Consider the following 72,089-nt stretch of genomic DNA (forward strand, 5'->3'; position numbering starts at 1 on the left):
TGGATTATGTGGAATCAAACCCATATATAGTGGAATGACAAGCATCTTCTTTTTTTTTTTCTTTTTTCTTTTAATTTTAAAGGAATGGAATGACAAGCATCTAACTCAAAAGTTTGAAAAGTAATGAACTGTCCAATTTACATCGATTTTTGCTCAACCTTTTATGTACTTATATATTTATATATTTTTTAAAAAGGTAAATGTTAATAGAAGGGGTATTTCAGCTGTTAGTCCCAGCAGAAAAAATCCTCCCTGGAAATTCTTATTTATAGACTGGAATGGAGAAGGTGTCCAGCCGTCAAAGGTAAGTAGCCTTTTATTGTTTCAGGGTGTGCCGATTTATTTAAGATGGTTGATTTGAGGACAGTGCACGTAATCTGTCAGTCGGGAGATGGGGGAGGACACGGACCCTGGCCATATTTCCAGTCAGCCAGATGGAAAAATTGTGAGGGCGTCCTCCAAACTGTTAGGATAACTTCACTATTATTTATGGACAAAGGGGGATGTGCCAGACAGTCCATGCAATAACTTCCTACTTGGGAAATAGTGCCAAGTGCATGCCCTAATGAGTCAACTCAAAATCCACATTCATCCACTCTGACGCTATGGATTTCTCAAAGTTAAATAGTATTCGTGCTGAAGTGACACAATCCAGGATGCAGTGGAAATGAGTGAATGGAAATTTCAGTTCACCTCAAATAATAAAATCATGCATCTGTTGCCAGGATTTTACAGAAGCTACAGTGCTGATCTTGGGCCACTTTCACGTTGCCTGGGCCAAAAAAGGACCCCATTACATCTGGGAGATTACAAAAGAAGTGTGCCAGAGCACAACTGAAAATCATTCCTCCAGTAGTTACTTCTATTCTTATTGACATACACAGTATTTATTTTGATTTTATCATCATGACACATATCTATGTGTCATGCTTTTATTGGCACTATAGATTGTTGCCCAACCGTGGCGCAATGGGCCCCAGCCACCGTTAATGTCGACTGCTACAACCATTTTGACAGTTTTAACGCATCACTCGTGTCACTATTTAATGTCTACTCTCTACTACATCGTCCTTTTGACAGCACTGCTAGCACAACCGGCGAGAGAGGCCGGCAAATGTCAGTTGCACACAATCTGTCTGTGGCATGAAAAGCAACACAGTTTCTTGTTCTCGTTTGCTGTTCTCCACTCGAATGGAGCGGCTCCTCATTTTACTCAAAGTTTTTATTGTTGTTGTCTTGCTAACCTCTTCCTGAATAAAGTCTGCTCGTGTAAAGTAAGAATGGAATAGTCCATTGCATGAAAAGGGACGGGGCAACACTTGAAATTGTCACACTGTAATAGCGTATTGCATTCACTTGGAGGGGGTGGGGGTGTGTGGGTGGAACAACTCCTCCTGTTATTTGTGATTAATTTTTTGGGGGACCTTTGTTTTTTGTCTTTTTTTTTTCCTGTTTTACAGAATATTTTTTCCAAAAAAATATAATCCAAGAAACAGGGGTAAAAAAAGTACGTAACTTAAAAAAAAACGGGGGGGGGGGGGGGGGGGGGGATTGGGGGGTGATTCCAAAAAACAGAGCATCAACTTCAGTTTTTCAGAGTGCTTTTTTTGGACCTCTGAACTCCAAATGAGTTGTTTCATACCACTGACCTGTATATATGACTGGATAGCCGATAGCCCATACACGCCAATGCAAGCCGTTGAAGTCACAGGGCAGCCATCTTGTTACTCCCACCTCACGAGCAGACTGTGTAAACTATATGGTATATGTACAGATGAGACAGCTCGTAGGCAGTTAGTATAAGGCGGGGGTGGGGGGGTTTGGGGTTGTGCCAGGGTGGTCAAGTGGTCAAGGGTGGGTTTTTAACAAGGGGGAAAAAAAAAACGGAACCAAACACACACCCCGCCTCCGGCCTTACATATGTCTCATTTGTACGTATACCCAGTAGTCTGCTTGCGAGGTGGGAGTAACAAGATGGCCGCCCAGAGGTGCAAAAAAATATATAATACTCCGAAAAACAGAAGTCGGTGCTCTTGTTTTTTTTTTTGTTTTTGTTTTTTTTTGGTTTTGTTTTTTTATGTTTTCCCCCCAGTTTTTTGGAGTAATTGTTTTGCTGTGTGTGGGAAAAAAAACTCAAAAAACAAAGCTCACAAAAAAATTGTCAGAAAAACAGATTTTTATTTATTTATTTTTTTCCCAAGTGAATGCAATACACTTCCTTAGGCTTCCCGATGTGTTTTCAGAAGAGGAATTTAACTAAACCTAAATGAAGAAAACTTTTATTAATTACTTCTGATGTGTTTGGCGGCCCCTGGAACTCTTTGGGCTCTAGAATTGCCTAATGGTAAGACTTTAAATGAAAGGTGTGGCTATACAAACATTCATTTTCAGCACAGTTATTTGATTTCTAGGTAGCTGAATTGAGTGTGCATGGACAGCAGATTCCAAACTGAAGTACCAAATTTACAACATGTCTGTAAAATTTAGTAAGTCCCTAAAGTGCATCGCCAGAATGTAACTTCTTCACTGCCAATGGACCTGCAGACTGAGAGCTTGCAAAGGCCCTTTAATAAGGCAGATTAAGCGAGATGGTCCGCCCTATCTCCCTTGTGAAACACGATCTATTTTGTAACCTTTAGCTTTAATCTGCAAGAAAAACATGAAACCAAACACACCACACACTGTCCCTCTGGGATCAAACACAACTGAAATAGCGGATCCTCTTTGTTAGACTGATTACTGCCGCTTCTCCTCTCCGGAGACCCTCACACAGTCCCACTCAACATTTTCTTGACAGGAGCGATTCCGCAGATATTTTTTAACGACTATGTCTGAAGCGTTTTGATTGAAAAGCAGGAAGGAAATGACATTATTGTCAGTCATGCGTCTGGTACACAAGCACAGCTCAAACTGTTGTCTGCAGCACATGGAAAAAATCAGGCTTGCTAGCTAGCTCCTGGAATTCCAGTTATCTCAGTGAAGAGAGATTGAAGAGGCACTGGAGGCAACATAAATGAGGTGACGTTTGATTTCTGCTCATGCAGTCAATCATATTTTATCATGAGATTGTCACCTTTAGTGGGGCCCTGGACACCGTGCAGGCATTTCTGTGTGTTTTTGATCAAATATGACATGCAGTAAGTCGACATTATTCTCTTTGGATCAACAACAGATCGAGTAACATTTAGATTTGGCTTACTACTGCTGAGCAATATTCGCACAATAAAACAAGGAGCTCCTTTGCCATACTCGATGGAGGAAATGACGGTGTTTGTTGCGGTTGGTGTGGTAAGAAAATCCTAAATATTATGTAAATCAATTATGCTTTCAATTACCTCAGGAAGATATAGCCTATTTAAAAAAAATAAAAAATAGAAAGTGAAATTGTGTATTTTCTAAGGTGCAAAATAACTTCTTTTTTTTCTTTTTTTCATATAATTGAAAGTAAGAGTGGCTTTTTTTTTTTTAATAAATCAACATTGGAAAAGCTAAAAAAACAAAAAATCTACACACTGTTGTTCATGTATAAGTATAAAAGTAAATGTTTCAAAACTAAAGTATAAATGGAAAACTAATGCAAGGGGAATAAAATGTATTCAAGTGGAATCAAGTCAAAAATGTTCTTTTCAATACATTCAAGAGTAGGGAGGTAACAAATGTCACAACACAATAATTGTCAAAATATAAACCTCACGCATGATAGAATAATTATCACGATATTGTGGCAGGTTGCTGGGAAAAAACAAAAAAAACACGATACTTTACAAGAACTCACAACATTGTTGAAAAAAAAATCATATTGACATATATAAACAACCTACAATCACTAATAACACTTAACATTAAGGCCCTAACTTGCTTGTTTTTATTGTTTGCAGCAGGATTAGGGCCTACATTTACAAAGAAGTCATTAAACTAATTTGCTATTCCAGTTTTATTAAAAAAAAAAAAAAGTCTTAATAAAAAGAGTTGATTTTATTTTAGCATTTTTATTATGCTATTCATGATTCTATTTTTATTTAGTAAGTTGCCATAGTAATCTTTTTTTTTCTTATCTTCTTAATGTCTTATTATCCATACTAATTTATTTTTAATGTACTCTTCAGTCTAATGCAATTTAATTTGTGCAACAAAATAAAATCCATTTTCAAAATAGTATCGTAGCGACGAAGTAGTATACTATGTAGTAGCTATAGTATTATGTAATGAACAAAATATCCTTTACCTCATTGAACATCTCAAACTGACAGTGTATACTCAATGTATAGACTTTATAGCGTGTGTATGAGCAAGAGAGAGAGAGAAATGAGTAATTCCTTAAATAATAATATATAGTGTATACTCTACACCAGGGGTGTCAAACATACGGCCCGCGGGCCGGATCAGGCCCGCAAAAGGGGTTTATCTGGCCCGCGAGACGATTTTGGAAAGTAAAAAATACATTTGTAATGTCGGACCAATTAATCAGCCAGCCACAATCAAAACATATAAATTTGTAATTTCACAAGCAGTCCTCAGATGAGCAAAGCAACGTCCTGGAATCGCCCTGGATGTCATTATTTTACACACATATAAAAGTTACGGTTTGTTTAATTGTTATTATTTTTATTATTATTTTAAATCATAGACTGACATAAATGTGTTAAATCTGACCCAAATTCAATTACTGGTAACACAAATGGATATGACAAGGATTAACATACTTATGTCATTAACTCATTTGCTCCCCAAAACGTCTATTTTAAATATTAACAGTGTCCCAAAGACGTATTTATATGTTCTTTTTTGTTTTGTTTTTTTATGATAGAGCATACAGAAAGAAGGCTTTGATGCAGTCTCTGACTTGAAGAGAATCGTTGAAGCAATGGTAGCTATTACAAAAATGGCCAGATGGTGGCAGCAGAGTATAAGAGATCAACCAGGGCCATGTTGCAACAAGCTCTTTTTGCCAGCGTTTTCACCAGGAGTGTAAATAATGATGAAACTTGGCTATATTCTAATGCCTAATTGCTGCAAAACGGAAACAGATAGAAACGTACTTTTTTTTTTATCCTGATGAAAGAAGAGACTCTAATCTTTCTTTTCTGTGGGCCTTGCAAAAATCAGTCAAACTCCAGTAAAGGGGATTGCTTCAGTGAAAATGGCGACAAGTGAATGAGTTAACTGCGCCACACAATGCATTCTGGGAACAATATATATGCAGAACAGGTAGATTTAACATGTCCATAACACATACAGGCAAAGTCTTCCATTTGCATTCAAGTTTTTTTTTCTTTTATTACAGTTGAGCTCCGTAATTTGGCCCACAAATAGCGAAAATCTGCGTAGAATTTGACGGCAATTGTTTTTAAGTTATACTGAATACCATTATTTTACCAATGCGGCCCACTTGGTAATATATTTTCCTCCATGTGGCCGCTGAGCTAAGCTGAGTTTGACACCCCTGCTCGACACCATTCCCACTGTGTCGTGTTCAGCTGTTACTCGTTCTGTTGCTAGTCTGTGTGTATTTAGCTTCCGCTGTCTTTATATTTGTCAAATCCTTGTTGTGGTCGTTGTTGTTTTTATCACATTATACTTTTCTGATTTGGATTTGCACTTTCAGGGTTTTGTTTTGTTTTTAGGACTCCAGCAAATTTGATTTGCGTGGTAATAAAAAACATTTGTTTTGTCCTGCCTACATTGACAGCTTCTCCTGCCTGCAATTGGGCCCACTTGTTTTTGCTACTGTGTTCCACAAGATATTGGTTGGTAGTAGGCAGTGATATTGTACTGCACTGCGTCATATATAAATGATTAAAATAATTTCAAATGTTTATAGGTGCATAGTTTGGTCAACTTAATGTTATTTGAGAGGGGTTACGTTGGAAACTGTCAGTGTCACCCAACTATAACCACAATGGTGGGGTACACCCTGGACTGGTCACCAGTCTGAACCAATTTCAAGCATAATATTGTTAAATTACTGAATGTGTCATCAGAGGCCGTTGTTATGCGTCCCAACGCGTGTGCGTGACAATTCACTGGCATACAATTGAAGGCCAATATTGAATAATCTGCAGTATTGGCCACAATTCACCCATGACAGGGAAAGACATTAACATATTCCAGTGGGGAACGTTGTACATCCTTTTCATACTTCCTACCATTTCCTTGAGTGACATAATTCCATTCAAATTTTTCATTGGGCTGAGCCTCCAACATAGGATGTTCATCAAAATGTGTTTTATGTGTATATGACATATGATGTCCCTGTTTTTGATGACTTCCATTTTACCGTTCAGTGGCCTACTGCTTTATGAAATCAAGGGAACAAATCCAATTCATAGCAAGCATTTGTCCACACATGTGAAAGACATTGACTAAGTTGCTCAACTGTCCATTGTGGCTGATTAATAGTTCCATGTACGTTTCCAGGTGGGGAATGCAATTTCAAAATTGTGTGACTTCTATCTGATGCATGTGGTGAAAGAAAGCAAAGAAAAGTAAAATGGGTAATTTGAAAAAGAACCGGGGTGGAGGAATCATCGAAATTGACTGTTTCATAATGTTTGGAAACAATATAGGGACCAGCATATACTTCTGTGTGGCAGAAAAGTGACCACTGCAGACCTTAATTGACCACTGGTTGCGGTTCCATCATTATATTGTTAAGGTTCCGGTGCGACCGGAGAGTGGATCCCAGAATCACAGAACACAGAGGAGTAAGCGAGAGGTTTTATTCACCAAAACACGTGAATATGAACATAAAGCGCTGGACACAGCCAGGAAAAAGGTTAACAAAAGGTGCTTGCAAATTGCAAGGAAGGAAATTAACACAACACAAAAAGACCCGAAAGCTACAAACCGCAAACACAAGAAAGCAACAACTTACTATAGCTATGAAACACGGCACATAAAAGTGGGAACAAAAAGAGACGTAGCAAAACTTACGTAGATGAAAATCGAGAATCTTGGACTATAATAATTAGCGAAGGCAAAAAACAGTAGAAACACTAGCCGATGGCTGTGAGCAGACGGCGCAACGACCCGACAGTGGCTGCAAGGAGTCCCAGTCCTTATGAAGGCCTAATAGGTGATGCACTGCAGGTGTGGTGCAGGGGACACGCCCCTCTCATTAATCAGGCACTGTGAGACAAGGAAAACACACTGAGAGCCCAGCAACATGACATATATAGCCTATCTGCCACAAAAAAAGTTGATTTGTTTTTCATTTCCTGAGCAATGATGAATATAACACTGTCTGAAATTACATGTTTTTTTTTGTTTGTTTGTTTTTTGTTCCTTTTTATTTGTTTTTTAAATCAACTTAAACTCATCCAGTTGAAATGTAAGTTGCAGTTGTTGTGGGTTCAGTCTTCTTTGAAGCAATTTATCTCACATAACCTCTTCCTCTCTTTTCTCAATCACTATGCCTAGTTCAAATGACATACAACAGTTTGTTTGCACAGAAGTACATGACACCATAGTAAATGTCCAAATACCAATGCTAATACGAGGTATTAGCATTGCTGTGAGTCATGATGGGCCTGAGGTACAGAGACAACCATTCAATTTAGAGCAGTGTTTCGTAACTTATTTGCCCCCCAAAAACATAAATACGTTATATTTTATATGTATTAAGTGCCCCAAAGACGTATTTATATGTTTGTTTGTTTGTTTGTTTTGTTTTAAATGCTAGAGCAAACAGAAGGCTTTGATGCAGCCTTTCAACTGGTTAGAATGGGTGAAAAAAAATGTAATTACAAAAACGACCAGCAGATGGCAGCAGCATATACAACAAACACGTTGTTTCCCCACAATTCTAAGCAGATTTGTGAATAATGAAACTTAGCTATATTCTAATGCTAATTGCTGCAAAACGGAAACAGATAGAAATATTTTTTTTTTCCTGATGAAAGAAAAGACATTATTCTTTCTTTTGATAGGTTCCATGTCTTTATCGCAATAGAACACAATAGTCTGTGGGCCTTGCAACATCAGTCAAAATCCAGTAAAACAGCCAGGAGCGAAGGGGGGGTTGCTTCAGTGAAAATTAATGGGAGTGAATGAGTTAACCTGGGTTCAATCAAACCCAAGGTTTGGTGAGTCAATCTCAGGGGTTCGGCGGTCAAAAATCATCATTTGACCTATCAGTGCTAACCTTGCTACCTACAGTATTTATTGAATTTGAAGGGGGGTGGGGGGACTTTTTTTTTTTTTTTTTTCTGTTAAGCAGGCTTCGGAGAATGCGCGTAGGAAACTGGTGGGGTTCAGTACCTCCAACAACAAGGTGGAGAACCACTGACTACACACAGAAAGGTTCAGCCAGGCCTAGGATTGAACCTGATACCTTGTCCCCACCCCGCCCATACTAACAAAGAATATAGCAGGATGATGTGACTGTCGTCCTAGCTTGGGAGAGTAACAGCAGCCTCTGTATGGCACCAAAGTTAAGTAAATGGGATAATCAGGCTTTTAGAGATCTGAGTGGCTGTTAGTGACGCAGAGCTTTATGCGGCCATATATAGCTGCCCAGCCCTGACAGAGCTGGTTCACGACCCTAAAACGGACATTGTCTGTCTGTCTGCCTCTCTGTCTATCAAATACCTGTACATTTTTATGTTAAGACACAGCACTGCCTATAGGAGGCGATATGGCAACATTTGTGGGTTCAATGTTTAGTTTAACCCCGCTGTGATGTGCATGTGCAGCTCCTATATTTTATATTCACCCCACCCTCCAATTCCTCTGCCCACATTTTGGTTGAAGGAATTGCAATTCCGGGAACACCTAAAGTGATCTCAGGGGAGGAAGTGATAATTTTGAGCAAAATTCGGTGCCTTTAAAATTAAAGGCATATATTGTTAGAGCTGATTATGATTTTTAATTAGGCAACAGTTTACTAATGTGTGTCAATATGATGTGCTGCAGATCGATTTGCTGTGGTGGGTGGGGCACCCTGGCTCTTCCAGCCTGTGAAGTGGGCAGGTAACAGCTAACTTCCCCACCAGTGGAATAATATATGGCATTAAATAGACTTGAGGAAGGCAAGTTGGACCTCGTACGCGCACGTGTTGGAAGTGGGGGAAGAAATTAAAAACGCGTAAAGACGCCCAAAAGCTTCTTGCGCGGGGTTGATTGTCAGAGGGAGGACTGTGCCAAACTGTGAATCGAGGAGCCGCTTCTTCATGCAAATTCATCAAATCATAGGCGTGCCTTGAGCGATGGAGCCGGAAAAGCAACCACCTCCTGGATCATGCAGCACCTTCAAAGACTGTGGTGTGCGCGTCTCGGACGCATTCGCAGCAGCGCTGGAGTGAGCGTTTGTGAAGCGCAAAGTTTCCATGCGTTTGTCTTCTTGACTGGCTGCTGCACTTCCTCAGAGCAACCGTCAAGTCTGCAGCTGTTCCTCTGGGATTTCGAAACTCACTTGTTGCGTAATTCTATACTATTTTTGTTTTTTTCCTCCTCACATCAAGTTAATTTTATTTATTTTTTGACATGCTGAGGTTCGATTTACATGACGTTGAAGTTCCCCCACGAAACAGAATCCGTGCGTAAATACGCATTTGCTCCCACCTTGGCACTTGTTTTTAAATTAAAGAACTCGGGACTTTTCCTGCATCAACATGTCAGAGAGCGACAGCAGCACTACCCACGGCCGCCTTTGTGAAACGGAAGGCGGCAGCGTCAGTGTGCTGAGCTGGGAGCATGTGCAGCGTCTGGACGCCATCCTGACGGAGACCATCCCGATCCACGGACGGGGCAACTTCCCCACGCTGGAGATGCAGCCCCGACACATCGTCAAAGTGGTGCGCAGCAGGATGGAGGAGAACCAAATCCACGTCCGGGACGTTCGATTAAACGGCTCTGCAGCCAGCCACATACTGCACGAAGACAGCGGACTGGGTTTCAAGGACCTCGATCTCATATTTTGCGCAGATATGAAAGGAGAAAGGGACTTCCAGATAGTGAAGGACATTGTTCTGGACTGTCTCCTGGACTTTTTACCCGACTGTGTGAATAAAGAGAGGATTACCCATTTAACGTTAAAGGTAACAATCCCTTTGGAATTACTGTACGTTTCCTTTAGATGTGGCGACATTTAATTGCATTTGTGTCATTTTGAGTTAACGGTCATTGTGCTCACACTTAATGTGCAATTAGATTAGTTTGGTGATAGTAAAGGATGCCTAAGAGGATTGAGTTAAACCAATTTGGAAGGTAACCTGAGCTCAGTCAGCTACAGATCTCATATCCCAGCACAGTCTTTGCTTGTAATTATCAGGTTCAGAATAGGAACTTTAATGTCAACATTTCTGTAGAGCCAAAACTTAACTTTGAAACAGCATCCTTATATTTGAATACTCCTTATTACAATATTTCAAGCATCGTTCGCTATCATATGTTTGTCATGTTTGGCCTCTCGCAGGAAGCGTACGTTCAGAAGATGGTGAAGGTGTGTAACGACTCGGACCGCTGGAGTCTCATCTCCCTCTCCAACAATCGAGGCAAGAATGTGGAGCTGAAGTTCGTGGACTCTCTTCGGCGGCAGTTCGAGTTCAGCGTGGACTCTTTCCAAATCAAGCTGGACTCCCTGCTGCTCTTCTATGAGTGCTCCGAGAACGCCATGACCGCAACTTTCCACCCTACCATTATGGGCGAGAGCGTGTACGGCGACTTCGGCGAGGCCCTGGATCACCTACGTCACAAGATCATCTGCACCCGCAACCCGGAGGAGATCCGGGGTGGCGGCCTGCTGAAGTACTGTCACCTGCTGGTGAGGGGCTTCCAGGCCGCGTCGGAGTCGGAGATGAAGTCGCTGCAGCGTTACATGTGCTCCCGCTTCTTCATCGACTTCCCTGACATCGGCGAGCAGCGGCGCAAGCTGGAGTCCTACCTTCAAAACCACTTTGTGGGCCTGGAGGACCGCAAGTACGACTACCTGATGACGCTTCACGGGGTGGTGAACGAGAGCACGGTGTGCCTCATGGGACACGAGCGGCGACAGACCTTAGGGCTGATAGCCATGCTGGCGGTGCGCGTTCTGGCCGAGCAGAACGTCATCCCCAACGTGGCCAACGTCACCTGTTACTACCAACCTGCTCCTTACGTGGCAGACGGTAACTTCAGTAACTACTACATAGCGCAGGTACAGCCGGTGTTTGCCTGCCAGCAGCCTGCCTACTCCACCTGGCTGCCCTGTAACTGAGCCAACCCAGAGTAGAGAAGAAGAAGAAGAAGAAGAAGAAGAAGAAGAAGAAGAAGGAAAAGGAGGAGGTTGACTTGTTTGAACAGGAGCGCAGTTGCCACCACAAACTGACAGCAAAGGGAGTCTTTTTTTTTTTTTTTTTTGTAATGTTTTGCATCAAAGCTTGTATTTTTGTTCATACATTGAGTATGAATGATGAGTAAAATAACAAAACAGTTGACTTTCAGTTAATGTGAATATCTCCCGTTTCTTGAAATGCCAACTTTGTCTTTATAAAATATTAAAAGTGTATTAAAAATAAAATCACCAATAGAGCACAATAAAGCTCTATGTCAGCTGTAGTGAGGAAGCTGCTATTTGAATCACTTTTGGTATTCAACCAGCATCTCTTTTGCATTTTAATGTAAATAAGGTTGTTACAGACCAAAGATTCCATTAAACAATAAAGTATTTTCTGCAGCCCCGCAAGTCCAAACACGGTATTCTGATTAATCTTGCATTCGTAGATTATGAATGAAGCAGCAAAATCCACCTGTTTTTATTTCTCTCAGGGGGCGGGCATTTTGAAATTTCCTGCCACCTGAAAATGACATCACAGTTGCTCAGGTTGGGCAATCATGGCTCAGCTTGCGAATAGAAAACAGGTGAGCTGTGATTGGTCGTTAGCTGAGCCCTGAGCAGCTGTGATGTCATTTTCCAGTCACCAGCAAGTGACATGTTTTGTTAAGAACATTTTTGTGCTGATTTCCCTTTAAAATCCTGTTTTTTTTAATGGGGGGGATTAAGTATAATCTCTGTCTAATTGTATATGTGAACATGTGTGTTTTAAGTGCCTATCGCCTTTCAACGGGCATAAAAAAAGAAAGAGCGGACCGTTTATTGTGTGAATTGACATTTTTAGTGCAGCACACAAGACAACAGTAGCAGGAAGGCTTGCGAACGTGTGAGACAGATTGTGAGCATTGCTGGTGTTTTTGCATGAAAGTAGCAGCAAAATGTGCACAGATTCTATTTACAGTATTACAATTAAGTGTACTTTTCAATGGTCATTTATCATGCATCCCACTTGAATGCTGATTTGACACAAACGAGAGTACTTGAAAAGAGTCGTATTATCAGAAAACCTCAACTAAAGATTATCTGTATGTTTTTTTTTAAGGAAAAGGATGATCTTTTGTCGGTAAGAGTTCACGCAGGTCAGAGGTCAATAGCCACTTTGATAGCATACGCTAATATGCACATAAAGCCATCCTAGATGTTCAGGATGTGCAATAATTCCATTCCTATTTGACGTTATCTTTATAATCAATAGATAGTGGACAAGCGTTTTGTCTGTTCAACAAAAATGACGTACTGTCGGTAGCGTTTTCTGTAGTGCTTACCTAAAACAAACCGACAGCAATGACAACCTACTCCTTGGCGGTGCTACAAAGCGACGGAAAGAGAGCAAAGGCTGTGTCGGGAGGGAGTCAGACGGAGCTGCTGCTTGAAGAATATTTGCCGTGACACCTCAGATGATGAGACACTATTTGCTGTAGCACCCTGACAGGGAATTCCTCAGCTGCTGCTCAAGCGCTCCAGCTAGCTCTGCCTCTGCAGACGCTCTCTTGAAGAAAAAAAAAACAAAAAACGTGCTGCCAAATACATTGGTGAGCCACTGTTGTAGCATGTACATTGATAAAAGCCATTGGTTTGGGTATAGAAAATGGATGTGTAGCATTGTAGGTTGTTTGTTGTTTTCAATGGCAGCAAAAGAACGGGAGACAGAAAAAACCTGAGGGAGAAGGAAATGTAGCAGGAGGGAATCAATCTGGAGAGATGGGTGCAGCTGGTGATGGGGTTTATCTCTAGGGCTACCATGCGTCACTGTGCAAACTGCATCACAATTTAATGACAGTGCTTCTTCTTTTCTTTTTTATTCGGGAGACCAAAACCATTGTGCCACTTTTACCTTCAGATTTATTTTTTTTTAAAGGGGGAAAATAAAACATTAAAAGGGAAGATTACGACAGATGTTTAAGTTGAAAGATGTTCCAATTGTAGTGTCGCTGGCTGCTTATTTAATGTCGTGAATGTTTCACATTATAAAACAGCGTTGTACATATATGAATACATGCTCCAGCTTTGCAAGTTCACTTATGCTGCAGATTTTTCTGCTGTGATGTATAAAAAGTGAATCGTCAATCTTTTGAAGAGCAGAGTCAAGCCAAACTGCCATAAGTCAAAGTATTTGTCATCTTGTCAAATGCAATTTTGCATTTCTTTCTTCTTGCCAGAGATTGTCTTTGATGGTTAAACTTTGGATTGTGCAGGCATTGTATTGCTTTTTTTTTTCTTTTTTTTTTACTCAGTGATGTGTTGCCAACAGACGAGCTTGCTAGCTCCAGTCTGCCTGTCGCGTTAGTGATTGTGCCTTTCAATTAGAGATTGTGGGTTGCGGCATTGTCCTGTATAGCTCAAACATGTTCATCATGACGCAGTCTTTTACACAACACACATTGAAAATGAAGATAAAGATCCTTGTCTTATATGTGCATTTTTTATGAGTGTTTTTTTTTTTAATGTGTATATATACATGTATCAGAGACTGCGTATGTTGCAGCGCTTTAATATCTGTGATTGGACTTATATGGATGTATGTTCTCAATAGCTTTTTGCTATGTTATGTTGTGTGTCCAATGAGTCCAAATTTAACGGTTTTCATCAATAAAATATATGAAAATCAGACTGATGTCTCATGTCCGGACTTTGACTCTTTCAACTCATTAACTGAAATCATGTCATATTCACCGAATTAAAAAATAAATAAATAAAAAAAGTTAGCCTCAATTCCCATAATATCATATAGATGATGAGACAATGATCCGAGACAGAATCCGAGTTTGAAAACTGCAATTGCAATGAGCTACTGGTGAGATGATTTTATTTTTTCCCCCAAGTGTCTCAAAAGGATCCTTGTAGCAGCCACCACTGACAATCCATCTGCTACTGCACTCACTGGCTGACCCTATTGCAGAGATGTGGAATTTCTTTAGGAATTCACCAAACAAATCTATGGGATATCGTACCATCAGTCTTAAAGTCTGGACAGGCCTGTACAATAGAGGCACTATTCTGTTGCATCTCCAGCGGGGTCCCATGAATGTCATCTGACAATTATTTGAATTGTTAGATAAATCTATTCCCGTCATTATACGTTGAATTGATGTGTTTGGTGTTGTCCACTGTCAGGTTATCCATTTTTTAAACTGTCACAATACTCAACAAATTGAACAAATGGCTTTATTACGTTTAAACAGATTTCCATTTGCATTCATTTGCAGATTGTAACATGATTACCGGAAGTTGAAGATTAAGTTAGAGAATAGACAGAAGAAACAAAAAAAATTAAAACATAGTAAAAAGCCCATATTTTAAGTTAAAGTGGATTTACATTATGTTCTGCTAGTCAGTGTTCTATCAAAAGTGTCTGATAAGATCGTGACTATAGATCCATTTTAAGTTGTAAAGGGGAAAATAAATCACATTTTATTTTCTCTGACACAAGTTCTCAGTCTTTTAGCTCTTAGGAAGAATTTATGTCAGTGTTTCTGTCAGGGTTTGCTCTGACGGTGATTCCAAAAGCAAGGAAGCAGGAGGTGACCCAGGAACGTGCTTAAAAGAAAGAAAAAAAAAGAAAAAAAAAAGTTTAATTACAAAAAATAAAAAGTCAAACAGTTATTTTGCTGTATACAAAAACCCAAAAGTCCAAAACAAGCCAAAAAGGAACCCACAATGAACAGGATGCAGCAAGAACGTGACATGGACAAGGTACCTTTTAAATTGTAAATATAGTTCAACGTTGTTGTAAACATTATTATATTTATTGTATCTAATGTTTTTTTCACGACCGGCTCGCGAAACTATTTCTGAATGGAGAGCTCTGCTGCTGGAGCTCTCATTCAAGTGAATGGGAACACACGACCAGTCGTCGTTGTGCACTCGAGATTTTTTTTTAAAACCACAAACATTACAAATCCATCCACATTTACCTTTTAAATTGTAAATATAGTTCAACATTGTTGTAAAACATTATTATATTTATTGTATATACTGTATTTTTATGACTTTGACGAAGACCGGCGGGCGCCTCTTCCTCTTCTCGCTTAAAACAAGGAAATGGGCGTGTGCCACGGCGTTGTTTGCGGCATTGCTGTTGGCCAATCAGACGACAGATAGTCACTAGTCCCCGTACGCCCAGCGCAGCAGAACCACTGCCGAAAGGGTTATAAACAGCGGTTACAACGGAACGGCTCGGACCCGAAAGAAGTCCCGTGGAGACACTAACATCCGGTCACAAAAATTGCCGTTTCGATGTGGAACCGGTACGGTTGAAAAGCGCCATTACTTACTTAATGCTGCAGATGTATGAGTTTTGCCCCCACAAAGGTACAAATACAAATACTCAAAGTCGTCACTCAAAGCGATACTGAGTATTGGCCCAGAACTGACACCTTGTATCGGTACTTGCCCATCTTTATGTAACCCGTAGGCAGTATTATGACCCGTTTTGGGCTTTTTGATGGTTCTGACCAAGTAATTTCAAAATAAAATACTGTCTACGGGCACTATTATATTACCTATTGCTCAATATCCCATCCCAACTTGCTGGTGTAAGGAAAGGAATCATCATTACTAAAGTTGAAAGAAGATTTTTTTTTTTTTTTAAGCATTTTTCTCTGTGCTTGAGTGAGGTCTCTAGGTATACAGCGACTTCCTTCCACTCTCCCTAAATCATGTACAGTATATAAGGTTGATTGAATGACACATTTAAATTTCCCGATGATGTGAGTGAATTGTGAGTGATAGTCTATTTGTCAGCCCCGCATCTGACGGATGATTAATCCATGAAATCACCCTTAGTCACAGAGCAAACAATTTTTTACCTTTTCATATCTTTGTAAACGGGTATTTTATGGAAGCGCAAGTCAAAATACAATTCAAGCAAAACTCAAGGTATGACGCATATGTCCTTAATTAACATGTGCATAAATAAAACACACATTTCCATTCAAAATGATCCGACTCATTCTCGATTCACTTTCTTATTTGGAAAGTTGAGTTGAGACTTATTAAAACTAAAATATTGTAATAAGGCAATAACAATGTATTTCTTTCTTTCACTGTTCATTCGTTCACTGCATGATCAATCCTTTAGGGTTTGAGGTCACATGTGAGGGGAGAGATAGGCCGCTTGCCAGTGGAGCCAAGCATATATTTATGTTTTTATGAGGCTGAAAGATAGCTGTGGTGTGCATGGAATTCAGGAAGAAACCAACCCTAAATGCATCCAAACTTTGTTCACCAAAAACAAGAAGTGTCTCTGTCAAGAGTGTCTCTTTTCACTGACTCTGCCATTCAGCAGCTTTTTTTTTTCTTTCTTTTTTTTCCGATGGGTTCCCTGCTGCGAGGGCCTGTTGGGCCCAGCAGGCCCAACCAAAAACTCATCCAGCAGTAGCCGGCAACTGCCAGACAAATCTGAAGCTGAATGCGAGGGGATTTGCATCCACAGAAAAAAAAGAAAAGAAAAAAAAGACTTTTATGCTCTTTAACAATAACTATCTCTGCCTGCTGATCAAGTTCTCCATTTTAATAGTGTCATAGACTAACAGCAGTGCATTGACAATCAGGTCAGGCCCGTATGGACCAACTGGCTGATGGTTGGCTGGCAGATTGAAATAAACTCTTTATATTACAGCTGACATATCACATGACAATTTGTCCTAGATTAAGTTTAAAAAAAAAGTTCAGTATGCGCAAGAGATTCAACATATGACACAGTGCTATAAATAGTCGAAATGATAAGGTCATTATCATTGCCACTTAAGCGCATTAGTTATTTCCCTGAGCCGTAACACTCGTAGCAGACGGGCTTAGGTTGACCAGTCATTTTCAAACAGAAACCAATCGTACATGGCTTGGAGCAAATTTTCCCAGTCCCCGCACCTGTTACATTACTTTATGGCATTCTTAATAGTCCAGTTTATGTGCTATAAAGCATTCAGCGCTGTCTTTTTATATAGCATCCTGATATACTGTATTTCATCCATAAATACTGAATATGAATCAACCTCTCTCTAGATCCCCTGGCCTGGGCTCATCTACAAAATTACCAACATCAAGTCTAACCCACCTCTGCCCAGGTTGTGTCATCGGCGGTGCAGAATTTATGCCACTCACGAAAACGGAGCCCTTAGTGTTATAAAATCATGAGTATGGAATGTGAAGGTGATTTGCATTTACTAACTTTGAATATTCTTCTAACTTGAAATATTCGTACAACTTGAAAAGAGGCACTGTAAATTTAAACTTAACTTAAAAACTACAGCTTAACCAGTGCCAGTGGTTTGTTCCAGGTGTTAATGATGAGTCTGTGCTTGTCATTTAGTGTTGCAAAAAGCAACAAAAGTCCAAAGAAAATAAAAAATACTACACATGCCAGAAGTTTATCTTTCCTGAGGTCTTGCAAGGTCACAGGACTTTTAAGGCCGCACCGTATTGGCTCAAATACAGCATTATAATAGTTTTCCAGTATAGGAAAAATGCAACTTTCAAATGGCAAAGAAAAGGCCACATTGTCTCCCATCACTTATTATGGTTTTGCTTTATAAAGGCTTGGCTTCTCTAACAACTTTCAAATGCATGCGATTATGTTATGTCCTAGATTTTATAATTCTCTGAAAAAGAAAAGCTTCCTTGCGCTCACATTTCTGTGCTGGCTGACAGGTGTGAAAGCCATAATGGGGATTTCCCTTAAAATCTTAAGTGGGACGAGTAACACTTTCACTAGACAAGAAAAGAAAGAGGACTTTTTATTTGTCCCTACAATTTTTGTCTGCAACTTGCAAGCACAACCTTCCTTACTCATTCCTACATTAGCACTTCTCATTTGTGGTAAATTCCAAAGTCGGCCTTACTGTATGTAGAAAAAAGCAGCACCAGAGGGCCTGAATCCAAACTCCTTAATTTGAGATGGAGCATCAAACAATAAAAGCCTAATTTGAGGGAGCAGTGATTTTAACTTTCCAGTTGTCTGAGTTGTGAAAGACCACACTGACGTGCATCTAAGAACTGGCAGGAGGAGTGTGAGAGCTGAAACAGACCACAGAGTGAATCCCTGTATAATTATCTCTTTTACCTTTGAGTAAACAACATTGCTGCATAGCTTAGATACTTTTCATTTATCCTCCAGTTTGTCCTTCCTGATTGTCTGGGCTATTCTCTGATGTCTTTTCCACTGCATGGGGTTGGAGAGTGACCTTCTTCTTGGGATTTCTCATCCTTTTTCCTCCCAGCTGGAGTGAAAAATATTTTCCAGATGAAAGTTTTTATGGAGACGCCGGAGTTTGGAGGGTGGCTTTACCATACCGACGGCTGGGTTTGGACCGGCAAAGTTCCGCTCGGGATTTTTAAATGTGCTGTCTAGTCTCAGTAATTAGGATTTCGATACTTACATAATTTTTGTTTCGCGTTGAGGGAGAGTCTTAAGAAAACGCAGACAGGATGAAGCCAAGTGTAAATAAAATCCAGTTGGATGATATTTTCAATCTATTAACATTTAAGGGATAATCCTTAGATGCATAAATAGGGTCAATGATGACCCTGGGGCTTTTTTATTTTTTATTTTTTTGCAGTATGTTTGTCATTTGTATTTGTTATCATTTAATCTTCTATGTATTTCCCAAATAGGTTGTCTTTAATATTGACACCTTCTTAAAATAAATAAATCATTTTTTCAGATTTTTTCAGGAAACACAACATAATTGAACCATTTTCATTATGAGGAGATGATTTAGGCGAATAATAATAATTTTTGCAAAAAATAACTTGTTATATTATAAAATAACAATTATTTTAAGATGGTGGTGATATGATGCCATTTGGGTTTATTTCTAATTGTTATTATTTTTTTTAAAGGGGAAGTCTACCCCCAATTTTTTTTTTTTTTTTTTTACAATATGTTCTATGCAGCCCTACTCGTCTAAAAACTGTACTGTATTCTGATTAATATTGCATTTGTAGAATATGAATAAATCAGCAAAATCAACTCGTTTTTATCAATCTTATGGGGCGGCCATTTTGCCACTTACTGTTGACTGAAAACAACACCACAGTTTCACCCAGAAGACTTCTTCTGTTCCTTTTTAGTCATTGCTGCTTTTGTGGTGTAGAAGAAGACAAATCATCAGTCGAAGAATGTCTTCCTGTCAAGGTAGCATAATTTCGAGGGAAACAACTTAGAGTCGCATTTTGCTTCCTGACTTGTGTTAAATAAACATATATTGGAAGGTCAGATAAAGGCTTGTTTTGTTTTTCAATTTCAATTTGTAAATGATAAACGGGACACTCTTGGAGACAGTAACACTGCCTCCCTGTGGACGGAGGAGGAATATGCCTGTAAAAGTGAATATCTGAGGACCTGTGTGTGTGAATAGCTAAAAGTAGAGTGAGGCTTGTCTCAAAAATAAATACACATGACCACCGATCCACAAACGCACATTCGACAACTCACAAGCAAAACTGAAGGCATGATAAATGTATACACATGAAAATCCTGGATATATTTGTTGATCTCAAAAACACGTGAAAATAACATATTTATGAAATGTATTTGTGAATATTTTTAGTGCAATCTCTCCCATTTAAGCAACCATATTCACAACAAACAGAATTAGATTGCGCTATAAAAGGTTTATCAAATCCTTAAATGGCAACACCATGGCAGAAAACATCTAATTAAAGGCTTGATTCACTAGCTTGTGCAGGTGTACACAATACTGGTCCTGTTTCAGTATGAAATCCACTTCACATTGCTTCACTTGTGAACATCATCCTACAGTTTTGGGAAATGACAACATGATTCTATTCTGGTAAAGCTAATATTGAACCATGTGTGCAGTGTGAAATATGTGCTGTGAAGCCCTTCATTCAACGACCGTCAACTCTTGAGTTTGAAATAAAGTTTCTGTTTTGGCTCTCTGCTCACCACCACCAGGCACCAAATTGCAAGCAGATGCCAAAAAGACAGCTGATATCAAAACCAAGTTTGAGTTCATCTGGTCTTGAATTTAGTGGGTGAATTTGTAATAACTACTATAATCCTCACGCTACCAAAATATTGAAATACTTCAGTCCTTTGAATAAGCCAAGTAATGCCAATCTTCCAATTGTTGTGGAAATAGACTTAGACTTGACTTTATTCATCCCTTTGGGATATCTTGTGTCTGTTAGTCTGAGATGAACTAAAGTTGAACCTGTACATCAACACAAAAGATGACACAGAAACAAAGAGGCTGAAAGCAGGTGTCAATGTGGCAAGAGAGAACAAGGATGAGGTCAACTCTTTCCTGCTCTTGTCTCATGATTTATGGAGTCCTCCCTGATCGTATCAATTGTGATAAAACCATTTGAGGGAGCATGATGAGGTGAAAGGTGAAACTAGAAGACGAATACGCACTTTGAGGTGGGAGTGTGGAGAAGGCGTGGGGAGGGCGAGGCTGGGAGGTGATCTGGTCTCAGAGATTAGTGTCAATGAGGTTACAGGCTTTATCTTATGTAAGTCGTACAACTTGTACTACTATGCAAGTAGGGCATTGGGGAACTACTCTAACAGATCACATTGTCAAGTATTTTAATACAAAAAGCACAAGAATCACTTAAGAATGACGTGGAAATTCACTTGTGAAGTTGTCATTTTTTCATATGGCGTAAATGTTGAATTATGGAAATAACTATTATGATGGTGTCAAATGTTAAGATTGTAACTTATTGTTTTTCAGTAACTTCTCTGTTTTCTGTCTGTAAACTTCGTCAGTGCCCTGTTGCTTTACACCATAAAGGATTATGGGTAACATCCTTTCGTAAAGTTGGTCAGGAGCAGTGTTGCCAGGTTTGAACAGTAATTTGATCCTATGTACGATGTACGATCAATAATCCTAAAAATGGCAAATGTACGATAATTTGACCATTTCGTATTATTGCTGGCAAAACTGAAATGGCCAGAGTTTTTTTGCGAACCCTGAAGGCATCTGTTCTCATGTGACATAATACCAGCCAATTGCGCTTTGCTGAGCATGAGAAATGAGTGACGTCTATGCATTGATTGGCTGAATGGTAAGTGCCCGCCCCCAGGAGATGCTCCCAAACAGGAAATCGCGCAAGACTCAAACCACCTATCCAGTAATATATGCAGATTAGTGACGTTAACCCGCAATGAAGCCCTGAGGGCCTGTGAGCGGTGAGCACTTTTAAACACAAGAACGACTATATTTGACTGTCGCAAATCAGTGTATTTTGGTTATTTGGTGTACGATAATTTCCATCAAAATTAGATAATTCTGAGTCTATGGTACAATAATCCTATATTTCCCACCTGGCAACGCTGGTCAGGAGTAACTATGCTAAAGGTGGGTTAAAGGTTGCATTGAGACATCTTTCCTTGACATTTTAAGAGTTGTAAGATACGGTTCTCCAAGTGCTTCTGGGTCAAAATTTACAGGGCGCCCCCTATGGTTGTGAAGTGAAATTTTAGATAATTGTAATAGGATAAGTAGGACAGGACAGGGGTAGTGAAACAGGCTGTGCTACAAACCTTTGACTCGACATCAGATTTGTAACGTGAAGAGCAGAATTTGGTTCCAGAATCAGACAGGCCATGGAAGTGGGAAAAGTAAAACCTCATGCTACCTTCAGACCGAACCGAAAATATCGCGACACTACGCTGGTCTCGCGTGTGTTTGTTCGTGGGGCTCTCAATTAAATTTGTTTCTCTCCACGCCACAACAGAGGAAGAGGAGGGATTTCCGCTTCGGCAGGTGGTGCTAACTTTATTGTAGCATTGATAGCTTGCTTCACACTTCGACAATTAAACAAACAAACTCCTCAGAGAAGCCGACCTCCACACTTCTTCCTCCAAGCAATCTCCTTTTTGGCCCGGTCTCGGTACACGTACATCGCCGTGTCGTACAGTTCCGGGTGCCTGCAAACCGCTAAGATCAAGCTATCCTCCATTGCTATGCTACACATTCTGCACACAATTGCTTCGTGTGTTTTGTGTACTGTGTGGAGTATTTGGTGACATGGACTATCTCGACACAGATTGGCAGGCGCTGACGCGATGGCGCCAAAAGTTCAATTCAGCCAACACTGACGAAATGGGCGAAGTAGCAAAATGCTCACCGGAAACAGTCCCAAACGCGCCGCCATCGCACCCACCTGCACGAAGTCCATTGACTATAATGCAATCGTGCGCCGGGAACGCCTCCCCCACTGTTGGTCTGAATGTAGCATTAAGAGGCACTATATGCATATGACTGGCAGACCAATGGGGCCAGTTAAACATTACAAAAACGTTTTTTGTTTTTTTGTTTTTTTTAAAATTGGGTTGACTATATTGCATGCACAGCTTCCCACAAAAGTTCCAAAATAAGCCTTTTGGTTTATATGATGTGTGGTGTTAATGCTCAGCTATTTTGAAAATATAGTGTTTTGGGCAGCTCGACATGCGATGCTCATTGCAGCCAGTTAACAGCATGCGGAGAATTATAGTGTTTACTTCATGGGTTGTAAATGTGCCAATTTCAATTTCAAAGTTGCAATTTCAAATTAGTGACGTTCCATCCAAATAATGCTGAGCTGGAAACCATTTATTGAGACAATAGACAGTCATTATGTCCCTTCCAGGAAGTCACTTTTTTTTTTGGGGGGGGGGCATTTCAATTATGAGAATGCCTCCTGGTTCAAACACACACACGGCTGTGGAACCTCAGAGAAAGTCTAACACTGCTCCCGTGTTTGCCATAAGCCTGCTTGTATAATGTGACTAAATGACAAGCATTCTAGTCAAAATATATCACTGTTTTTATATTGACGTATTGCATGCACCCAATAACACCAGTGAGTCTTGCAACTATCTCATGTTTATCTGAAGGGTGGAAAACTTTTAACTCATCTCCAATCTCTGTTTTAGGAGTGTAGATGCGCCATCCAGCATTATTTGGTGATGAGCTCACACACAGATTGACTCCGTAGCGGAGGAAGACACTACTTGGGTCTCGGTTAGAAACATTTTATTATTCACGAGGGAGTAATAAACCAGGTGTCTTTTTCAGCATGTTCATTAAAAAAAAAACAAAAAAAGCTTGCTGAAAAGCAAAACAGCAATTTCTCAACATAGAACATGAAGCTGGAGCTAATTTGCTTCATTAGGCTAACGTAGTAATTGTGGACTCTTAGTTTTTGGATCAGTTTGGTAGTTAGCCTGCTTTCTTGTCTTTAAAGGATGATGTTAGACAGGAATGTTCAAAATTTTCCGACTGATGTTATATCCACAAAAGTGGAACTAAGAGTGTTGTCAACTCACAATGTGTTTGTGAAACAAGTTAAAATTAAAATCAATTAGCTGTGGTAACATATATTGAGCATTTACACTTATTTAAAAAAAAAAAAAAACTATCAAAATGTTAGCTTGGCATTGCCGGTGACAAAACAAAAAACAAACAAACAAAACAAATCAGTTGTAGTGTTAAAAATGTGATGGATTTGTGGATATTGTGACAGTCAACTTAAAATATATTCAAGTAAAGCAATAGCGTAATACCTTGTAACATTCAAATTTACTTTAAAAAGTGTGACATCTTTTTTTATTTTAACTTTGAATATTTTAGAAATAATTACAAATAAAAGATGAGATGTCTTGCAACTTTAGGTTTTTTTTAAATTTAATTTTAAAAAAGCAATGTGCTGTCTTTTTTGGTTTTGTTTCATTTTAATATCGTTGCAACCTTGTGCTGTGTTCAATTTGCTTACTATGTGTAGTGGGCCAACAAATGGCCTCCGGGATGGACTTTAGAAACCCTTGATGTGGATATGATGTGGACCTCAGACTTGTGAAAATCTAATGGTTACTTCCTTGGCGCACATACGTCATTCAAGTCGCCGGCTGTAAACGTGATGCTACCTAGCCCGATGCTAGCTGACCCACATGCGTGTACAACCATAGCTCTTTAGTTCAGAAAATGAAATGAAAACGCTACTATGCTGTCCTGCCTCAAAGCTTAAAAAAAAAAGATCACGGTCAGACTATCAGGTGGATTCGCGGGTTGATACAGCAGGACGTAATAAATAAACTGGGCTGCTCATACTGTAGAGAAAAGTGAAGGCTGCCTACAGTAAGTTAACTTTTCTGCAGGATACCTTCCATGTTATTTTCCTCCTCTACAGGGAAAATACCACTGTGTGACATACGGTTGTACCAATAAGTATAAAATAAGTGTGGGAGATGCTCTAAATGCAGATTTCATCAGTAAGAATGTGAATATAAATGTTCTCTCATAAGGTACTGAGTGCTACTCAGATTGGTCTGCATCATCAGAACCATCAACAATGAAATGAAAGCAAAGCACACAAGAAAAAACAATTCTTGTGAAATGTAAACCTAACTTATGCAAGTCCCGATAATACTCTGAACGGTTGATGCAAACAATTAAGTTTGTTTTTTGCTAGGCTCTCATTATCCCATACAGAGATTTATTGAAGTACAATTACTACATTATCAATTTTGCACTACAACTGCGGTTTTAAAATTCCAGAGACGTGAAGTTACCGTGTTCCCTGTGTGAGTTTATGATGAATATTTTGTGGTTGGTCGGGTTTGTGGTTTGTCTAATAAGTTGTGCACATTCTGGGGGGGCACTACCAGAAATCCTGCCTAGGGTGTCAAGTTGCTTAGGAATGCCACTGCATTGGCACAAAGTCTAATGTGAATGGGTTATGCTAAAAAAAAAAAAATGACGAATGACCTTGAAAATTGTAATTCTCTTCTCATTAGGGATGGGCGCGTAGGCCTACCGATACAGGCATCGGTATCGCGCTACCCGGCCTACTCGTGCCAGTGGCCATTTTAAGATCAGGAACGAGAAATTCGAACAGAAAATTGGCATTAATTCCATGCAATTTTAAGGAAAAATGCTACATTGGGGTATGTCGGTCTTTCTTTAAAATTATCTGTCATTATTTTTGGGGTAATTTTATGTATAAAAAGTACTAGTGGAATTGGTACTCGGTATCTGTACTGGTGATGACGAAAGAGAGTACTCGTATTGGTATCCGTCTGAAAATAAAGTGTTGTCGAATAGCCGTTCTAATAATTCTTGCTCAACAGTAACATTGTAAAGTATCCAAATTTAGCTGATATGAACGCTTTTATTGGACAAATATTTTTTGATCCAGTACACTCCGGCGCAGGTTCCTGAAAGAGGCTTTTCTGTGTTGACAAGCCAGTGAGCTCGAGTCGCTCACAGTCGTGTGTGAGAGGCTGCATTGAGATCTGCGGGCTCCGGGATCAGTGTGTGGAGCCGCCGGCTCGGTTCACAGGGGTCAGTCTGAGGATGTGCACTGTTTGTACTGCTGAGCCACACTTCTGCCAAAGTGAGCTGCATGTGCAGACCTTCCCCGGCCCTCGCCAGAAAAAGAAAAGCATTTTTGGAAAATCGTTATAGTGTTTATATACAGTGGGAAGTCTGCTAAGCTTAGTTTGGACTGCGCTGCTCAACAATGTCACTTAATAGCGATTGCACGATAGGTTAGGCATGATAAGAAAAGTGGATTACCTTTGAATGCACTTTATTCAGGTGTGTAGTGTAGGAGCAATATGTCTACATACGTGCACGTGACAAAGTGTGTGTCCATGTGTGTGATTCTTTACACACTTCCAGCTTCCTCATCCAATCCTCAGAGAAGCACTTGTCTGGTCACAGAACAGTAATTCATTGTCTGACAGCTGTTTTCTTTTCTGTGCGCCTGCCCTGCTTGGATCCCGGGGTGTAATTCCACACACACAGCCAGTTGGAGCTTTTCCGAAATGGAAAAAAAAAACAAAAAAAAACAAGGCCATGAGGCCAGAGCTGTTAGAAAATAGCATCATAAAACAAAGTCCACTGGACTAATTGAGTAATTGAATTTGGCTTTTAATTCAATGATATTCAATTATGGGTCAGTGGAATTTGTTTATTTTTATAGCTGTCATTTTTTCCCCCAATAAACATCTGCTTTATTGCTACTGCCTGACAGAGAGATTGCTAATACAGACATAAGGCCCTATTTTAGTGCCCAGTGCAAGTATAGTGCAAAAGTGCAGTCAAACTGCGCATGGGTGGAATTTTATTTCTTTTTGGTATTCTACTAGACTTTGTACAGGTAGAATTTGGCTTTAAAGGTGCATTTGCGCCGTTATGGGATGGAATGCAGCCGACTCCCAGCCAATCAAAATGGCTGCCCCCATTTACCATTAAAATCAGGGCGGTTGAGGTGCAAGCAGGACTTGACATTGTGGAAGCACACATTGACTCACTGGGGTCTGTTCATGTGATGAGGCAAAGTGCATTTGTACAGGTAAACTGCAAGAGCCCCACTTGCAGACAGTGTAGTTGGCTACACATGTGATGTGGGCGATCATGCGTGTGTGTAATAATGCTAATATATGCAGCACATATTCAAATATTACACATGAGTGTGTTTCCTAACTGAACAATAATAATAATAATAATAATAATAATAATAATAATAATAATAATAATGATAATAATAATTCACTATATTTAGAGGTACTTTTCTTGGCAGTAGTAGTAGTAGTAGTAGTAGTAGTAGTAATAATAATAATAATAATAATAATAATAATAATAATAATAATAATAATAATAATAATAATAATAATAATAATAATAATAATAATTTTACCCTCTGGTGTAAAAAGGAAGCGTAAAGCATTAATTTTTCATTGTTATTTTTTTTCTATTATTTTTGTATATGTATTGTAAAAAGCCAGAAACAGCTCAAGAACTTGATAAATACATTAAGCGCCTGATTTACTAAAGGTTTGCAAGTGCAAAATGGCAAAACCTTCATTACTTTTGTTGTCTGCGGCCAGGTGAAAATGAGAATCTCATCTCAATAGCCTTACCAAGATAAATAAATGCTAAACAAGTAAATAAGTAAGTAAGTGAGTGAGTAAATAAATAAATACATAAAATTTGCCTGTGGGTGTTATGCACATAGATTGCTTTAGTACTGTACAGCCAACATGATTAATCAAACCTGATCTGAATTGTGCTGGCTAAAGTCTTTTAAGAATGAAATGAAAGGCAGCACAGGAAACATTTCTGAGACTCAAAAAGAAACAGAAACAAAAATAATTGTGATGTACCGTCTATTCAACAATACAATCAAGGAGTCATGCCAGCTCAGCTGACAAAAATCCATACAACTCTTCATTTTCGTGTTTCTGCACCTTTTTCAGCACACTGGTATTTTTGATGTTGAGCAGTTTTCCGGCTGTGCTGTCTGAAGTTTGAAACACATTGTTATGCAAGCTGGGCACATCCCATGCCATTGCCATGCAGTTGGTATGAGTTAGAAAGAAAGAAAGAAAGAAAGAAAGAAAGAAAGAAAGAAAGAAAGAAAGAAAGAAAGAAAGAAAGAAAGAAAAAAACATTGCTTTTATATGGTTACTGTGTTCCCCCAAATGATCAGAGTTGTCACTTTAAACAGCATTTTGCACTTGCAGCACTCTAGGCAAGGCAAGTTTATTTGTATTGCACATTTCATAAACAAGGCAACTCAATGTGCTTTACATAACACACAACACATAAGCATCAACAACCACAGTAGTTAACAACATTCAGAGCAAAGAGAAAATAAAAGCAGGTTACAAAATTTACTAAAAGAACATACAGAAAAATGTAAAAACATTTAGCATAAGGAAGTTTAAAATAATGATACTGTAATAATAATAATTAAGAAGGAGAAAAAAAAACATGATTAATTAAAGCTGTTTAAAAGTCCTTCATAAAAGGTATGAGGAAAAAAAAGCAAAAAGTTTTTAACCTGGATTTAAAAGCGTTTTAAATCTAACCAATTTTCCATTGTGAAAACCATCAGAGGCACTAATGTATATTTTGCCATTCAATTTTTGGTTGAATCCCAAATTAAACATCACCGGGCACCTTTCACTGTGCAACAGTGTTGGATATTCTTGAAATACAGCGTACTTGCATCATTGTTGTTGACTTTGAATCAATTTGATTATTAAAGTCAAAACACAATATATTATAATTTAAAATGTCACAAATGTTTAATTTAATTCTTCAAGGTCAGACACATTGGAACAGAATTGATGCTTTTTACAGTGACGGAGACATTTATTAAGGTTATCGTAATTTACTTCATCTGATAACTTTTATGTGTAAGTCTTCAAAAGTCACAATGTGGAAATTATGTCACATGACAACAGTTGTCATTACAACCGCAAATAACATGAGGAGCTTGTGCGATCAACGTTTCAGACTTTGCTTCTGTCAAGTCCATGAGTCTTGCTACTTTTCTTGGCCCTGCAAAAAAAATAAAAAAAATAAAAAAAAACAAAAAGCAGTGAGTCTGAAGATGTCGACCTACTTTCTTGTCTGCTAATATTGATCTCCAGTACACATCGCTACTCGTGAGCTGGACAATAGATGACTTGCTATGCTATTTTTACTGTTTATGTGTATTTATGAATCGTAAGGTCATGGAACAGAAATGAGAATCCCTTCTCAAATATTTCAGTGGGTTTATTTTGGGTTTGGGTAGTGATGCAATTTGTTCAATATTTACTCTTGCAGTGGAACCTCTATTGTTGGTGTAAATTAGCCACCCCGTTCTCTGGGGCCAACAGGCTTATGTTACCATGACGACTGGGACTTCATTACCAAGTCGCTGTATTATATGCATCAATTAGTGTGAAACGCATGATCCAAATGGCTTGAAAATGGTGAATCGTGTTTGGCCTTTCAGTGGCATTAATTTGATCATTTCTTCTTCCCATCACATTTCACATCCCTGATAACAACACGGCCTGTTCTTCGGGGTTTCCAGCCAAATGTTTCCAAATTTTTAAGTGACTTTAGTGAGAATGTGCAAAAAGGACATGCAACGTATCAATTTCAGTTATTATTTTGCGAATATTGGGAGGAGAGGTGACTGTGCCATGAGATGACGTCATACTAGAGTATCTCAATGCCACCAGACGCTCGGCTGACTGTTGATGTAATTCATTTGTTTGTTTGAGTTTTTTAGTGTCCTTAATTAGCAATTGAATATGATTTCGGGATGGAGTTGTCTTGATATTGGTGGCAAAAGTTAGTGACGATGATATCAACTGGCCACAACTCCAAGTCAAGAGACGAGTCAAGACACCCGTCACGCCACCACATGCACTGTATGGAACAACTTCAAAATAAAAGCCAACCAATGAATTGTTGTCCGTGTATTACACGCGAAATGTGATTTTGAAGATCACCACATGTTAGTGTCATGCATAATCATCCTGACAGAGTCATGTGCTGGGGGTTGGATCCCAAAGCGCAGTCACAAATAAGGTTTTAACTATTTATTCACACCGAGAGGCGTAGAACAAATTTGACGAGACGAGAAACAAAGAGAGTTGCACAGAAGGACAGAAAGCAATAATCCGGCAAACACAAACACTTCTCATTGGTTGTCACTAATTAAAGGATTGAAGATTGACATCACATACGTCCTGACATCACATAACATCACACAGCGTTTTTCCAGTTGAAACCAGATGATGTTACAGCAGTACAAAACAGACACTTGTTACATCAGTACAAAACAGACTTGACCACACGGTCATAAATCCAACTTAACAGGTCATGAACTCAAACTTAACCCTGGCGTGACCCCAAACATGACAGACAGTGCACAACTACGGAAGTCATTGGCGCTAGTTCATTGCAGAAATGATTGCTGATAGAAATGTGCGTCGCAGGCCCCGACAATAATCTTCGTTGACAGAAATCCCGATTCAATGTTTATTCTATACATTTTACAGCACAAGAAAATGTTAAGAATGTTTGTCATGTTCGTCCTCCTACAGAATCAATATTAAAACCAGAAAATATATTTTTCCCTTCATCTGTTTCCATTTTCATACATTTAAAAAAAAAAAAAAGCTCCGGCCCAAACTGTAGTGTGCCTTTTGAACTTCCCTCAGATCCCTTTCACGAGTAACATGATAGGCCATGAGAAAACTGAGCAAGACTTAAATACGAGAAGAAAATGGCCAATAGGGCCCACTAGGTTGTGAGCAAATTGGGGCACTGACATTGTGCAAATGTAGCATTCGAACAGCAGGTCTGTTGGTGAGTCATGCACGGCATCTCTTTTGCAACAGTTTTCCTTTCATTTCCTGTCTGGATGACCCAAAACACTGCAGGGTGGCTTGTAACACGGCCCAAGCAAGGTTTGGACACCATCTCTGGCCTTCATTTGTAGACAGGATGTTTAACCAAATTGTTTGGACAGGTCAACGGGGGATCACTGAGGGATTCGGTCCAGATGGTGTTATAAAAGCACGTTTGCCGCAGTGCTGATAGTGAAGACATCGAGACATTGTTCTTTGCTAGCATCTTTCTTGTTGTCATACGTGTAAACCAAAAACATTCCGTTTTTTTTTTTTTTTTTAAAGCTAGCATTTTTATTTTCCTCTAATGCACAGCATAAATTCTGGAAATGCTTTTTTTTTCTGTGGAATATTGACTTTCGCAATTTAATCAATCAACTTAAGCTTTTTCCTTTATTCTTAATACCAAATTTCCTTTTCAGGAGGTCAGAATTTCCAAACAGAGCGTAGTAAACTGCTTTACAATGTTTTTGTCTGGTATTACGGTTTATTTCCCTGAGGGGAAAACTCACACTTAAAACTTGAAACCTCCTCATATCATTTTAGAAAGATTTGGCAAGATCTATGGAGGTGCTGGACATGAACAGGAGGCATTGGTCCAGTTTGCTAAATTAATTCATACAAAACTCAACAGTCATTCATCCATTTTAAAACTTGTCCTGTTCAGGGTGACAGAGAACTGGAACTGAGTGAATTTGGGTGAAAGATAGATTCAATCCCGGACAGGTTGCCAGCCAGTCAAACTATCCATGTAGAGACAAACAACTATTCACACTCACACCATCACTGAGTGTGAACTGAAATAAGGGTGTGAATTGCCTAGTATCTGGCTATTCAATCCGTATCATGGTTCATAGGTCACGATTCGATTCGATACCAACTAATCCTGATACGAACCTGTAAGTCGATTATTGCGATTTTTTTTAAACTCAAATTTAGAAAATACTATTCAGTAAACTTGTACATGTACACTGTAAGATTTGTATGATAATGTATTTAACTGAAATTTCAGCATTGTATTTAACAAACCGTTTGCAATTTGTTTCATGTTCAAACAGCATTAAAATAAAATATTAAGCCTTATGTTCATTAAAAAAAATTGATGTTTAAATATCGATTCGGGCGTATATTGAATCGATACAAGAATTGTGCGCTGTAATACCGCTATATACTGACAAATCGATTTTTCTTAACACCCTTAAACTGAACCAAGGCTGCCTCTAAAGTCAGACGAGGATCCCACTACATCACAAAGTGAAAACAGTTCTGAAATCCTTTATTGATGTGTGCTGTGCTAGTGGTTAGCACATCTGCCTCAAAGCTCTCAAGCTTGTGGTTCACAATTCTGGCCTTCTTTGCATGCTTTTTCGTGGACTTCAGCCTCAGCTCACACTCCAAATACTTACTTGTGAGATTAAGTGAAGAATCAAAATGCCTATAAGTGTGAATATTAGTGGGAGTGGTTGTTAGCCTACGTGTGATTTTGCTGTTAGCTAGCGGTCAGTACAGATTGTACCGCTCACTTTTTGTAACAACTGTCACTTAATTGTAGGTATTTGAGTCAGTTTCTGGTCAGCTGGTGCACCCACAAACAAGGAATTTTATTAACAGCCATTAAATGGGGCAATGACGGAGGCTTTAAAAGATTTGGCGGGAGCTTTATTTAAATGGTTTATTAGTAGGCTACAGAGTAACAATTTTCAACATACCCCTCTCCTCAAGTTCTCATTGAGACTAAAATTACGGTTAAGGGCTCGAAAACCACTGTACCACAAAGTCATTCATTCCTCTTTCTCTGGACAAGCTGCTGTGTGCAAGTAATGGCGTAAACCTCTAGGAGGCAAACTACAGCAATGGTTACTTGGGGGTGCGGGAGCCTATCCCAGCAGGCTATGGGCAGTAGGCGGGGTACACCCTGAATTGGTTGCCAGCCAATCTCAGGGAACACAGAGACAAACAACCATCCATACTCACAAGCACACCTAGGGACAATTCGGAGCGCCCAATTAACCTGCCATGCATGTCTTTGGAATGTGGGAGGAGACCGGAGTACCCGGAGAAGACCCACACAGGCACGTGAGGAACATGCAGTCATAGAAAATACTAAATGTAATCATTTTTTTTGTGGGATGCATTCATTTTTTTTACATTATTTAAGTTGATTAAACTAAGTATTTTGTAATCTATGCATTCTATTGTCAACCTTAGTTTCATGTTGTGTGTTAAGCGCATATTCTACAGAAAATATTTTGTCAAAATTTTGGAAATCGTTCTAATGTTCATTGAGATATTGAATAAAATCTTTACATTTCTCGAAGAGGGTGTACTCATATACGCTGATCACTGTATATATTATAATAATTAAAAATGACATACCACCAAAATGGGTTGCACCAGAATTGACCTGATGGATAGTGCACTTTTATTACCATAACAGAACACATGACGATATTAAATTTGTGTGTACGATCTGTGTAGTGTTAGAGGAATAATGTCAAATTTCAGTTGTTATTAATTGTATCATGGATGCTTGTTGTACATTATATAACATATGAAATGAGTTGCTGCACGATTTGAATTGGTGTCACCCTGCTGGATATCCAGAAAGTGGCAGAATGTATATCGTCACCATTCCCCTGTTTACGTGTCTCCACTTCATATGATGTGTTCTTCTTGAGGACACGCCGCCTCTCCTGTGCTTTATGAGGTCATTGTATCTGAGTTACAGTCCCACTCTGGGTCAGGGGTCGGTCCAGTTCATGCTGAGGCCCTCGTGATTGTTGCTGTTGTTCTGGGCTCCAGCAGTGCCAGCTACAGAATAGATCCCCACGGATTCTGTAGCAGTGTTCAAAGCTGTACATTTTTTTTTTTTTGTCATTTGAGAGCAAAGCAGAGCACGAGAAGAACTTGCCCTTTTCCAGCCGCACTTTCCCAGACAGTTTTGGGAAACACCCATCTGGCGAATTGGGTGAGTCAACTTCCACCTTTTGTCAAGAGGTGACCAAATACCTTAAATCACATTTTGTCTTTTCCTTGGACTGGACTTTCTTCATTTTGGCAAAATACTGTATGCAAATTCAACAACTCTCCTTGTGTGTTTATTAATGCCGTTGCTAGACAGCAGTTCATCTGGTTGAATCTTTTTGGAGCGAGAGAAGCCCTCAGAGGTACCTGCCACAACTCCACAGGCATAAATCTGACAGTGTGGATGCAACATCTTACTTGAAATGCCGAGTTGGACATTCAAGTGGTTTTATGACAAATGATAACACAGTAACTGACACTTAGCCCACCACAGAGCTTCAGTCCTTGTGTCACCTGAAGAAACAAACTTTATGCCAATATTTGTACTGACCTGTTTTATTTTACCCATCCCTTCCTCTCGCCCCCCCCCACACCCTTTGTTGTATGTGTTTGGCTTCCAGACGTGAGGAATTTTATTCTGCTTCTCATTAGATGTAATCGCAGTGACCCTGAGTTGTGATCTTGCCAGAATGTCCCTTTCCTATGACAGGAAACACCATCACCTGCAATTAGCCAACCAATACAGAACTTTTGGAACTCATGGCAAACATTCAGTGTTTCAGATAAATTGCGTTAAACATAGATTTGGCCCATAGAAACAGAACCCATATAATGGGAAATAGCGTATCGCAGTTTGCGGGTCGTAGCACGGCATCCCACCAGCCAGATGGCTTTTTACAGCAACACCAGGACTCTTATTGTTCACAATCAGCCAATCAAGACAGCTTCTTGGTTCTCTGACAGGGACTTTCAGACGAAAAGTATTTGTAATGAAAGTCGTGGAAACAAAACAGAAGCTTTGTGAGGCAACTTAGAATTTGGCTGTTTGGATTTATGGGATAATCAACCACGCCATCCTCGATACGATGACACATACAGGACAACAGGTAAATAAATCATTCATCTCTTTTGTTTAATGTGATGTAAGCAGTGCCTTTAAGGGTACACCAAAATATTGATTATTGGACCACACATGAAGTAGAGCTGTCAAACGATTACATTTAAAAAAAAATCTGATCAATCACATCTTAGAATTATGATTAATCATGATTAATCACTTAATTAAAAAGGCCTTTAAAAAACAAACATTTTTTTGCCTGCCAAATTTGTAGAGCACCAGTTATGTGTTATATTCTTTCTACATTTAATGTTATGAGAATGTCTTACACATTTTTTGATCCACTGCATGCTTTCATCCTCTTCTTTTTCTAATAAATTAATTACTTGTATAAAATGAAATAAAATACCCCAATATTTTGACATGAACAAATATTCTGAATGTCATAAGCAAACATTTATTAAATGCTTTACTTACATGTAGTTATGTTTATTGCTCAAACTCAACCTGCACTACTTTTAACGTAACCATCTGCTGTCAAGCTAAAACATCATCTGCAAAATTAGTGTAATTTATCTGCGTTAGTACATGATTAATGCGATAATTTTTTGTGATTGATCAATGAGTTAACACTTTAACTTTGACAGCACTAAAATGACCCTATCTGTTCTTCAGCAAATTGTACTGCTGGCATTTTGTTTGACTCACCGCCAGTATTTTATACTTTGCATGTTTAGACATCTTCAATTTACAAAAAAAATAACCAGAAGGTTTTCAATGTATTTATTGAACTGATCTCTTTCCAGGTGACCATGAAGTAGACTTAACTGGTAGTAGTTGCATTTGCAATAAAAGAGCTAGCTGTTGTCCTCTTCCAACATGTTGACTCATGGAAACATTTTATTTAACACAGTTGGTACATCTGGCAAGATCCTATCACATAAGCCAACATTGATTTCCCAGACAAAAAAAAGAAAAAAATATGAAAGTGAATTATACCTTCACTGGACTGGTTTATAATTCAGTTGGGTAAAATCTTTTAGTTAGTTAGTTAGTTAGTTAGTTAGATTACACTGAAATGTACTGTCATACCCATCACGACAACTCCAGAGTGAAAGCGAGTGGAGAGAGAAACCACGCTGATATAGACGGTAAACTAAAAACACATGATCTCAATAGCTTAAGATGAACACAGTTTGAAACTGCAATAATGCAAGTTGAGTGGTGCAATTGTTACAAGAAGACTGTTCTCCTTTTCTCCACACTTTTATTGTGGTTAAGCTCTGCTGTGATGAAAGAGTGAGGGAAGAAATCCATAAACATGTATGACAGCTGTCTGTGCACACCAGCAGAAGCTACAGCATGAAGGATAAATGACTAGTGATCCCCATCAGGCACTACTGGGGCCGACATAATGCAGATGTCCAAGTGGCTGCAGCCAGAAAACAAGATTGATGATGCGCAGGTTAAGGGCCAAAGTTATTTGACACGCTTGACTGAGGGACAAACTGTTAATGCACATTACATTTAGTCTAATCTAGCCATCCCCTAAGACATAAGACTTGTTTGTTGTCCAGCTCTGACGGAATAAATCTTGATACAAGCGGAGAATCTGACTTAGTTTGACATTTTCATCTGCCGCTTGCCTGGACCTGCTCCGAAGACCTCCTGAAGTCCCACAGCCATACCTGAACTCACAGCCGTTTGTGTTATGTATGCCATAGGCTGTGCCTGTCTTGATCAAGCGATAAGGATGTGGCGTCAATTGTTTGAGGTCCACTTAGACTTCAACTCAAACCCCGAGGTGCTCAAGTGCAGCTGTCTGCATGTTAGGGGGAAATTGTGCAGCAAAAAAGGAATGACTTTCCACACTAAATATGCAAGTCAAGCTATGTGGCATGTAGAGACAAGACAGAGAGAGACATAGCATGTGGGAAAAAAAGATGAATATGAACAGCAACACTGATGACGTACAGGTCACTTTGTCTGCACTAAAATAGCATTCTGTTCTCCGGTGGCCTGAAGCCTCGTTCGACTGTACTAGCGTAACCATTTATTTTGATGTCAAGAAAGGTTATAGCATTTGTTGCCATCCATCCATTTTCTTGACCGCTTATTCCTCACAAGGGTCGCGGGGGCTGCTGGCGCCTATCTCAGCTGGCTCTGGGCAGTAGGCAGGGGACACCCTGGACTGGTTGCCAACCAATCGCAGGGCACACAGAGACGAACAACCATCCACACTCACACGCACACCTAGGGACAATTCGGAGCGCCCAATTAACCTGCCATGCATGTCTTTGGAATGTGGGAGGAGACCGGAGTACCCGGAGAAGACCCACGCGGGCACGGGGAGAACATGCAAACTCCACCCAGGAATGTCCGAGCCTGGACTCGAACCGGAGACCTCAGAACTGGGAAGCGGACGTGCTAACCACTCAACTACCGTGCCGCCCTCATTTGTTGCCAAACCAACATAATTTTAATCATTCTATAGCAGTACAAGTGTTCTGCTGTGATGTTACATACATGATTAAACAAGTCACGCATTCAAATAGGCGATAAAAAGGAAAAGTGTAGATAACAAACTCCAACCTTTACTACAAAAGGTCATACTCTTTTGTAGAACAACACAGCTTAATGTTCCCCTTTCAAAGAAAGCAAATATGAATTGCCATCATTTCTGGCACAGAAGAGCACGTGGCTGCCCAATGACAATTGAATGGGTTTCATCTAACCCTTGTGCTACATCACAACCTATTACAACAACAAATATCTTCAAGAGAATGCCTCGATGCTTATTGTCATATTCATTTTCTGGGACATGGTAATGATGGGTAAACGATGGGTCTAATTTAAAGCAACAAGATGTACCGTACGATGTGATAATGACGGCATGATGACAATGACAGTGTATCATGTGTCCTTATGTTAACTTAGTGCCATGTTATGTTATTGGTATACTGAGAAAAACTTTTGGGTCTTTTGTCATTGTCAATTTTAACATTCATTGAGTAAAAGTTTATAAATCTTGGTCTTGCTGTTTCGATGGGCATTCGTAGTAATCTGATATCTACTTCTGTGTATGCTTTCCCAGAAGCTGACTGGTGATGATGGTAAGCATGAGGACCCATTAGTCTCTGCAGATGGCCTCTGAAGCCATTTATAGTGCAGCAAAGGACTGTACACCCACTGACAGTCACATCTAACCCTGTAAGAATGTCCAGGCCAGAGTTTGAGATGACTCTTAACAACAAACCTGGGACTTGTTCCCACTCAATTCCCTGAACTTAAAATGATCTTTTGCAATTGCACAACTAACAGTAACACAGGGCTGGGAATATCTGATTTCTGAAATTATTTTTTTGTATTTATTTTTTGTGCTGTATACGTTTGAAGCCTCAAATCTGAATTAATGGGAAAAACCAATCAATCAATCAATATTTATTTGGTTTGAGTAAAGGTTGAGAATTCGGTTTGTAACTGGAACCTTGAGATTTTTTTAAACTCATTTACATGAAGGAAATCTTTGACGTTTGTTTTTTTGTTTTTGAACACGGACACACGGTCCAGGGAAGATTTTGCAGTTTACCTGCCAATTTCATGCACAGACCTCAACGAGTCTATTTCCGTTTCATGTCAATCTGGCATGCGCTTCGACCGCCCTGATTTTAAAGCAAATGTGGGATGCTGCTACGATTGGCCAGGAAAAGGCTGTGTTCGATCCCACAACAGAGCAAACACCCTTCTGCCAGTGCAAAGTCTATGAACACCAAAAGACAGAAAACTTCACTCATGCGAACAGTTAGACCTTGCTTTGCTCAAGACTTGTAATGAAAATGGACACATTGTGCCTTTTATTTGAGTTAATCATTTTAAGTGGCTCTAATACAATGAGTGCTCGAATACATTATTGTTTTAATAATATGAGGTGTAAGTTGGAAAGCACAGAAGTATACAATTCATATATTTGCCTGTTTATTACGATTTAATGTACTTCCCAAGGTTAAAAAATAATAATTTTATGCCTGATTCAAGTATTTCCACCACATCAAAATAAACAAAAAAGATTTGTTGATGATCAAAATTATTCCCACGTTATTAAAGCAATCAAGTTAAGATGACCTCCCACAGTCTTCATGTGACACTCAGCTGAGTCTGAACCACAACATAGACTGTTTTTTTTCCTTTTAAGAAGCATATCAACACAACCTATTGTAGCTATTGAAATGGGAATCTTTCAAACCCTGAAGCAGAGTGTGAAACATTAGTGTGGGACTTCTGCTTCTGCAGCTTGCATCATGCTGCAAGGCTAGTGTGCGCAATATGTGTGCGTGCATGCGTGTGTGTGTGCGTGTCCAAACTTTGGGGACGTATTACCATTGGCCAGAGCTGACGCTTCACGCAGCAGTAAACACACTGGGATCCAAGGTCAATGCTTGACGTCATCCTCTGCTTTGCTTCTGTGTTTCTTGGAAACACAAAGACACACACAATCACATACACACGCACAATCACGTGTGGTAATCACAATTAGGGCATCCTTATTTTATTGTTCTCATTAACAGTGTCTATCTTTGCATTTATTTATAGGAATGATAGTTCTGGACTGTTGTACTAGCGTAAAATGCAAATGTAGTTTGCATGGAATCACAGTAGTTTGCATTGTGGCCGACGGGTTAACACATCCGCAACGCAGTTCAGACCTCCAGCAAGTACTGTCTCCAAATCTGCTTAAATGCTGGAGGGGGCCACAATTTCATCAGCGCTACTCGGGGGCCTCATACACATGTCTAACCCGATAGATCTATGACAAAAAAAAACTTTTTAAATATGGACTGTCATGACTCGAGTCATGCTGGAGTAATGTTTGGGTCTTGTGTTTGGGTCTTGTCTCATGTCTGGGGTCACGCCTGGGTTAAACTATCATGACTGTGTTTTGTTTGCGGCAAATGTCTGATAGTTGACTTTATGTGAACTGATGATTTGTTTGAGGCAAATGTCTAATGTTTGGTTCTATTTGTTTTATTCGAACTGATGCAATCGACTTGTAACTAGATGATGTCAAGACTCTTTAATCTCTCTATATGGTTACAAACCAGTCAACAGATCAGTCAGAGAATTCCATGTCAGTACTAGTACTCACATGTCTAGCCACAACCAATGAGATTGATTGACTGTCTATTTAAGGGTCTGAGAATTGTGTGTGTTTTGCCGGATTATTGTCCACCCGTTCCTGTGTACAGCGTCTCTGAGTTTCTGTGCCTCTCGATGTAAATACATAGATAAAATCTTATTTGTGTCTACGCCTTTGGGATCCAAACCTCTCAGCATACAACATGGACAAAGTATGTGCATATGTGCAAAATATGTGCGCTTAATGTATATATTAGGGCAGTATAAGGCCAGGTGTAAAGGTTACTAAGTCATGCCTGCCATCTAGTGGTGAATGATGATATTACAACTTAAAAAAAAATATTATTTTAAGTTAGATATTATAACTTAAAATTACGGTCTACCACTGCATGCTTGCAGTTTGTCACCCGTGGATTAGCATTTTTTTCAGCACTATAGCCAATATTAGCAGTAATTTGGATGAATGGTAGGTTGGATGGATGGATGGATGGATGGATGGATGGATGGATGGATGGATGGATGGATGGATGGATGGATGGATGGATGGATGGATGGAATAAGGGTTATCATAAGGGTAGTGGTTGAGTTGGAGCCAATCCCAGCTGACATTGGGTGAGAGGTGAGATACACCCTGAAGTGGTCATCAACCAATCACAGGACTAGATCAGTTTCTCATGATAGGAAATGATTGCCAAGACCAAAATTTACTGCAGGTTCAGCACTGAATTTTGCAGTCCAGATGATCATATTTTGCTTTGAGAAAGTTGAAACGATGCTTCTCCTAATAGCGTTTATACTTCAGAACATGTTGCCAATTTAGTGACTGATAAAATATTCTAGTAAATTTTCTGACCGCTCCAGCGACTGTAAAAAAGGGGGGGAATTGACAAGCTGCAAATCTAGCAAGTTCTGTCTCTTTCAGTAAACAGACCTCAAAGGATTGACCCACTTTCATTGAAAACAACAGGAACATATTCATAGAAACGTCATGAAGCCATCATTAATAAACACATTATCTGCTGTCCATGTGACACAAAAATAAACAGCTTGTGTTTCAATACGTATGCACGAAGCAGCACATGGACTATCATTACGTTACCAAATGCTGGGCGTGTGCGCGTGTGTGCTTCTCCTTCGTTCTTCATTCAAATGTAAACTGCTTAAATGCATAGACTGTGCAGAACTTTTTGATCATAAAATAAAATAAACAGTGTTTTGGCCAAACTCAAAATTGATGACAACTTGATATTATTATTATTATTACTGTAGGTCCTGAACATTTTGACCTAATGTATATGCTGACTGAGAAGTCAGGATCACCCAACTGTGGGATTTGTCTGTGGCTTCGTTGGATTTTCTTGAAAATAGACTCCTGAAATGAACCAAACTATCCATGTGATTCAGTGCTATCCCATCAAATAAACCCAGTGATTTACGACTGAAATCAGCCCAACATCCTAATCATTTTCAGATTCCTCATGTTATGTAATGTCCTACAGTGCAGTTCATATCATTCAGTCACTTGTATTGGCAACGTTTTGTTGACATTTGACAAAAATGGTGTGGAAAGAATGCAAAGTGTTCCAGGTGGTGGATACACACGAGCCCACAAAAATTATGTCTCAACTGGTTCACCTTTGTTGACTGATGGGTATTTAAACAGATACGTTCACTTCATACAGTAAATTATGATGGAACAACTGAAATGATTCTCTTGAATTGGTAAATGCTGAGCACAAAATCAGCGATCACAGCAGTAAATGTTTTCATTAGACTATCTAAAGAACTCTGAGGTTTCGCATCCTGAAAATGTTTATGATAGAAAACTTTTTCTAGTTGCATCACAAGGAAATCATCAGGCTCCTAATCGTGAACTAGTGGTAATTACACCCTAGAGACAAATATATTTTGCTTTTTAATGTCCATGCAGAAACAATACAAACTGCTTAAGTTGAATGAATAAACAACACGACCAATGTTAATGGTTACCGACTCGGAGCCCCGATGCTGAACCGGCATCGGGGCTGCCGTTCACACCACAGCACAGAAATAACCCTTCTCAAAGTGTCCAATCATCTCCTCGCAACTGACTCTCATTTTCATCCTTCTCTACGCCTCTGCTTCATTTGACACCATTAATCTATCTTACCATCCTCCTCCAGTCTATAGATAGTATTCAAATGGCGTCATGTGACCCACTTTGTGTGCTGTTCATGAGTGCAGGAAATGTCGAATGTGAACGAACAAATGAGTGTCCGGAAGAAACACATGGATTGGCAAGGATGAATTGAAACGATTTCTGACAAAGTCTATCAAAGTGTGTTCTGACCATTCTGTTTAAGGTAAGTATTAGTGTAAGATGGTTAAAATGCATTTCACCGTAATGCGATCGTGATATATGTGACCCGCTATGGTCAATATTTCGATTTGAGATTTCTCCAAAAACCCTCCTTAAAGTCTTTATTTTCCTTTCCCAGCAGCCCAAAAGTTGAAACTGTCATCAAAGTTGAGGGAAGTGATAAGCCAATAATGCCACATCAAACCAGCCTCAGCCCGCCACGTCCGCACAGCCCAGCCAAGCACAAGCCCCTGAACCTCAGTTGCTGCAGTCCCGTCCTGATTCCGCTGCAGCCTCAAGTCCCAGTCCCGACTCCGCTGCAGCCTCAAGTCCGCATCACCGGATCCACCCCAGGCGGCGCAAGTGCCACAACCGCCACCGGATCCACCCCAGGTGGCGCACGAGCTGCGGCCGCCTTCTGGTCCTCGTCCGGCGGCGCATGACCCTCTGCCACCTTCTGGTCCTGTTCCGGCGGAGTAAGCCATGCGGCCGTCCTCCGGTCCTCGTCCAGAGGAGCATGCCTTGCCGCCGCCAGTTGCTCCCGGCCCGGCGGCGGGCCTTCAGTTACCAATCCGCCACCTCACGTTCCTGCTTCGGTTCAGCGACGCACGACCTGCTGCCACCTCATGTTCCACCTTTGGCTGCGCATGACCTGCCGCCGCCTCACAATCCTCCTTCGGCGGCGCGCGACCTGCTGCTGTCTTATGGTCCTTGTCCGGCTGTACCCGTGCTGCGGCTGCCTTCTGGTCCGGTCTGGCATTCGGGACGGCCTTCTGAACGGCCCCGCCGGGCCCCTCTTTTCTGGCATCCGGGTCGCCTTCCTAAACAGCGTCCAGACCCCCTCTTGTCTGGCCCTGAATGGTGGGCTGTGTTCTCGCCTTCGTGCCACCTTCCTCCCACCTTGTTTTTGGACTATTTTGTTTGGGGCTGCTTTTGCTTTTGGGTGGGATCCCTCTCTTGGGGTGGTTCTGTCATGTTTTGGGTTTAGGGTTGTTTTTTGGTTTGGGTTTTTTTGTTTTCTTGTTTGTTTTTGGTTCCTTTATGGTCTGTTTTGTTGTGTTTTCCATGTCTCCCTTTGTCTTGTTAAGTGTGATCTTGTCCACCTGTGCCTGTCTACTCTCCCTATTGTGTCAGCCAACCAGTGCCCCCAGCCATGTGTGAATGTCCCTTGTTGCATAATTAGTGAGTGTGTATCTCATCCCCAGTTTTTGGTTCAGTTCTTGTTGGTCCATTGTTTGTTATGTTGTTTCTGTTGCTGTCCATCGATGTCAAGCCTTGTAGTTGCCCCACGTCTTGCCATGCTGGATTTTTTAACATTGTTTTTTTTTTCCCTACCTGGCAGTTCCCTGTTTGCTTTCTCATTTTGCCTCCTCATCTCTGCTTCCCTGCACCTGGGTCCTTAACTTCGCCTCAAAACCTGACATGTGCGACCGTTATTGCTTTGATCTCTGTCAACAACTCCAAGTCCCACTCTTCCCCAGATGGGCATGAAGTTGCTCAAGGTTCATTTCTCGGCCCCTGTCTGTTTAGAATAGAATAGAATAGAATTCAACTTGTCATTGCACTGTCACAAGTTCAGAACAACGAAATGCAGTTTGCATCCATCCAGAAGTGCTTTAGCAAGAATAAATTATAGATTTTAAAAAATAAGATCGATTTAGTATATTCACATTATGGCAGGATATAAATATGTATATAATATTGATAAACAGCTAAATAATTGTATATGACTATCTCTACAGTATAGAGATAGTCATATACAATTATTTAGCTGTTTATCAATATTATATTTACAATCTACATGCTCCCCCTTGATCAAATCATTTACCACCATGGGTTCCACCTACGATACTCATCTACATTGCCACCCAATCCATCACCACGTCATCCTCTCTCCATTAGTGTTGCCAACTTCGCAACTTTCTCACTAAATCTGGCGACTTTGGAAAGCCTCTTGGCGACTTCTTATTTTGTCAAAAGTGACTAGCCCCAAATCTAGCAACTGTTCATTCATGTTCTTGTTGGTGTTTTTTGCACACATTTTGCCTCTCCCACGGTGTTATTCCTCTCTCCTACAGCGTCCATTACGATTACAAACAAACGGGCAATTATGCAAATTAGGCAATGAAATCATTTAGCGACTTTTAGGACAGCCTCTAGCTACTTTCCTTACTGGAGAGTTGGCAATACTGCTCTCCACTATAACCAATTTCTGATTTCAAAATCAATCAAAATGTACTAAAATAAACAGCAATAAAACAGAACTCCTCGTTATCGGACCCAAATCCATGCAGAACTCCCCTGCTCCGCACCAGTTTGCAAACTTGGCATCAAAATGGAGTCCATCCTCTCACTCCAATCGCAAATCGGTCACATTGCAAAAACACCTTTTTTTTCTACTTTTGTAACATTGCACCACTCCACAACTGAGATACTCATTCACGCATTCACCGTCCAGTACTCCGCTGCCCATTCCCCATCCTCCCATCCTTTTATAATTGAGAACAAGAACCTGCGGGCTACTCACTTTGGGGGCTTCCTGTTGCCCAAGGGCACCATGTTGGTGACCCCTGTTATAAGCCATTAGAGTTAAATGTTGCAGCAGTAGCATAGGATGTTATCAGATATTGGATAGTGGCCTTAAGCCACACGAATCTAAATTTGTGTCCTGTTCTTTCTTCTGTGGATGTACTGATCTTGCGTTGCAAAATACCTGCTTGGGTAAGGATGTTAATGGATTACAGAGCAGCATCTGTTAAACGAAAGTCTTGTTGTGGTATTTGTGAGGTTGAACCCGTTTGACTCTTTGTTCAGTCCTTAGTTCAATTATGAGGAGATCTTTGGTTTTAGTTTTCAATTCATAAACACGGCGGATAAGAAAACAATAACCTAAAAGCACGTTCTACTTTAGTTCAGAGCAGCATTGTCGTCCTTTGAAGCACAGCTGTACGCCAAACTTTTTCAAGCCATTCGAGGATGGTTCACCCTTAGCAATGGGGTTCATCTTCGGGTTCCATATTTAACGTACACAATGTCCAGTGTTCACCCTAATGGATGATCAAACGTGTCAAGAACAGGCTAAGTCATTACAAATGCGGAAAATCATTCTATTTAACAATGTGTGAGCACAGGCAGTTGAGCAGGTGGAATATCAATTCATCCAGATGAGTAGGTAACAGATTGCTCCTTGTGGACGTTGACATCAAACATTCTCTTAAAGACAGAATCTGGGGAATGCTCCATGGAACTTTGACAGCACGTTTCCAAGTGTGTTTGAGCTTGCCTGCGGTGGGGAGAGGATGACAGGATGCAGGCGTAGCAGGCCTGGCTGCAGGCAAAGGTTCACTGTAAACTTCATGTGAGTGGGTGTCAATGTGATCGCGAGGTGTTGGACTCAAGTAGTTACCTTTGCTGAGTGGAAATGTTCTAGTGGCTTCTTGTCAAGGAGGCTGAAAGCATCTTTGACATAATTACAATGTCTGTCAAGGCTAAAGAAGAGGTTTCCTATGAGATGAGGATTGGCAGATCAGTGTGAAGAGTGGAAACCGCACTGCCAAAAATGAGAAGTTGTTGACTAAAAATCTGTGTGTGGGGGTGTGCATGTGTGTGTGAAACTCAGCTACTTATGAAACTCTGGGTCCCTCTCTTATATACTTTGTGAGCTGTATGATCATCATGGTTGTAAACATAACATCCTCATCATCCTAATAAAAAAAGTAAGCAAGTAAACGTAATGAATGACCAAACGTGTAGCTAAATGGGGATTGGAACCCACTGGCTGTTTCGTACGCTGCGTAAAATGTCTGATCGCCAGAAGATTGCAGAGGAAATGGCTGAGGCCACCCTGAGAGCCATCACTGGCGTGCAAGCCGGCCGAACTAAGGCCTTTGATGACACTTCTGTGGTGAAAAACGACATTGCAGCACTCAACCTTGCCATGAAAGGAATGAGGAGAGACATGGCCACAAGGTTGCTTGAACTGGAGAAAAAGGTCGCGATGAACCAAAATCGCGATGAAGACGGATCGGACTGAAGGAGGTGTCGGACACATGGTCTTCACTAAGCCCAGTTATCTAAAGCTGCTGGACTGTGATAATCCACATGGTATGAATCAACAAGTGATCAACAAACTATTGGAAAGAATCTTTTGGCATGATCTATATGCGATCAAATCACTGGTGAAGAGGACCCGATTGACTTTCAATAATCCATTTGCCTGAATCAAAAGTCTCCGAATGTAATCAACTCGACAACCTGCTATTTGGACTGATGAACTGAGTGAACTATCAATAATCCATCTGCTTGAATCAATTGTCTCCGAATGCAATCAACTGGATTTCTAACTTCATGGACTTTATAATCTGAGTGAAATTTTATCATTTCTGCTGACTCTATATTTTTATTTGATTTTATGCGTCCTAGTTTAGTATGGGGGCGGGAATCTATAAGCTTTATGCTTCTTCCTGCCAGCCCTTTTTCTTTTCGGTTATTGTTTGTCAAAATTGTATGATGTAATGTTTGATTGTCAACAATGTTGTCCGAAAGGAAAAATGAACAAATAAATCAAATCAAATCAAATCAAATCAAATGCACATCTGGGGGCAGCGAAATAGGTGTCAGCCATAACTTGAAGTTATCCTCAGATGAATTTCTCGCTGTCGGTTATTTGTCAGTATCTTCGTGGAGTAAATTCAGCCGACGTGTGAAGTACATTGACGGTTGGTTAGAAACCGGCATCACCGTAAACCTGTTTAACCATTTAAGGAAGAGCACCCAAATGATTACGGATGTAGAAAGCATGAACATTTGAGTGATGTCTGCACAGCCTGCCAATGCTGCCAGCACATAATAGCAGCGACTGTAAACTGCTAATGCTAACTAGTCATGCAGCCACTACAGCATGACATACAGCATACAGTAAATAGACAGACTCACGTAATTGCATTGGCCCCTCGCAATTGAAGCCAGAGGGGCAGCCATCTTACGTTGTCAGTGTTATTGATATCGAGTCACTTCCTGTTGATTTTGGGCCACTTCTGGACCGCTTCCTGTTGAAATCGGGTCACTTCCAGTTGATTAAGAGCCACTGAGCCGATATCAACAGGAAGTGAAGTGAAAAAGTCTGTTATTATTATTATTATTATTGTTATTATTATTTATCCATCCATTTTCTTAACCGCTCATTCCTCACAAGGGTCGTGGGGGTGCTGGAGCCTATCACAGCAGGCCCCGAGCTCCTGAACTGCCAATCGCAGATTATTATTTATTTTATTATATACATATATTTTAATGAAAACATGGTTATCAGTGTATGTTTTATGCCAGGATCCCTGTATGGAGTAATGAGAGCCTCTCAAAGAACTAACTTAAATGTTTGCATCAACCATTCAGAGTATAACGATATATTTAGAGTATAAAATTTGTCCTGACAGGCTTTGCTTTCATTTCATTGTTGATGGTTCGGATGACATGATGCAGATGAATCACTCAGTAGCACTTGTTAATTAATCTATCTTACAACAGAAAATTTATAGCATTCTGTGTAGGGATGCACGATAATGCTATTTTCAACGGATACGGATAAACCAGTAATTTAGAGGTGCCAATGTCGATAGCCGATAAGTAAGCTGATAATTGTTTGCAAAATTAACTTGAATACAAATATGCTTTCGAGTCCTCTTATAAGTCTAACAAATGCATTGAAACATTGTGTAAACTTTGCACAATGTTTCAATGTATGTAAAGCACCATGAAGCTGAATTTTATTGATATGAGCCACACCCACAACAGATGGACCAGCGTGGCATGTCTATAATTATTGCTGGATTTCTTTATTATCTGGTTTATAAGTTTGACGTCAAATTGGTCGATAATTGCCGATAATTATCGGCCACCAATATTATCGTGCAATTCTCAATTGTGCATGTAGAGCTTCTCCCAGATTTATTGGGACAACCAATTGCCACACACTGCCCTACAGAAAGAAAATAACACGGAGAAATCAATGTACCGGTATTCAAGTTAGGCACACTTAGTGAAAGGCAATATAAGATGGCTGCCAGTGGAGTCACTTCTCACTACAGCGAGTAAGCAGCATTGTTAGTCCATTCATATATATGTCCATAACTGTGTAATATTCTCATGATGCAATTGCAAATAGCAATGATATTAATACCACACCATAATAACTTGAAATTATGATTACATTTTAAGGCGTATGTCAAGGTTGGCGGCATGGTGATGACTGGTTAGCACGTCTGCCTCCCAGTACCGAGGACGCAAGATCGAGTCCGGGTTCCGGCCTTCCTGGGTGGAGTTTGCATGTTCTCCCCGTGCCCGCGTGGGTCTTCTCCGGGTACTCCGGTCTCCTCCCACATTCCAAAGACATGCAGGGCAGGTTAATTGGGCGCTCCCAATTGTCCCGAGGTGTGCTTGTGAGTGTGGTTGGTTGTTCGTCTCTGTGTGCCCTGCGATTGGCTGGCAACCAGTTCAGGGTGTACCTCGCCTACCGCCCGAAGCCGGCTGGGATAGGCTCCAGCACCCCGCGACCCTTGTGAGGAATACGCGGTTAAGAAAATGGATGGAAGTCTTCATTGTTCCCAGTTTTTTGTTTGTTGGGCTTGTAGGCTATATATGCTAACACTCAGGGCACATGTTAATTAAAAGGAAGTGTTAATTTATTTTCTATATTTGTTGTCATATTGAGTAAATATTGTTTTAATACTGTTCTTGTATCATCATTTTTATTTTTTATTTACAGTACTTCATATGTTCAAATGTTGAACTACTCTGCGGTTCCTTTTTTTTTTTTAGTACAGGTGATTTCAAATGGACAGTTTAAAAAGAATATTAACTATAAAAAAAATTAAGATTGGACAATGTGAAAAAAATAATTGTGCTAGTTTTTTTTTTGTTTTTTTTTTGCTGTACCACCCAGCCCTCCACCCAGCACGCCACATGTGGGGAGGCAACTGAGAACTGTAGGACTTCTTGAGTGTGAGGCAGATGTGCTAACTTGAATCTGAATTGACTTAGATCGCCTTTTATGGTTTCACTATGCATTACCACAGAAACCGATAACATAGAACACTTGTTTTTTTGTAGAGCAACATAAAACGTATATCGATTAAAACTGTTTTTATGCTTTTGCTGGCTACATGATGTGGCGGGCTGCGGGCCTTTGTACTTAACATGTGCTGCACAAAAACTTAATCTAAAGTTTTGAGTCTGAGGGACATTTGCAATATGTCTTTGGCGACCCCCTTTTGTATTGTCTTCCTCAATATCTGTAGAAACAGGATAAAGGAAAAACTTTTTCAAACAAACATATGTTTGAACATAAAATCATTCCCAAGTTGTGACATGAGTTGAAGGCATTCCATGTGTCGCAATCCAGATGCTTTATTGATTATGTCCTTGTGGGAAATTGTAATTCTCTTTCAAGTACTAAGAGCTACATGACACGATGATAAGGCTTTGAGTCTGATTTAGTCCAATTTAATTCCTCAGATAATGATGTGGAATGCGATTGTTGTTGTGCGATTGACAGGCGATCAGTCCAATGTGTATCCTGCCTCTCGTCTGAAGTGAGATGAGACCGACTCCAACTGAGCCACCCAGCACCCTCTTGAGAACATGTGCTGGACTGGATGGATGGACGGTTATTCTCAATACACTATGAAGCCGTAAAGTAGTAAGAACTCGCCAAAATCTCTCATCTAAATACAGTGTTCCCCCGCTACTTCGCAGTTCAGTTATTGCAGCTTCACTCTCTCACGGGTTTTCATTAGTGACCATAACTTTATCCGTTGCGATTTTACCTCATAATCTGCGGGCTTTCTCAATATTTGTCTCCTACAGGCAGTACAAGGAAAGTAAACAGTTCCGTTCAGAAATTAGAGTGGAACGCACTCAGACAACACACAAGGACGACAAAGCGCCTGATAAATAATCACGTTCGCTTTTCTATTTTATCTTAAATGTGTTTACCCTTCACCAGAATCATGTGTTGCATTGTAGCCAACTGTACAAACCTGGTGGATTAATGCACCTTGTAAATCTTTGTGGAAACCAAATCCAAGGAACCACGACTACGGTTCTCAACTTCCATACTTCAAGGGGAAGTTGCTTCTTTGTCCGCTTTAGAAGACGAAGAAGAAGAAAAAGAAGTCAAGACGGGTCAAAACAACTGTAATTGCCACTGCACAACCTATAGGATGGTGTTTGCGTTTGGTGAAACTGTTTCGGCCACTGTACTGAATATATCCAAGAAATGCTGATTGAGTACAAACCCAGCAGGGCTCTGAGATCTACAGACTTGGGCCAACTAGTGGAACCCAGAGTTCGAAGCAAACATGGTGAAGCTGCATTTAGCTATTATGCTGCACACAGATGGAATAGGCTACCAACAGAAGTGAAGTCAGTGTAAATGCTTTTAAATCCAGGTTAAAAACTTTGCTTTTTTTCTCATACCTTTGATTAAGGACTTTTAAACAGTTTAAATTAATCGTGTTTTTTTTCCTTTTAGTTATTTTTAGTATTATTTTAAACTTCATTATGCTATTTTATTTTTAAAGTTTGCTGAATAATGTTTTAACATTGTCAACGTATGTTCTTTTAGTAAATTTTGTAACCTACTTTTATTTTCTCTTCTCCTCTGAATGTTAACTATTGTGTTTGTTGATTTTTATGTGTTGTCTTTCCTTGTGTAAAGCACATTGAGTTGTCTTGTGTATGAAATGTACTATACAAATAAACTTGCCTTGCCTCCCAGTTGACGGTCCATTGAAACAATCATTGAAATAAATAAATACTTACATACATAATTAAAATTACATTTTATTGACACTTTTTTTTAAATTTAATGATGACACCGTCATGATATAATAAATACTACATAAAACTATACAGTGCTGCATGCCAGCAGGTAGCGTAAGAACACCTCTTGTGTTTTTTGATGGTATGTACTCAACATTTTTGCTTTTTCAGCACAATAAAAATATACTGTTCAACTCTGCCCTAGGAATAATTGCCATTTCCATCACTACAGTATGGTTATTGTCACTACTCAGCTTTATCATCTCTGGTAGTCTTTTGTGTTGCTTGGAGGTTCGAGGTGAACATTTTGATTATTTTACATCTTTAGTGTTGAACAGTTGTCCCCCAGGTTAGATTATTGTTCTCATCACATTGCGGTCTGAACAGAATGGTTTAATTAGCATATTCATTTTTCGAACCGCTTACCCTCACAAGGGTCGTGGGTGTGCTGGAGCCGATCACAGCCAAAGGCAGGGATATCTGGAAGAAAAAAAAAAAAAAAGCATGTCACCATTCACATCCTCAACGTCTCTCCAAAGATTTTCTGCAAACTGACATGAATTATGGCCTGGGCCGCCGCAGCACCCGAGGTCTCTTGTTTCCACATGCTGTTTAGCCTCCACTTCCACTCAATTTGTCAGACCTGAGGACGAGAATTGCACAGCAATTCAAGGATCAAAACAATTTTCTGTCTAGTTCCTTGTGAGGTTAATGTTAGAACAATGTTTGAGTAGGTTATGAGATTTCTTTCTTTCTTTTTTTTTCTTTTTTTTCCAGTCCTACCTTAAACTCTGGATTAAACGGGAGCTCTTCTTTCTCTTTTGGTTCTCCATTTAAATTGGTTAGAAATTCTGAAAAAATCACTTTGTCTCAGAAAAAGCCCTGGGAAGAAGAATTGTGATCTAGTCCGTTGAGGAATTGACAATTTTCAGCCTTTGGCTCTTGGGGTGCCAACTGTTGCTAGCATGACATTTTAACCCACAGTTCTGAATCTTATGGTTCTTCATTTGTGGTAGATTTGTTTTGAAGTGTCCTTCCTATTGTCACTACTCTCTCAGACATGCTGCAGACAATAACTGTCGGATAACTTGTGCTACTCCAAGCATAATTGTCTGACCTCCAGTTACTGTATGGCTAACAAGCATACAATATTTGCCATTTGACGTCATTCTTATGACTCATTGACTAAATGCAGAAGATAGTTTCATTGGAGAGGTGGCGCCTATTAGTTAAAAGCTTTTTGGCTTCCATTCGGGTTTTGGAGACCCTGTGAACCACATGTAAGCCTTTTTCTTTTTCTTTTTTGTCGAGGGGAATGGTTTTAATATTATTCTGGCTTTTACATGGAGATTGACATAAACTCTGCTACACCCTTCTGTACATTGTACAAAATGGTTTGGTGATCTGACAACTTCACATTTTGAATGAAATGGTACAAAAGGACAACAGAAATAAAACTGAAACAGGCTAATATGGAAATCGTTATGCTAATTTCCATCACGGCCCGGCCTCTCATTTCATATTATGTGATGTTCTTTTGCTATATTTGATCAGTTATGACAATCCAATGAAGATCTGAAGCATAAACATACTTCTAACTTATCTTTATTGGTGAGTATTGAAAGATGACAATTTGAGTCCTTAGCATTCATGTGGTAGCTTTTGAGCTGCTCCTTCACTCAGACTTCTCTCCCTTGCCTGCCGACATATGAATTGTTCCTTGAATCAAAGCCATAGTACTGCTCTGTCATTGGTTAAATCCCCATCACATGGCTAAATGGGTATCCTGTTGTCAATCACGGTCTCTAATCCCAGCATTGCCTTGCATTCGCCTTTGTCAGTTTTGGACCTTTTTAAAGTGGATTTTTGACAATATGTGTTGTGCGGCTGTTGACTGTTCAATTCATCCCAGACACGAGTGTGGATGGACCGTATAGGTCCCGGGAAAAAAAAAGAGAAAGAAAAATGACCCCTGTGGGATGTTTGTTTTAATCCCATTAATTCAGATGGCCAGATAGTTTGTGAACCTTTCACACATTAATGGCTACCGTCATCAACTAAAGATATTATTAAAGCTGCTCCATGTAACAATTTGTCCAGAAATATCTTTCCAACAGCTTTTTTATTTGACCATTTATGACTGGAAAATCTTTTAATGAGCAGATTAACACCTTAGCTGTACACATTGGGTACTCCTGCAAGCCTGTGGCCACTAGTTTTCAGACTGGATTTGAGTTTGAATTTCCAGCCTTCTGTCGTATATATGTGACGTGACGTCATATGCGCATTGTGTGTGTGAAGTAGGGGATGTGCAGTTTCATTTTTCAGCCACAGGTGGCAGTAGCGATCAACATGCAACATGATTTACAGTACCTGTATCTCTTGATTTATAAATTTCCTATACACGGTCAGCACACGTAACTTTATTTTTCACCTTAGTAAGTGTGAGATTTGTTGAAAGTATTTTTTGTGTGTGTTTTAGCTGAAAGACATTTATTCTAAATGATGGAATGTTTTGGCATCATGTCTGGAAATGTATTTAGGAATTAATATAGGCAGTCCTAACAGTGAGGGTTGACATTAGTCCCTTCCTCATGGTTAGTGATCAGGCACACAAACTCCTGTGTTCACTTTTATGTGCTTCATTTGGTATGCACTGTAAATTATTACTTAATAATTGTCATGACTCCGGTCATGCAGGAGTAATGTTCGGGTCTTGTCTCATGTCTGGGGTCATGCCTGGGTTAGGTTTGAGTTCATGACCTGTTAAGTTTGGGGTCAACTTTGGGTCTAGTTTCAACTAGTTTTTAAGACTATGTGATGTCAAGAATCTTTAATCGCGTTACTGGGTCAACAGCCAATCAGATAATTCCATGTCAGTACTGGTACCCACATGTCTAGCCACAACCAATGGGATCAATTTACTGTCTCTATAAGCTGTCTGAGAAATGTTTGTGGTTGCCAGATTATTGCTCTCTGTTCCTCTGTGCTTCTCCGCAGTCCCAGAGGGCTTGGCGTCTCGTGATTCGCGATGCATTCTCGTTGTCTTTCGTTCAGTCAAGTAATGTGAATAAATATTGAAAACCTTATTTGTGTCTGCGCTTTGGGATCCAACCCTTCAGCACATAACAATAATAATCTATGACATTGTATTGCATTGTAATTGTTTTTCTTTTCATTACCTACACCTAATTCTGTTTTTTATGTATCTGATCTGGATTGTTGTAACAAGCTGTCTGTTATTTTACACATCGTCTACTGACGGGAAGTAAATATGTGATTCTAAACTTTTCCCCTCCACTTATGCTCATTGCTTTATTTCCCATTCAGAAAACGTGATGTGATCACATTTGATTGCGGTTGAAAGTCCCCAGTCAGACTGCATGATCCATATGGTGCCTGTCTGGTTTTACTTTTGTGAAAATCATGTGAGTGAAAAGGTCAAGATCCACAAAGTTCCGTACTAGCTTATCTCTCTTATCTACGATTGGTGTCTCTGATGTGCGGTTGGAGAGTCGGGCGGACAAAAGTCTTCCAGTTGCAAACTTCTCATCATCACTGCACCATTGACGTCCTGTATTATTATTCCAATTCTGGCCGTGCTGTATAGTATTTACACTTGATTTATTTCTCTTCTTGGCTTGATTGGTACTTTGGCACTTTGGAGATTGGAAACATTAATTTGTATTCACATTATGAGCAACTTTTCACTTTCTGGCTTCATTGGGAGACCCACACTGAGAGCTTCTAACCAGAACAAGCTGTTTTCCATTGGCTATGACGAGGCCAAGCCATTATTATTTTGTTTGGATGCTGGCCCTGTCACATGTGTGTGACATTCGGATCCACTGAAGCTGGTGGTCTTTCTTTCACTGCAGGGACAAATTCCTTTCCAGATTCCATTAGTGCCATTGCAGTATGTTTCAAGTGAATGTTCCATGTGACTGATGCCAGGCTTATCTGGCCTGCATATTAAATCGTATAAGTCGGTAGTAGTAAACTGAATGAATGCTACACAACAAACATGACCCCGTGGCCGGGTCTATTTTAACTTGGATGTATGAAAACCGAGCAAAAGAGGAGAGCTACAAAAACATGGATTGATCTGAATGACATGAGGACAGCACATTGGTTCAAGTCAGAGGATCATTTTCATCACTGGAAAAGGGTGAAGTGGTTAAAATAACATGGAGGCTTTAGGGTTGGACGACTGTAGTATTAGCTCCATGTGGTCAAAACCGACCTCGTGAAAAATTATATGTATCGTGAGGCATTTTTTATTAGAGATGGAAAATGTTAGGTTGTGCATATTATGATTTAATCAGAGAACATCACATTTTTAGATGTGGTTAGGAATGAAAACAGTGCACAAGCCCAAACTAGATGACAGGGAAGAGAGCTGTGAAGTAAATGCAAGCATGACTGGAAGTAAAATCAGTTTATTTCTCCTAATCAGCATGAAATTGAAAGTAATGAACAAGTGTAAGGTTGGAGGGTCAATTGTCCCACTTACTTAAAATAATTTCAGCCTTCTCGTGTCCTTGGCACAACAGCATCTGATTATTCAAATGCAACATGATGTTTCTTGTAACAAATGCCTCGCTGCAGTGACTCACTTCGTCCGTGCTGTTACAAATTCATGACGTCAATGACATTAGTCAACATTCGAGAGCAGCTGGTGATCTGAGACCTCACTCGGAGTCAAAGGTCTGCTTTGTGTCAGATATGCAAGCAAAGATCAGCCTGGATGACGTCTTTGCATGGCCATGAATCACTGCCAGCTACCCAGCAAATGTTCAGGAATCGTTCCGTGTCAATTTATACAACCTTAAAGCCACTTAAGTTCCCTTAACACAGTGCTTCTCAAATAGTGTGGCGGGCCCCCCCAGGTGTGCGCGAGGCTCCATCGGTGGGTTGGAGGGGGGGGGGGGGGGCATTTGACCTCGGGGAACATGTTTTTTAATTTTTTTATTTTGATTTTTTTTACTGTCCGAGAATAAAGTGCAATTGCACCTCCACTACATTAGGGGGCAGTGGCGCTCTCATTATTGGCAGAGTGTGCGCAGGGAGCATTCGCGCTTTGCGCACAGCAAAAAAAAAAAAAAAAAAATCAGCAAAAATTATTTTATATTTTTGTTTTGCAGGTTAAAGTTTTTTTTGTTTTGTTTTTTTTAATATTGTGTTACTGAGTTAATGTTGGTGATCAGTTTGAATGCATTATTATTGATTTTATGTAATTTTATTTTTCCGTATCATATGGTTTGACATGGTCAGTCAAATAATGTTTATAGTTTAATTAAGGATTTTATTTTATTTTTAAATTTCAGATGCACTTTAAATCTTTTCTGTTACAGTTAATAAAGCTATTCTTTGTTGTAAGTTGGTCCATATTTCTTTCTTTTTTTTAATTACGAGATGTTTTCATCTTATTAGGGGGGGCATGACAGAAAATAATTGAGAAGCACTGCCTTAACATATGCGACAGACCTTTTTTCAGGTGAGGGGAAGCACGGCTGAGGTAAAGTATAATAATAAGCCATGGCTTCTACCCGTCAGCCCTTCTTTCGGATGTTAATGTTGCAAATGATGTGATCGATGTAACCTGTTGTAATAATGTTTCCGAAAGGAAAAATGAATAAAACAAAAGTCTTTAATGGTAATCTGTCGAAGACCTGAAGCAGGACAACAAAAAAGAAGGGAGATACAGTATCTCACAAATGTTAGTACGCCCCTCATATTTGTCAAGATATTTAATTATATCTTTTCATGGGTATTATTATATTTTCTTTTTTTTCTTGTTGGTGATTATGGGTTTACACGAACAATTTGCAAACGGGTGGGACCTGCTGGTTGGCGGTTCCAGACAGATTGCCTCCGTTTGCGCTTTTGCGCAGTTGTGCGCCTTTGTGGGAGAATTTAGGCAGCTTATGTTTGAGTTCCCTGACAGCAGGATCATAACGTGATTTTTGGGGGCTCGTCCGAGAGCTGAACCCGGAACCTCGTGCAGTAGTCAGTGTAACGGTGTAAATTTATTGTTCGCTCAAAGTAACTCACAATACAGCCATTAATAGTTAAACCACAGGCAACAAAAGTAAGTACACGCCTTCGTGAAATGTGTCAATATTTTATGTGGACCATCATTATTTTCCACTTTTCATTGTGACTAAATGTAATTTCTTCAGTGTTGTCCCATGAAAAGTAGGGATGTATTGATACCGGTAATATCCTGATATTGTGATATTAAAACTGCCACGATACCGTCGTCGTCATGTTCACGATATTTAAAAGCTGCACATCTGTTAAAAAAAGTCAGGTTGATTTCCATTTGTGAAGTTCTAGCACCCTCTGGTGGCTAGTTTTTTCGTGCAATTTAATTTTCACAAGGCATGTTTTGGTCTTTATGTGTATATAAACGGAGTCAATATGTGGAGGAACTCAATGTGTGTTTGCATTAGCGAATAAGTGCCTCATCATTGAGTGTTATTAGTGATTGAAGAGAGTTAACATGCATTGCTGTTATGTACAAAAGCACAATATTGTGCTTTTTTTTTTTTTTTTTTTTTTAGTATGAGCTCTTTTTTTTTCTTTTTTTTTTTTTACAATATTGTGACATTTTTTAAATATCGCCAACCTCCCCACAATATTGTGATAATATCGTATCATGATATTTGGATATTGTTACATCCCTAATGAAAAGAGGTATCATTCTCATTATTTCAGTGTATCTATTTTTGTAAGATTTTCTTTTATTGTTGGAGTGCCATGCCTTGACTCAAAAGATGTTGGGAAACTTTAGCTTAGACCAGATGTCACTTTCATCCTTTCACATGAAAAACTCATAGGAAGTTAAACCTGAGATTTGGGAAAATTGAATTAGCCTCTGCAGCGAGCTGGAATTGAGAAATTTTGAGTCAGCCAACATGGTAGGAGACTATGACTGCTGGCTCGCAGGTTTTGCACACATAACCTGACTACTATTTTTTAAATCAGGCGATGTCTAGCGTTTTTTCTCCATTTCTGGTAAATGTAATACTTGTGGCCAGTTAGCCAATCATTAGTCTACTTCTTTGTTACAGTATATCGCCACTTGGGCAGCTAGGCAGCCAATTGGGAGCCTGTAGAGTAAATACAGGAGCGGCTCAGACTAGAGATGCTGCTCCTCTGCCTCGACTCGAGAGCAGCCAAATCAGGTGACTCGGCTTCTGTTTGGCATGCCTCCTGGTCGCCTCACTGGTGATGTGTTTCAGGCATGTCCCAGCAAGCCCGAGGGAAGACCCAGGACATGCTGTCTTCCTGCCAGCCTGGGAATATTTTGGGATCATCCCAGAGAGCTGGTTGAAAAGGCTGGGGAAAAGGGAAGTCTGAGTTTCTCTGCTTAGGTTGCTGCACTAGCGACACAAACCCAGATAATTAAATAAATACATTATATGTATATATATATATATATATATATATATATATATATATATATATATATATATATATATATATATATGCAAGAATGGCAACAGGTGGACACACAGGTTAATTGTAGGCCTACCTTCTGCCATTTAATGGAAGTATTTAATTGTTTTGCCTACCACAATATGTTGCTGTCATAGATAGATGACCAAAGATACATTTGTAACTAATGAATAATAATTTGCAGAGAACTCAAGTGAAATTGTTTTGGAATCAAACAGCACCCAAAGGAAACCCACACAAGCCCGGGAAGGACATGGAAATTCTTCACAGGAAGGCTCATGGAGCTCAGATTCGATCCCCAAATCTTTGAACCGCGATGTTGACCAATAGTCAACAGTGTTGCATAAGTTCATTCAAAATTTTCCAAGTTTATGTACAGACATTTGATAGAAAGATTAAGGTAAGAAACTCGCCAACTATTGTAAGCAGTTGAAATAATCTTGAATGACTACTAAAAATCCCATTAAAAGTGGAGACAAACATTGCTACTGTTTTCCGGCTGCTGTCTATATGTACAGACTGCTCTGCAACTATTTGGTCTGAGTCCATGGAAAAACCTCAGTTGTAATTAGAGGTTAGATCAGCACGGCATAGTTTTTTTTTTTTTTTTTTCACATGGGAACCGAACTTAAATCACGTAAATCACAGAGGAGGTTAAGCTGCCATTCTCGTTCAGACAGGAAGACATTAACGCAGAGCTCAAACTACACGATTTTTTTTTGTCTTTCACGACAGTCGCGCTGTCAGATCACCCGATAAATTCGCTCTGTGTCGTGGACCAGACGTGTAGTCACACGACAAGTCTGAACACAAGACACCGCCCAATCATCACGCGCTGTCATGCCAAGAGAACCGCGTCGGCACTGGTCGTCGGGGGAGGCTAAACAAAGGTTATTTTAGTTAACTAAAACTAATCAAAAAAAAAAAAAAACTGAAATTCAAAAAAACAATTTTGTTAACTAAATTAAAAAAAAAAATAAATAAATAAAAAAAGCTTTTTAAAAAACGAAAACTAACTCAAACTACTCTTTGGTATATTAATTTAATACATGAGCCTTTGGGGATAATTTTAAATGTGATTTTAAATAGATTTATTTTGATATTAACTGGAATAAGGATGTTTGAAAGTTTGTCATACAAAAGTGACATCATCTAGCAGCAGCCAATAGAAAAGCACCTTCACATGATATCGCTCCCATGGTGTTTTTAAATATTGTGCACAAGTCATACACACTTAAAAAAAACAAAAACAAAAAAAACCTAAAACTAATACTGAAACTCACAAACTAAATTAAACTAAGCATTTAGTAAATAACTAAAAATAATTAAAACTAACAGAACCACCCTGAAAACTAATTAAAACTAACTTAAAAAAAAAAAAAAAAAAACTCAAAACGAAAGTCGTGCTTGCCGGCGGGACTTCACTGGCAGCCGCCTGCATGCAGCATGTTTTTTTTTATTCTTTCCCTGCTCGAAGATCTTAAATGTAGTGCGAGCTACATCTACGACAAAACAACCCTAAATCGTTTACGACATGCCCCGTTTGTCCGTGATACGACTGTCGGGTCAAAATCGGGCTATATTGTAGTCTGACATAAGGGGATGGGGACCATGTGGGGCAGTGGGACGCTACTTGACGTTTTGCTGTTGTTTTGGACCGCTGCCTACATATTTTCTGCTACTGAAAGGGCCGAGCAGTTCAAGGTCCATTTTCAACGACGTGTGTGGGGAAAGCTACTGTAGGTTCTGCTCAGGTTCATATTGTGGAGGTTTGTGAGAAAACAAGGGCTTTCTCCTTACTGAACCTGCACGCCATGACACATGATAATATACTGTATAGTGCATATATCCTTTCATGTATGCTCCGATGCAAAACAAAAAAGGCGGTTTATTCAACAGTATGCTTTAAAAAGTGCATGGTTTAAATGGCAGGGTGAACTTTCCTGAAGTACAATGAACTAAAACCTCTCACGATATGCACTGAAGTTTCCACGCGCTCAACCATCATTAAAACCCAAAGAGCAGAGACATACTTCTTCCTTACTACTTGGGGGTCAGCGAGGCTGCGTGGATTGGTGCAGCAGCAGCAGCACCAGCAGAAACACTGTGATTATGACTGTCCCAAATAAATATTTTAAATGGCAAAGGCAAATGAGGGATGTACAAGAATACCAAAATCTAACCGTTGTGTAATTATATCAGTGCCTTCTCTTTGAAGCCTTCCTGGCATGTCCAGCTAAGATCACATAAGGACACGTACTGTACAAGTAGTAGCACGGCATGAGGCTATTCATGGCCTAACGGGAACAACACAATCATTTTGTGTGTGGCAGGCCAACACAGTCCACAGACCAAAGCAGTACACTCTTTACATCTACAACAGGGTTGAGCCTGGGCAATATTTTTCGAAGTCCTTTTCTGCAGACGGTTGTAGGCATAAGTAGGCTGAATTCATAAAATGGCAGGAAATACCAGTATATGATCATATATTGAATGTTTGCAAACACACTATTTTGATTAGCATAAAAAAGTATTAGCGTGTGCGCCACAGATCCATCCATCATCTGAACCGCTTATCCTCAGGTAACTTGTTTTATTTTTCACAATGCTCATTTTTAATAGATTTTAAAATTATGCAAGTGGTCTAAAAATCACTGACTGGTTTAGGTCCTGAATACATTAAAGAAATGCAAATAGAGTATAAAGCCAGTAGGGCTCTGAGGTGTGCACGGGTCAATTAGTGGAGCCCGGAGTTCAAAGCAAACATGGTGAAGCAGCATTTTTGACACGACTCGGCTGAGTCGAAGAAAAACGGATCCCAGAAAGGCAGGCTCAGAGAAGGAAAACAATCACGGTTTATTCTTTGAATCCACCGAAGAAGCAAATCTTGCTCGCAGGCAAGATAACGCGGATCATAATAACCACTTGCACACAGCAAGGAACCCGAAGGTAACAGAAAACACTTGCAAAAGGCAAGGACAGGATAACAAACACAAAACACTTGCACCCGGCAAGGACTACTCGAAATGGAATGCGGAAACAATAAAAAAAAAGCGGGATAAACAACAGAAAGCGACGCGGATATACACACGTGAATACAGAGTAAATCGAGGACGAAAACAGATTCTATAACTTCACCAAAACTTGAAAACGCGGAGAACACTTGGACACACTGGTGAGCAAATAATAATCCGACGGCTTGCTGTGCTGCTCGGAGTCCTTTTAAAGTCTTGATTGTCAATGCGCTGCAGGTGCGGAGCTGGGGAACGCCCCCCTCGTTGCAGGCACTGAAAGCAAAAGCACAACAGGGCTGAGAACCGAACCATGACAATTTTGCTGTTATGGTGCTAACAGAATTGAAGTGTGAATGTTTTTAAATAAACTATCCTTTTTCCTCTTATATGTGAGTGAGGTCTTTTAAAGCATGAAAGAAAAACATTTTTGGAATCATCATGTCTACACCATTATTAGTAAAACACAATGTGCAGTGTCTAGTGAGCTATTTTAAGATGAGACGCACAGGCTACTCATGTGGTGCTTGGGCCTAACAGGTGCCTGTGGGTACTATTTGGTGACTCCTGGTCTATAACTGCATTTTCCTTAGGGCGTAAAACTGCGTTTTCATTTCACATACAATACACTTCCCTCAAAATTTTTTGTTATAGACTTAAAACATTTGGGTTCAACGTCAAAAGTTGATTTTTTTTTTTGTTGATTTTCTTTTCACTTCTTTTTTTCTCTCACTTTGGCCCCTCTCAAATCTCTCGTACTGGCTAGCTACATGTTCCATCCATCCATTTTCTTGACGCTTATTCCTCACAAGGGTCGCTGGGGGTGCTGTAGCCTATCTCAGCTGGCTATGGGCGGTAGGCGGGGGACACCCTGAACTGGTTGCCAGCCAATCGCAGGGCTACATGTTCCATCAACATAAATATCAATGCAAACTGCAACAAAAATCATACTCATCTGTTTCACAGCAAAACTGCAATGCATGCAGAACCACCGTACAGCCAAGACTAAGATAAACAAAGATTGTACATCTGTTACCACATCATATTTTTATGTCTATTTACATTCACACATTAAATTGAGTCATTTTATTATCATTATGGCCTCCTTGGCTTGTTAGAAGATTGCAACATTTGTAAGGATGCCAGACACCAAAGTGGTGAGGTGAGGTCAAATACCACAAGATTATTTGGCCCCCCCAAAAAAGACTGGGGTCAAACAAATAAACAAAAAGGACTGGAGACCCCAATCAAAAAGAAAAAAAATCTGGTCAAAACTAGACCAACCCAAATCACAGGTTGTCATATCCAGCGCAGTCCTCAAACCTAACAAAACGGTAATAACATTGAAAAAATTGGGCGGCCGGTGGTCACCAGCGCAAACTAAAACAATAAACCAGGACAATAAAAGCTTCAGCGTGCATGCACCTTGCTACTCATGCATGGAGTGGGTGGGCTGGGGGCAGCTGTGGAAAAGAGAGGTAAAGGTTGCACAACAAAAGAAGAATTGGCCTCACCGCCAACTCTGTGCCGCATGTCTGTCAAAACAAAAACATCCATCACTCCTCCTATAGCTTCTCCACTTTAGTGCTAATTGCCCTCAGGTGCTGCAGGTAGGAGAAGGAGGGAGCTCCTAATGGTGACGGCCGCATGCACCAATTATACGCATATATCCGTTTATTTTTACATACTCTTCATCTTTATTAGGGTCGCATCCGAGCAGGAGCTGAATTTAAAGGCCGTTTCGCAATATCAAGACCACAGGGGAAATAAAAAAAGCATTTTTTTTTCCATGTAACACATTCTATTTCGTTTTTAAACAAAATATACGAAAATTGGTACCTTAACACGTGCCATGTTAAGTTTATAAGTAAATAAATGTTGATATTCTTCCTCTGCTTTCATTTTTCTTAGCAAGACACAGTGTCCAATCACTGGTGAGCTATTAAAGACGCTGCTAGTTTTTATTTTTTTTAGGTACAATGCAAGCTGCAAAGGCAAACGTTAACTACCTATTTAAAGTTAACGAGCAATAACGATTCTGATGCCTGCGTATCGATACGTGTATTGTAATGAGGCCCGCAACGATATATTGCTGTATCGATTTTTTTTTTTTAGCACAACCCTAACTTACGTCCTTGTGATTTCGTGAGACGTCATCAATGGCGGCCCAAGTACTGTTCCAATCGAAAGTACGCATTAACCAAGACCACACAGAATTCAATCCCGGATGTTGTTCTTTTTTGCTATCTTAAACCAAGGATGCATCTGTTGTTGCTTGGTGAAGGCTTCGCTGTAAATATATCCCAAGATGCATTTCATACACCAAGGAACGAACAGACGGCAGAGGAGGAGCATCACGTTTGTTCTTCTTTCTATGCATTGCTGCCCCCCCACCAGCATCACATTTGTAAGTATTCCTCCCCTTTTATGAGCATAAATAATAATACATATTTAATGTATAAAGTACAACTTTATTAAATCTAGTCTTTTGGGGGTTTTTTTTAACACAACTTAGTTTAACAACTGCAATTGACAATATTATATATACATATATTAAAGGAACACACGACTTGTGAAAAACTAACCAGCTATTCTGTGAAATGGTTAATTTCAACTCTTCCCTGAAAAAAATTGGCAATTTATGTTGCGCGATTATGATTTTTTTTTAGCACTTTTTATGAATATTTTTGCATTAAGTACTGTATCGGAAATTTTGGACAGTCACGTAATCATCGTAATGTATTGTGTGCGTAAAATACACATTCACTGACATGGCATGAATGACAACAAAGAGACTCACAAGGAATTATCACGTTTATGCCAGGCTAAGCTACATGTCGCGTGCTAAGCACGCTTTAGCCCATATTAGGAGCGGCTACCCCGCCCCACCCCCCCACAGAATTACATGAAACAGGATGTGCATACTTGCAATTGGAACAGTACTTGGGCCGCAACTGATGACGTTTAAGCAGATGTGGGTAATCCAGGTCCAGAAAGTAAAAACCCTGCCAAAGTTTGGCTTTAGCCACAGGTGCATCTTATCAAGCAGGTAAACAAGTTACTTACGAATCGGTCAAGTAGAACCTTCTGTGACTAAAGCCAAACTGTGGCAGGGTTTTTACTTCCTGGACTTGGATTACCCACCTCTGCGTTTAAGGACGTATGTACGTACGTACAAGAATGCATATTGAGAAACGGCCAAAGTTTGGCTGAGAAACAGCGTATGCCCTGGACAGGTCCTATATGTGATCAAAATGTTCTTCTGAGCTGTGTGAAAGAAAAAAAAATGCAAAGAGATACATCTCTCCAAGCTGCTGTGCGCATGACCATAAATCTGTAGAATTTTCTCTATCTTAGACAAAGATGTTATATGGCCATGATCTATGATCCAGTTGGATAAAACCACACACTATTAAGTACCTTGATATCTTTCATCTGATCTTAAGTCAAAATTTTTGCGCTTACACCAACTGCACAACATTGACTGCATACTACTATCGCACCCATGCTGAGATATGCTTGTTGGCATGTTTGCTGGAATGCAGTGGGAATGAATTATAGTTTCTGGAAGTTTAATGTAGTTCAAGTAGTGGCAGAGGAGGTGTGTCCAAAACCGAAAAAGCAAAAAACCCTTTAAACTAAATCACATGTGAAAAGATTCTCTCTGTCCCAAAAGCAGTTGGAAAGATATATTTTTCATTCCCAACTATAATGAATAACTTATTTTGGGAAAGCAGGTTGTGTGACGAGGAACTGGCAAAGTCATGCCGTCACCACAAAATCTACCAGCTGAACGGAGAAGTTCCATTTAATTCGAAATTGTGCACGTGTGGTCCCTGCTTGAGAACAGTAAGTGAATGTAAAACATGTCAGTAAAACTCACACGTTGAAAAGAAAGACCACAATGTTGAAGCTTAAGAAAATGTTTTAATTTACAGAACCCTGCAGCGTTACACCATTTTGTCTTCCTGTGTCTTGCTCCTTGTGATGTCTTTTGATCAAGTTTCATGACAGTCCCGGTACACTGAGAAAGTTTTAGGGTGAGCGAAAGATTGTGGCGAGAGTGAATCAACAAACCACAGAGGGGCTCAGCCATATTTAACAATGTGTCAAGATGAAAGGCAGACCTCACCGCATATACAGAAACCAACATAAGGGACAATCTAAAATACTTCATGTAAAAAAGCTGAATATTGCTTAATGTTCGTGATCAATCGTCACCAAAATTCATGTGCACATCTTTACTCATGCACACTTCAACCTCCGAAAATATTACAATGATTACCCTAATATTTTGGATTTTATGGGTGTAGCGTCAGAGAAGAATCAAACTTAACCAAAATTTAAAATCCAAAATATTGAAACGATCATTCTAATAATTTCAGAGGTTGAGATTGATGTGGGCATCCATAAGATGTCAACATACATTTTGGTGATGATTGTTCACAGTTTGACACTGACTGACATTAAGCTTTTTAGTATCCGCCTCTCACCCAATGTCTTCTGGGATAGGCTCCAGCTCAGCGGCAGCACTAATAAGGCAAACATGATAGAAAATGGACAGCTGTTTTAGGAATTTACTATAACCATGGGCAGATAATGGAATTATACTTTTCTATCTATGTCTCAAGTATGCTAAATCTAGTTTGTACAAATATCCATCTTTGGCATATTGCAACATTAAACACACAGCCAGTAGGGTTGTACCAAATCATCGCAGCCAACAAACTCATGATTCGATACGTATCATGCTACAGGGGTCACGATCAGATACGTATCGCGGTACATATGTATCCCAATACAATCTTCAAGGTGATACATACCAGGTCCTGTGCGGTGTTTTTGTTATTGGAAACATCTGTGAGGGTTGATGATCCCTCACAGATATTAGATACGAGCGACTGGTATCGGGGATGTTCAAATCTGAATGTAGAGATCAAGTAAAGTTTATTTGTATAGCTCTTAACTCATTCACTCCCAGCCATTTTCACAGAAACAATCCTGTTCGCTACCGGCTGTTTTACTGGATTTTGACTGATTTTGCAAGGCCCACAGAATATTGTGTTTAGTTGCTGTAAAAGCATGGAACCTATCAAAAGAAAGATTAAAGTCTCTTCTTTCATCAGGAAAAAAAAGTGTTTCTATCTGTTTCCGTTCTGCAGCAATTAGCATTAGAAGAGAGCTAAGTTTCATCAGTTTTCACAAATGTATTTAAAATTGTAAGTAATTTAGCTGTTTCTCTAGATGTCCCTGGTTGATCTTTGCTCTGCTGCCACCTGCTGGCCGTTTGTGTAATAACTACCATTTCTGCAACCATTCTTTGCAGTTGAGAGCTGCATCAAAGCCTTCTGTATGCTCTAGCATAAAAAAAAACAAAAAACAAAAACAACAACAACAACGTATAAATACGTCTTTGGGACACTTAAAACGTAAAAAAAACGTATTTACACGTTATTGGGAGCAAATGAGTTAAGAAGAAGAAGAATCTTTATTTGTCATGTATGCAAACGTGCTTGAAATTTGACCTCTGCACACAAAAACGGAATTCTTTGCTTGTTGGGCATCTTTATGGGTGTCAGTGTTTACACATAAAGTTCAAGACCACATCGTATCATGTTATTTATTAATGATTTTATAATTTCTGAATGGACCCCGGCCCACTTTTTATGGGAAAAGTTAGGCCCCAAGGTAAAAAAAGGTTAAGAACCGTTGGACTAGAGGAACTTCGGTGGTTGACGGTTCTTTGATTATTAAATTATGGTATTTTTAAGAACCTAGCAAGAAGGTCTAATGATGCTAATGACAAATGATTTACAATACCATAATATTGTATCAATTTAAAAGTACTTGGTACTGGTATCCGTGACAGATCTAATATCTGGGCTTCCCTCTGCCAACCCCAGATAAGCGGAAGAAAATAGATAGATGGATGGAAATTCAGAAAGATTTTGCAAAGTGGGGATGTTATTCTGTGAATCCACAGTTAACACAATGCATATGTGATCTGGGAGTGACCAGTGGAACGTTCTCACAAGTGCAGAAAGCCAAATGCAAGTGTGTATGTGTGTTTAGCATACAGGGTTCATTGCTATTTCCCTCAATATTTTGGCTGGCTGTTTGGCTGGTCAGTGGCCGGGCCCGTGAAGAGGGTGTGTCTGCACCAAGTAGCTCTCTTTGAAAGGAGATCAGAGAAAGTTGTGGCCAAATTGCCAGCATGTTTGCCTGGGCCGACTGCCTTCTGCTGAGAGACGGCTAATATGGAAGGGTGTCATGAGAGCGGGTCAACACACACAAATCATTTGTCAGCATGGACAAATCATTTAGTCAAGGCAGACTGACAGCACATTCACTCTTTTAGGGAGTTAAAAAAAAAATAAAAATACACTCGCATTGTTTTGTTGATATATCAAAATATCCTCAAGTTTTTGTTAAAGTGGTTTAAGTCTAGGAGTGTGACGATATATCGAAATCGTGATACTTTGCCTCCCAATAGATTATTGATACGCCTACGCAAGTATCGCGATATCTGTAGTTAAAGGGATCGTTCGGCTTTTTTAACATGAATCTCAATTTGATCCCCACCTCCCGTGTGTGCGATCAGCACTGACTTACCCCTGACAGCGTTCTGTGACACCAGTTCTGGTCCGGTGTTGGACGAGAGGAAAATAGTCCAGCAAGCTGGCTGGGGTCTCGGAAATAAAGCGTTTTTCTTCTAAAAACTATTTGTTTTCAAAAGCGTGATACATTTCCATCACAATACTCTTTCCTGAATAAAGTCAGACGCCATTACCGCCAGCCACTACTTTTCTGTTCGTTCGTATCACTGAGCGGCGCCCTCTAGAGCGCTAACCGACGCACTGCAGCCAGCTAGCTGATACTTCCGCCTGAAGTTGTTTGCCTTTTCGGCGGAAGTATCAGCTCGCTGGCTGCAGTGCGTCGGTTAGCGCTCTCCGAGACCCCAGCCAGCTTGCTGGACTATTTTCCTCTCGTCCAACGCCGGACCAGAACTGGTGTCACCGAACGCTGTCAGGGGTAAGTCAGTGCTGATCGCACACACGGGAGCTGAGGATCAAATTGAGATTCATGTTAAAAAAGCCGAACGATATCTTTAATATTCAACCACTATAACAGCTCCATTGTTCATCACTAAACACACAGTTGTGTTAGTTGAGCAATTACTTGCCGGGCCACAAGGGGAAGCACCTCAAAAGTGTGGCGGGGAAATGGACGGAAGTTTTCAGACTCATCAGTTTACTTTTACTTGTGGAAGACATTTCGTACTCACTTTTGTATACTATGCTATGAAAAAGCTTATTTATGTATTTATTTATGTATTTATTTATTTATTTATTTATTTATTTATTTATATTTATGTATGTTATAATATGTATTTATATTATTATTATTATTATTATTATTATTATTATTATTATTATTATTATTATTATATGAATTATTATTTTTCTATTTTGTGTTTTTATTAGGGTTGTTCGATACCACTTTTTTCAGACCGATACTGATACCGATACTCAGACCCTCAGTACTCACCGATACCGATACCAACTGCCAATACCAGTAGTACATTTTGACAAATAAAAAAATATCACTAAAAGATATTTTTAAACAAATGTATTTCCTTTAATTTTGACAAAAAAAAAATAAAAAAATCAGCACAGTCACTCTTCAATAGTCTTAAGGCTAAAAATAAAACACAAAAATGCTCTTTTAGTTTAAGATTCACAATTCTGAAGTATTTCCAAACCGGTGAAGTTTTGGTGAAAAACTGCTGCAAGCTAGCGCCAGTTACAGGCAAGGAGGACTCACTTAACGTCTTCCCCCTCTGCCATCGGTCGCTTGTACTCGTCTGCGTCACGGGTACTCGAGTACTTGAAAAAAGGCTGGTATCGGCCCGATACCGATACCTGGTATCGGTACTCGCCCATCCCTCATTTTTATTAATTAATTAATTTATTTATTTATTTATTTATTTATTTTATTATTTATTTTATTTGTGCTTATTATTTACTATTATATTATTATTATTATTATTATTATTATTATTATTATTATTATTATTATTATTATATGATTAGTTTTATCATAGATTATTATTGATTTATTTTCTGAGTAATATATCGATAATCGCGGTATCTTCATATCGTAAGATAATCGTTATTGTAAGCCTTGTATCGCATATCGTATCGCATCGTGAGATACTCAGAGGTTCCCACCCCTATTAGAGTCATGACTAAGTTGATCACTAATTGCCTCAAGTTTGTAGGATTCAAATAGTAACATTAAGATGGAGGACAGGAATCCAGTCCATAAGCACCGTTTAGAAACAAGGGTTCGAATTGGTCTGTTTGTTTGTTCCGGTGATTGATCCTGGATTGCGCTTATTGCATTTGTAACCCAACTTGTTGGAACAATATAACCAAAGTTGTGGAGTTGTGGGTCATTGTTTAGTCCCAGGGCGACACGGTGGATGACTGGTTAACACGTTCGCCTCCCAGTGCTGAGGACGCAAGATTGACTCCATTCGGCCTTCCTGGGTGGAGTTTGCATGTTCTCCCTGTGCCTGCGTGGGTCTTCTCCGGGTACTCCGGTCTCCTCTCACATTCCAAAGACAAGCATGGCAGGTTAAGTGGGCACTCCGTATTGTCCCGAGGTGTGCTTGTGAGTATGAGTGGTTGTTCGTCTCTGTATGCCCTGCGATTGGCTGGCAACCAGTTCAGGGTGTACCCCACCTACTGCCCGAAGCTGGCTGGGATAAGCTCCAGCACCCCCACGACCCTTGTAAGGAGTAAGCGGTCAAGAGAATGGATGGATGAATTTTTAGTCCCAATTTCTGAGCACAAATGCAATTAGTTTTGGGCAATTAGGGGGTTGGGCAAGACCATTCATTTGAGTTCCCACATGAGCAAGTTCTGTGGTTGAATGCGTTTGGTTGTGGAAGAACTTGACAAGCCCTGACGTCAACGTCATAAATCATCTTTGGCTTTGACCTCACAAATGTTTCTATGGATGAATGGACAAAAGAAATAACCCCACAAACACACTTCATTTATAACTAGCAGGGATGCTGCCAGTAATTCTGGCCCCTGTGAAAAAAATCTTACCACACGCCCACCAATTCAATATAATGAAAATACACATAATGAAATTACTATTTTCTAGCTCTCCAAATAGTCTATACAAGCAGCCACAATATTCCTCACTAAAGCTGTCATGATTGTTCATGCGCTAAGCGTAATTAAAGTGAACAGAAAAATGTGAAGGAGGCAAATAAAGTCCCAATTTCTGAGGAAAATGCAGCTTGAACTAATTTCATTGAGTAGCTTGCTAAATAATGACTCAGTTTGAGCAGGACCATCAAGTTTAAAGCAGTTATGTGAGGACCCGCCATTGTTTCCTCCATTGTTCTCCCTGGTGACTTAAATACAGCAAGTCTCAAAAGCCACATGGTTCTAAATATGTATTTCAGCACAACTAATTAGAGAGTGCCTGTTTAGCGGGCACTGAGCCCAGAATGAGGGTTGGCTAAATATACCAAAACAAAAACAAAGCGTCCAAACTGAAAATTACAAACAATTGGACATTAAGTCACAGACATAATCATAAACTTGACTGGAAAGATAAAATTTTTGTGCCGTTGCGTTTATCAAAGTAGGAGCACAGCACACAACATGAGCTCGGTCACATGCTTTGAAAACGTGAAGGAGGAGCTGATGTGACTTTAAAAGACAAAATAAGGTCACATCAAGACAGATGGTACAAGTTTAAGCAATAATGGTTAAACTTAAGTGTAAATGGCAGGTTTCCAATTATATCCTCACTCTAACAATATGTTCTTGGTCAGGTTCAAGAGCTGAGCTCTCACGTCATGTAAATGTATAACATAACGTGCGGAAACATGCAGTACATGTGTCTCAATCAACTGTGATGATTCAGCTAGCAATTTTTGCCCACTGGGGGGCAGTAGGTGTAGATTGTGAGCAAAGTTGTTAATTTAATAACTCCTTTTTTCATAGTGCTGAGATATCCATTTCACAGCCAGGCATTGCTAAGCAACATTTATATTTCCAGACAACTGCTAATCTTGACTTCCGAATGTTCCATCATTCAAAATAGTACAGCTTCTAAACAGGCTACTTTGCAAATTCTTAACCTTAGTTAAATCGATAGTGCCTGGACTCTGAAATGCACGTTTCACGTTTTCAAATGCACGTATTCATGTATCATCACCACCGAATCCCAAATCCATTCGAATGGGTTACTAATTGGACTTTTGCCGAAAAACATGTCATAGTCCAAGACATTAAAAATTTAATTTCATTATAATTAGGGATGTTCGATACCACTTTTTTTCAGACCGATACCGATAATCAGACCCTCAGTACTCACCGATACCGATACCAACTGCCGATACCAGTAGTACGTTTTGACAAATAAAAAAAATCACTAAAAGATATTTTTAAACAAATGTATTTCCTTTAATTTTGACAAAAAAAAAATCAGCACAGTCACTCTTCAATAGTCTTAACGCCCAAAATAAAACACAAAAATGCTCTTTTAGTTTAAGATTCACAATTTTGAAGTATTTCCAAACCGGTGAAGTTTTGGTGAAAAACTGCTGCAAGCTAGCGCCAGTTACAGGCAACGAGGACTCACTTAACGTCTTCCCCCTCTGCCATCGGTCGCTTGTACTCGTCTGCGTCACGAGTACTTGAAAAAAGGCTGGTATCGGCCCGATACCGATACCTGGTATTGGTACTCGCCCATCCCTAATTATAATGGTATGTGGCAAAAATAGTGCACTAGCAGATTATCTACACCATATGCTGTCCAAACTGCTTTATTAACATACTCCAGAGTACATATGGGCTATTGATGCGCTAACACAGCCACGTCAACTCATAGCAATATTTTCATTTTAAGTTTAAAATAACTTACTTGAACCTCCAGCAGAACAATAAAGTTTTAAATCCATCTGTGTC

General features: G+C 39.7%; 1 protein-coding gene and 1 long non-coding RNA gene across 2 annotated transcripts; both read left to right on the plus strand.

The window, feature by feature from the left end:
- Positions 1 to 8,975: 8,975 nt before the first annotated feature.
- Positions 8,976 to 13,925, plus strand: tent5aa (terminal nucleotidyltransferase 5Aa). The gene is made up of 2 exons (XM_077528182.1): positions 8,976 to 10,037; positions 10,415 to 13,925. The coding sequence occupies exons 1-2, from the start codon at positions 9,612 to 9,614 to the stop codon at positions 11,192 to 11,194; spliced, it is 1,206 nt and encodes a 401-aa protein (XP_077384308.1). The 5' UTR covers positions 8,976 to 9,611; the 3' UTR covers positions 11,195 to 13,925.
- A 19,293-nt stretch (positions 13,926 to 33,218) lies between these two features.
- LOC144022570 (uncharacterized) lies at positions 33,219 to 34,337 on the plus strand. The gene is made up of 3 exons (XR_013284364.1): positions 33,219 to 33,435; positions 33,589 to 33,634; positions 34,236 to 34,337. It is a non-coding gene; the product is annotated as an uncharacterized LOC144022570 (long non-coding RNA).
- Positions 34,338 to 72,089: the final 37,752 nt, after the last annotated feature.

The sequence above is a fragment of the Festucalex cinctus genome, chromosome 7 (genome assembly GCF_051991245.1).
Source record: "Festucalex cinctus isolate MCC-2025b chromosome 7, RoL_Fcin_1.0, whole genome shotgun sequence".
Taxonomy (NCBI): domain Eukaryota; kingdom Metazoa; phylum Chordata; class Actinopteri; order Syngnathiformes; family Syngnathidae; genus Festucalex; species Festucalex cinctus.

What these genes read in the sequence shown, in the direction of transcription:
- tent5aa (XM_077528182.1), top strand. Translation starts at nt 9,612, where the DNA reads ATGTCAGAGAGCGACAGCAGCACTACCCACGGCCGCCTTTGTGAAACG. An exon ending in TTACCCATTTAACGTTAAAG is followed by an intron (nt 10,038 to 10,414) that starts GTAACAATCCCT and finishes GGCCTCTCGCAG; the next exon opens with GAAGCGTACGTTCAGAAGAT.